Source organism: Equus przewalskii, chromosome 8, assembly GCF_037783145.1.
Source record: "Equus przewalskii isolate Varuska chromosome 8, EquPr2, whole genome shotgun sequence".
Taxonomy (NCBI): domain Eukaryota; kingdom Metazoa; phylum Chordata; class Mammalia; order Perissodactyla; family Equidae; genus Equus; species Equus przewalskii.
In genome coordinates this window covers 76,737,962-76,810,050 of record NC_091838.1, presented here as the reverse complement: position 1 = coordinate 76,810,050, position 72,089 = coordinate 76,737,962, and the positions used below count along the sequence as shown (strand labels likewise).

Genomic DNA, 72,089 nt, shown 5'->3' with positions numbered 1-72,089 from the left:
CAGTGCACCGTCAACAGAAAAGGTTGATGCTCCCCCAAGCCCGGCCCACTCCCCCAAGACGGGGACTAGACACCTTGCTCTCCACATTCAAGGATGGTGTTCTCCTTTTGTCTTCCCAGCAAGACACTGTAGAACAGAGATCACCCAGCTTTTTCTATAAAGGGCCAGATAGGAAATATTTTAGGCTTCGCGGGCCACACAAAGTCTGTCACAATGAGTCAGCTGGGCCACGGGAGAGCAAAAGCAGCTGTTGCCAATAAGGAAACAGACATGGCCGTGTTCCAATATGACTTTAGTTATGGACCCTGAAATTTTAATTCATATAATTTTAACATGTCACAAAATATTATCTTCTCTTGATTTTTTCCAACCATTTAAGATGTAAAAAAAATTCTTAAAAATGTAAAAAAAAAAAAAAAACAGAAACAAAAACAAAAACCAATGGGCTCACAGGCCTTACAAAAAGGCAGCCAGTCTGATTTGGCCCAAAGATGTACAAGTCCTGAATCTGCGGTCAGACAGCCTGATTCTGATCCTGCCTCTCCCGCTTCTTGGCCCCAAGAGCTTAGACAAGTTACTTAAGGTCTCTGGGTTTGTCTCCTCCTCAAAAAAATTGAAAAATAATAGCATCCTTCTCATCAGATTGTTGTGAGCCTGAACCGGGATACAATACAAAGAGATATTGGGCACAAATACCCCAAAGGATAAAATCTAAGTTCAGATAGCAGTGACTGTTTGTCATCACAGAAGAAAAATCTGGAATCCAGAAAGCATGCAATAGCAGGGCAGAAATCAGCTTTGGAAACAGAAAAGTCCTGGGTTCCACTTCTGGCCCAACCACTTAGAGCTGTGTGATCTTGGTGAAGTTACTCAAACTCTCTGAGCTTCACTTACCTCCTCTATAAAAGAGCTTGATAATACACCCACCTCATAGGCTCTTCGGAGGACTATTTCAATAGCATAAAAAGTAAAGTATTTGGCATATAGTAGACAAAAGAATGGTAGCTATTATTTATCCCAACGCCATCTTGCTCTTTTTTCTATTCCAAATTTCGTTTTTCAGTGAAGAATCCCATCTTCTTTATCAAAAGCCTGCCTCCTCTCTATCTCCAAAACATCTCTTTTGATCATTCCCCCGTGCTCCATCCACACCACATGCTCCCCTCTCCCCGAGGAAAATCTTGTTGTGGAAACTGGGGCAGCCCTTTGCACTGGCGTTCTTTCTCCACGCTGAGAAATAACACTGGGCGGCGTGCTGGGAGTTGTTTGTTTCTACTTTCTCATCCTTCGAGTCACCCCCTCTGGGTCTGAGGCTAACAAGGGGCCAGAATGGGGAGAGGCTGCTCACCGGCCCAGCCTGGGAGGGGCATCGTCTGCCCAGGCCTGAGCGACAGCTGCAGGGGCCTCGGATCCCTGCCGGCTTTTTGTAGGTCAGACTGCTGATGTGTTCCCAACCTGGTCTGTCTCTGATCTGCTATAAACAGCGCTCACACAGGCCAGGCTTGTCTTCTTGCAGAGAAAGTTTACAGACATGTCATTTTGGGTGGAAGCCTGTTCAGGGCTGGAAGGCTGGCGTGGCAAAGGAGCTGTGATGGTTCAAGGGAGGAGGGGGTGGTGGAAGGCATTCCTCTCGGCTGTCTGGCCCTCCTGTCTTTGCAGAGAGATGGATGGGCTCAGCCTGAGGTTTGAGGCCAAGAGATTGGAGCCAGGATGGAGGCCAAAAATAGGAAAAGCCAGGGTGAACACGAACCCAGAGGAGCTGTGTGGGGAAGCAGAAAGCTAGGTTTAGTCACTGAGTCTGATGAGTGAGGACAAAGTCCAAAGTAGGGACAAAGTCGAAGAGTTAGATCCTTCCATCCGTGTATGTGGAGCACCGTCCCTACACCAGACACTGGGGAAGGTCCTAGGACCTGTGATGAACATGACACAGCCCCAGCCTCCTAAAGAATTTGCTTTCTAGGCAAAGAGGTATCCACATACAGGACTGCTATGTGTTCCCCAAACCTGTTGCGTTTTATTCCTGGGCACACAGCTGATCTGTGCTTCCTGGCTTCTTTGCAATGTGAGCCATATGAGCAAGTTCTGGCCAATGGATGTACTTGACGGGGGGCACTGCCAGGCCACGCCCACAAAATGCTCCCACAGCCTTTTCCTCCATTGCTGGCTGAAGGCAGCATGCTGCATTCAGGGCCCTCCTGGGCCCCGGGGATGGGCAGAGCCACAACACAGAAGGATCCTGGGCCCCTGAGTGATCCCATAGAAGGCCACCTGCTGGCCAGGAGCATCTGCACCAGACTTGACGTAAGAAATAAACACTTAACATGTTACGCCACTGAGATTCAGTTAACCTATCCTGACTAACATGTTCAAAAAGTACATAATCTCCTAAGAGCTGTGATGCTTGATAACAAGATGAGTGAACAGAATGAAACCCAACCTCTCTTCCAGCTGGAGAGTTCTAGGATTCGTGCATTCTCCAGGCCCCAGTCAGAGATGTTCCACGTCACACCCCCGCTGCTGCCGGAGTTCGTTACTGGGCCTCCCTGTCGAGTCCGCCTGCCGTCCACTCCTGACTCATCCAGCTCCTCCTACACCCCTGCTGCTCCAGCAGACCCTGGCTGTCCCCAACCTGTTTCTGCAGGGTCCCTGAAAGCTGTCCGTGGTGATCATCCCTAGTGCGAGTTGGGCCTTCCTCACTGGGCTGTCAGTTCCTGAAGGACAAGGACCATCTGCATCGACAGTGTCCAGCAAAGAACAGAGAATAAAGTAAGATTTTGATCTTTGCTTGATGCACAATCAGCTGAGCAGGTGGGTGGCTGTCACCTTGCCCTACTCTCCACATCCTTCCAAATGCCCCAGGCTTATCTATCTATGCTGCGGTAGGTTGTAAAGTGGCCACAAATTCCCTCCGGGCTCCTTTGCAAGGGGATTTGGCCACTCTGTCCAGCAAACACTGGGGTTTATTTCTCCACCCATGAATCTGGGTGTGGCCACATGACTTACTTTAGCCTAGAAGACATTAGCAAATGTGATGCAAGCTGAGACTTGAAAGGCATATGTGCATTGGGATCTGTTCTCTCTCACTCCCGAGAAACCTCTGCCATCACGTGAAGAAACCCAGTCTAGCCAACTAGAGGATGAGACACTCCAGGGAGAGTCCCTGCCGTCACAGTGGAAGCCCCCGACAAGTGAGTGAAGCCATTCTAGACTGGTCAACTCCAACCACACTAGCCCAGAACAGAACACCACCCAGCAAACCCACAGAATCACAAAAAATAAATGTTTGGTGTCTTACCCAATCACATTTGGGCGTGGTTTCTTATGCAGCAAAAGCTGACAGATACACATGTCTAATCAACCCATGAGACCTTTCTGCGGATTCGGGAACCTAAAGCTGTCATCAGTAAAATCCTGCCAATTTTGCTCCACTTTCTCACCCCTGCCATAGCAGCCTTCCCACCTGTGAGACTGGGAAATGACAACTGGGGAAGTAGGTCATTGCCTTTTTTCCCCTGCATGCGGCACGGTAGGGAGGAACTGGCCTGAGGGGTCCTATCCCCTCACAGGGTCCCTCTCACCAAAACCTTCAGCACCGGTAAGACAAAGAAAAATAAAGTGACAGGTGGTTTCCATCTGCCCTGCACCCATGTGCGCACACACACACATGTGCACACACAGAGCGTTTGCATCCCTGCTAGTAGAACAGAACAACTCAAATTGATTCAGAAATTGGGAGAATCTAAGGTAGCAATGAGAGGAGGAAAATGAAAGTAGAAACAAATGAGTCTGTCTTTAAAAGTTCACTTCCTGGGGCCAGCCCCATGGCATAGTGGTTAAGTTCAGCATGTTCCACTCCAGCAGCCTGGGTTCACCGGTTCAGATCCCAGGCACGGACCCACATCACTCATCAGCCATGCTGTGGTGGCATCCCACACATGAAATAGAGGAAGATTAGCACAGATGTTAGCTCAGGGCTAATCATCTTCAACAACAACAACAAAGTTCACTTCCTTAGGCCCTGAACAATGCACTGTTCAAATTGAAAAAGCAAGCTCTGGAACTGAACACTCTCTCCAAGCATGTCTTCCCTGGGCAAGGGTCCCTGCACCTGGAGATGCACGTTTGGTTCTTCTCCCTGTGTTGTATTTAGCTTAATTACTTCACGTGCCAGGGACCATGCTGGGGGCAGGAGATAGATAAATAAAACAGAAATAATCCCTACCCAAAAGGGTTATAGTCTGGAAGCTTTGTGAAAGAGCTCCTAATTGCCCCATTTATTCCTAATGTGACCACTATTATTGAGCATCTGTTGTGTCTGGTGACACAGCAGAGACTAAGATGAAATTCCTGCTCTCATTGAGTTTATATCAGGTGAAGATCCATTGTACTTGTATGCCAACAAAGAAATCTGAGCTCAGAGAAGTGAGGCAACTTGTTATAAGTTACACAGCACAGCCAACATTCAAGCTCATGCCGCCTTCCTCCATCTGGGAGTGCTCATCCCATGCATCTCACTACAGCCTACCCAGAGAGAAGGATGGTTAATTCTGTCTTCACTTGGAGCAGCTGGAAGAGCTTCTTACTTGTCTGCTTTTGTCAGTGGTTGGTTAAATACAACATTAATGGCAGTTAATCCAGTTGTAAACAGTAACCATTCTTTAGCATTTAAATAGCTAGTGTAAAATAATGGTGCGGGTTAGACTTCCTCGGTTGCAAGCAACAGAAAGTAGCTCTTGCTAACTTAGGCAAAAAAGAAACTTAAGGAAGGATATGGAATAGCTCCAAGAAGCAAATGCAAAGCTCAAGAGCCAGGCTTCAAAAAAGTCAGCAATGAGAGCAGCATCGGGGCTCTGGGACCACCATCAGGAAGCATCAGCTTCGGTCATTTACTGTGCCCTGATTTCTGAATCCACTTTTTCATTTTGTATTTTCTGCTTCCCATATCTTCCCTCAAGACTCAGCTTCTTGAGGGAGAGAACCTGACTGGCCAAGCCTCATGCCCACTTCTGACAGCCCCACTGATACCTCACATCTTGGGGGAGCAACTTCCCCAAGTGGGAATCAGGGTGCCGTGGCCAGAAGGAAGTGGAACGGCTGCTGGGTGGGCAACTACAACTCCTGTCCATGACAAGAATCATTACAGAATGTGTGGGCGTAGCAGGCAAGAGACTTTCAAATGGTAGTGTGGTCAAGATGGTTGCACCAATATAAATCCTTATCTCACACATTTTTCTTACAGTATGACACTCCCTATGTTCTCTCCCCTGGAAGCTTGGCAGACTTTCGTGACTGCACCAACCAACAAAAAATGGCAGAAGTGATGTTGCCTGATTTCCAAGACTAGGACATAAAAAAACAATATGGCTCCCACCTGACTCACTTACTCAGGACACATGCCTTTTGAAGCTCTGAGCCATCATGCTGGACAGGATATATGGAAACATTACATAGAGGTAAAGAGAGAAGACCAAGGAGCTCCAGTTATCTGAGACTTCCCAGCCGGGCACCAGTCACATAAGCATAGAAGCCTTTGGGGTTACCCTAGCTCCAGTCACTGTCTGGCTTCATCGTCACAAGAGATCTCAAATCAGAACCACCCAGCTGAGCCACTCCCAAATTCCTAGCCACAGAAAACACAAAAGGTAAGAAATGATTTTTATTAAGTTTTGAGATGACTTGTTACCCAACCGTAGTAACTGGAACAGGCAGTACTACTTTAACAATGAGTTCGCCATCATATTAGGTGATAATCTGCCCATTAGTCAAGCATTTTACAGTTTATGAAGAACTTTCACATGCATCCTCCCGCTGGGTCCTCACAACAATGCACTCAAAAACATTGGTTTCCCCTGTCTTCTTCCAAATCCTTTCTCAGCAACCCGTCATTCTCTTCCACACGCATATTTTGAGTACTCATCAAGGCCAACCCTGGGCCTTTGTTTCTTATCTCTGCGCTCATTCCCTCTAGAACTCAAAGGTCCCATCTTCCAAACTAAACTATGGTCATGGCAATGGGGTGAAGAGACTGGGACCCATTCAAGAGATATGAATGAGCTAGACCCTCACAGTACCTCCCAGTAGGAGTACTACTGACATTTTGGGTAGGACTATTCCAACCATTGGTGGGACCCCTGCCTGCCAATTGCTATTTCATTCCCCAGTTCTTGGGACAACCAAGAAAAGACCTTCTGCATTTCCCAACATTCCCCAGCTGGCAGTACTGCCTCCCTATAGCTGGGAGCACTGAGGATGATCAGGGAGGTTGGTGAATGATTGGGATTAAGAGCTGAAAAGTAGTTCCATGTTTCCGACTTAGGCAACTTGGCAGACGATGCCACTCCCTGAGACAAGACCAGGAAGATGATCAGATTTGAGGTTGGGGCAGCTCACACAGTGCTAGAATCTGGACCATGACCATGGACTCTGCTAGGCCCTGGTAAACAGGACAAATAAGACCTCTGTGATCACATATTTACACTCTAGCAGGGGTGGCAACAAACAAGAGTGTGGCCAAATAAATCAGAAGCTCAGATTGTGCAAAGCTCTACAAAGGACATAAAGAAGGTGATGAGATGGAGCACCCTTAGTAGGGGGGACAAGGAAGTCTTCTCAGGGAGACAGCCATTAAGTTGAGACTTGGAGGGTGGACCCAGCCATGGGAAGGGCTGGGGCAAGAGTATTCCAGGCTGAGAGACCAGCATACACAAAAGCCATAGAGCCATGGATGTGGACAGGCTCAGCCCAGGTGAGTACCTGGGGTGAGAAGAGCAGAGGCCTAGGGGAGACTCTGGTGGCCCTGAATGCAGCAACATTTCAGGAGGACAGAGGAAGATTGACTTGACCAACCAGAGTAGCAGGATGAAAACAAAAAGCGTGCAGTCACAGAAGCCAAAGGAAGGAAGAATGACGAGAAGATAGATATGGGCATGAAGGTCAAAAGCTGCAGAGAATTAAAGAAGAGAAGGGCAACTGTGTCTTTTGGCCGCAGCTGGGTCGTGGGGGACTTTGTGAGCCATCTCAGCGGAGTGGTGAAAAGAACAATGGACAGGAAGATGGACTCTTGGTTCTAATCCCAGCTCTACCCCCAAGGGGTCCTTCCCTTTCCTGGGTCTGGAGTGCTGTATTGGAGGCCCATTCTACCTGTGGCAGTCCATGATCCTAAAGACTTTGACTCTGGTCTTTTCATTTGTATTTCAAATCACTCGTACAACGATCCTGTTCCCATACTCAGGAACTTGCTGTGCCACGGGCACTGTGATCGATGTTTTCTCGGACATGTTTTAATGCTCATAACAACTGGGAGCTGGGTAGCATTACTCCCATTTTGCAGAAGAGGAACTCAAGACTCAGAGAGGAAAAGAGATTTTCCAGGATTCACACTGTGTCCCCCTGACTCCAGAACTCCTAAGTCTTTTCACCAATATCTCTGTCTTTCTGACCTGTGATAGTTCTTTCTGTTTTCTGCAAACACCCCAGGTATGTTGCCTCGTGGAATCAGCTCTAGGTTGGCTTGCAAAGCCAGGGATCAAGACCCAGACCTGCCCTGTGTGACCTTGACCCCCGTGAAGTCATTTCCTCCTCGGGAGGACCAGCAAGCCTTGCTCTGAAACCTTGCAAAAGTGGAGGGGGATCAGGTGTGTTTCCAGATATAAAAACGCTTTAAAGAGGGAAACCGTCCAACCAGCATAAGGTGATGCTTATCCTGTGAGCACCAGCCCTTGCTGAGAGCAGAACTCGGAGAGCATCTGAGCTCTCCACACGTTCAGAACTTGTGGAGAAGAAGAAAAAGGTGTGTAATTTTTTTCGTTGTTGTTGCTTTAGAAGCTCAAAGAGGAATTGGGAAATCGTGACTTCCCAAGCTCACAGTTTTGAGTTTCTGGGGACAGCTGGGCCTGGAGATGATGTCATCTGCCATGAGTGAGAAAGCCTCTCTTTAGCAAAAAGAGATTTGCAGGAAGGGAATTTCTGCACTCTGCGTGTGGGCAAAGGATCACCAAATGGTCCCTGGCGTTCGCGCTTCGTTACCAGTAAAATGGGACCCCATCCTTGACCATCCACGGGGAGAAAAGGACATGAAACCACATGAGACCATGTCCATTCTGACCCCAGACTGAGATCCTGCATGTGACACACTTTGGAAAACAGAATATAAGGAAATAATCTGAGAAGTACACAAAGATTTATAGACACACATTACATCACTATTTACTGTATAAAAAGTAGACACAGCCTAAAACTTCTCAAGAGTGAATTGATTAAATCAATTTGATGGTCTCACCAGATATTAGAATACTGGATGCTATTGAAAGGATGTTTTCAAAGCCCTGTTAGTGGATTGAGAAAATGTTAAGAACGTGAATGTAAGGTCAGGGTACAAGGCTGCCCGTGCACCATGGCCCATCTCCAAAAGGCACATGAGTGACTGGTAACAATGATGCCTCTGGGAAGAGAAAGTGCACGGCCAGCAACAGGGTCAGGAAAGACACTGACGTCTCATCATTCATCGTCTCATAACTTTCAAATCTTCAGATGGAAAAGGGTCCTAAACAGCCAGGACAGTAATGGAAATAAGATCCACACTAAGACTTGTTATTATAAGATCCTACCAACTTCCAGAGAGAAAAGAAAAACAAGGTCCTATACAAAGGAACTGGAATCAGAAAAGCACCAGACTGTTTCCAAAGGAAGGAGCAAAATAAAGACATTACAGGTATTTGCAGGCAAAAAGTTAGCTTCTATGCACCCTTTCTTGGGAAGCTGCTGGAGGTTGTGCTTCAGCCCTACAAGAAAGTAGATCCAGAGGAAGATGGCACATCTAACATGGGCAAAGGGAAGATGGAGACGGAGGAGCATCCAGGCCCAAAGGAGCCCCCTCCAGATGGAGAAGGGGCCTGGGCGGTCCTGGAGGGAGGTCTTTGGGAAACAAAACTGACTGAGGGCATTTGCAACGTTAGGTCCCTTGGAAAAGAGTAAGTAATGGAGCCTTAGAAAACTAAACAAGTGAAATACACGAGACAATTTTTAATTATTGGGAAATACAGTAGACTACTCAACTCAGGGTTGGAATTTATCCACAGTCATCACGCTGCCTGTGTTGGTCCCAGGGTTGCATCCAGGGCTCATTTGCCTGTTGCAGAGACTTTGGAAGCCGCAGGTCAAGAGAGTGATGACACAAGATGAAGTATGCTTAAGTCCTTGAGTCAGCAGAGAGAGAGGACAGCCCCCCACAGTTCCACATCAACACCACCTACGCACTTCCCACAGGAGATAGCTTGGCCTCTTACTCCAAGGAAAGCCCAGCCACTGCCCTCACTGCCTTGCCTCTGAACACCAGCAGCTGTGCCAGCCTCCTTGTAGTGAGGGCTGGGCTCCACCATGCCTCCATCACACCCTCGGCAGCAGGCGCCAAAGCAGCTCCAGCACTCAGATCCAACCAGAAGGGACCCAGGCTCTGGTCCCCTCCACTTCCGGACTCAGGTGGAGTGCTGTGCTACGAGACATGGGATCCGTCTTCTCCGTCAGCTAGGTGCTGCATACCACATCCAGCAAGTGCAGAGGAGTTAACCCTCCTGGAGCAAACTGACCAATGAGAGACAGGAGATGAGAAGAAGCCGGCGGGTACATACTGTCCCTTCCTCCCTGTGATGGATTGTTCTGCGGTGTGGCGCTCTAAAGACGTCCTACAGAACCAGGCAACCAGATGGGTTCTCTTGTGATGCCGTGGCCGCCACAGCAATGCATCCTTGATCTTGTTCTCTCTGTCTGTCTTCCTTCCCTTCACCCTTGCTCTTGCCACCCTGGGATTACCCCTCGCACAAAGCCTGATTGTGGAAGCTTTGTCTCAGGCTCTGTGCTGTATGGCTAGACATCTCAGGAGGTGGCTTCTTGGATCTGCAAGAAACAGGGGCGTTCAGTGGGCAGAGGTGCCTGAGGACAGGAAGGGGAGGTTTGCTGGGCCCCGTGTTCAGGAGTCAGAAAGAGAAGCAGGACACCGACAGGGTTTCTGAACAGCTCAGAAAGGGAATCAGGAGCCGCAGACCAAGAAAATGGTTAAGATAACTTCGTGAGACTCTGGGAACTTCATTTACCCACCTCTGTGATTTCTCTTCCTGCTGCCTCTTTCCCACGAACATGAGCAGTAAAACCTATAACATGAAAAGAACCTCCAGACCTGCTTTGCAGGGCAGCAGGGAAAGGAGAGACAGAAGAGCAAGGGACTGTATCCTGAGATAGTCGGGACTGGAGAGAAGGAGGGGATGCTAAGTTGTAGGGTACCCCATGACAGCGACTGAGTCAGGACACAGGCTGGGTCCTGGGCCTGTGGAAATGCCACCCACACCAACAATAATGACGAGAGCTGCAACACAGAATAGTTGCTTCTCTGACGCTCTGGTCCAAGAAACGTCATAGTTCTATATGTTGTTAAATTAAATTAAATTCATCTCAGCCTCGTCGGCCAAGATTGGCAATAAACCCATTCTCAAGTTATTTGGGAAGGGAATGTGATGGGGGAGGGGAGGCCTCCCATTTCCACTGAGACTCTAAAATGATACAAATAGCTAACATTTTATTGAGCATTTATTATATGCCAGATGCTGTTCTAAGCACATTGTATGTATTAACTCATTTAATCTTCACAGCAATATTTTCAGTTAGCTACTGTTAGCATCTCCATGTTATCGACGAGGAAACGGAGTAACTTGCCCAAGATCATACAACTAGGCAGTGATGGCAGAGATTTGTGCCTCTAAACTCCACATTCTTAACTGCTACACTATAACGCATCTCATGTGAAGCTGTTACAGTCAAAAACATAGAGAAGGGTCTCTGATCTTCTGCTGCCACGGTGGCTGCTGCTGGTCCCCCTTGTCAGAAGCCCTATGGGGTCCATTTGAAGGGAAGGGCTTTGTTGGTGACCATCACTCCTTCTGCATCCTGGGGACCTTTGCCATGGAGACATCAACGGTGGCCAGAACACAATGGAACCCAAGGCTTGGCCACTCAGCGCCTCCCGCTGTTTCCCAGCTCACGGGCCTGCTGCCGCTGAATCCCTCCCAGCCCTTCTTCCTGGTGGCTCAAGAATTCCCATTATTTTTCTCTGGGATTGTGCCCCTGTCCTTTTCCCCTCTGGAGAATCAGCCTCCAGCCCCACCTCCACCAGGAAAGGACTGGACTTTCATCCACGAGTCAGTTCCACCCTGGGGCAATGGAGGTGCATCCACCAAAGACATGAGGTCTTCCCCTTCCTCTTAGGAAAGGGAAAATACTTCTTTTTCTTGTTTTATAAAAAGATCCAGGGCCACAAGGAAATGTTGTAGAGGTTGTCCACTGTGCAACTCTAGGAGGTGCTGTTCACATTAATAGTCGTCATAGATTTAAATTATTAGGACATTTCTAGAAGACTGAAATGAAGTGCCTTAAGGAAGAGGAGGACGTTCTCTTGGGCTAGAGCTGGGGCTGAGAGGGGTCCACCGCAAAGCAAAGGGCGAAAGGTCGAAACACCATTAATTTCTCAATACCTCATCCTGTTAACATTTGCTGAGCACCGACCACGTCCAGCACATTTCTAAGTACTTTATATCCATTGTGTGGATTAATCTTCAAAACAGACCAGTGAAGTAGGCAACATTGTAATCCCCATCTTACAGAAGAGGAATCCAAAATTTAGTTAAGTAATTTGCCCAAAGCCATGCAGCTAATAAGTGGAGGAGCTAGGATTTGAACCCATGTTGCCTGACTTCCCAGCCCTCCGTCTTCACCTCTGTGGGCCACAAAGGCGCACCAGGATTCAGCCTTGGGCAGAGAGGGACCAAAAGAGGGCTGCAAGCACAGAGGCGCTCAATATTTGCATAAAGTTACAGTCCCGCCAATGTCTCTTTCCCCAGAGTTCCATGATGGTGGAATCATATTGCGGGAGGGGGGTCTCCGTGTTCAGAAATGTAATTGGACGCCAGTTTTCACCTGCTGGCTTGTGCAACTTTGGGCTAGTTGCTTAACATATCAGAGTCTCGAATTCTCTGCCCTGCAAAACACAGGCTGATGCTAATCGCCCAGCAGTGGGGAGGGTTAAACGACGTCTCCTATATAAAGTGCCTAGGATGTCTCCTATATAACTGTGAGTTTCTCTTCCCACCACCAACTCTCCCCATTCCTCAACTCCCCGCCATTGAGTCTCTAAGAAACCCACCTGTTGGGTTAAATTCCTGGAGTGAGCTTTTAAAGATTTTATTTTTCCTTTTTCTCCCAAAGCCCCCTGGCACATAGTTGTGCATTTTTAGTTGTGGGTCCTTCTAGTTGTGGCATGTGGGATGCCTCCTCAGCATGGCCTGACAAGCGGTGCCATGTCCGCGTTCAGGATTCGAAGCAGCGAAACCCTAGGCCACCGAAGCAGAGCGCGCGAACTTAACCACTCGGCCACTGGGCCGGCCCCTGGAGTGAGCTTTTAAAGAGAGACTCGAGCTGGGTTTTATTATCCGCTGCAGATAACTTTTTTGGTGTGTATCAATCATTTTCATTTGTAAGGTGGGTGGATTTTATATATCTATATCTAGCTTCTGGGAGAAAAATCTTTAATGCTTCAAGATGGGGTTTTAAAACATCTTTATAGATGAAAAAAAGCAAAAGTTTAACCTTCAAGGAAAATAAAAGAGAACATGAAGTCTATACTTGAACACACACAGTCCAAAAAAAAAAAAAAGACTGAGTTTGGTATTGCAAATGTATGACCTTGACATCGATTGTTCAGGCAGTGTAAAAAGGATTATTTTCATCTGTGTGGGTAGAGGAGGCAGCCCAATGCATCATAGGATTCCTCAGAGTCAGTGCCTGCCCACAAGGCTACCACGGAGCCTGAAACCCATTAGCAGAGATGTCTCATTGGTTCGCTCATTATCCATTCTCTCTCCCATCTACCCCCTTCACTCATTCATTCACCTGAAATTCTCTTTTCAACTGATTACTGTGCACCAGGCACTGAGTTAGCTGCTGAGCATTCAGAAATTATTGGCAGCCCCATTACAGATAACTGCTTTACAGATAGAAACTGAGACAGGCATGCACACACAAGCACAAGACGAAGTAAGTTTTATCTATAACATGCTATAAGAGCAATAAGAACAGGGGCAAAAATAAGACTCAATTCAAAGACAAACAGGAGAACAACATAATTTTTTTGTTTTGAAGTTCAAAGAGCAAGCACAGAGTCGACAGGATTTGACATCCCCTGGGGATGTTAGCTAAGCCTTGGGGGGTGAGGGAGGTGGTCTCTGAGCTGCAACAGTAAGACCAGCAGACCAGGAAAAGAGGTATCATGGACATTTTAGTCCCCTGGTAAAAGATGAATTATGCAAGAGGAATAATCTGGTTATTGGGCATCCTAGTTACCCATTCATATATTTGCTTCCATAATTCTTTAGATTACCTGATCTTTTTCCAGGTCAAAGCTGCAAAGGTGTAGAACACAGGATAGGTATATTTTATAAACGGTTGAAGTGCAGAGGCTGGCCCCGTGGCATAGTGGTTAAGTTCACGTGCCGTGCTTTGGCAGCCCAGGGTTCACAGGTTCGGATCTCCTAGCGCGGACCCAGTACTGCTCGTCAAGGACACTGTGGCGGCATCCCACATGGAGGAAGACTGGCACAGATGTTAGCTCAGGGACAATCTTCTTCACAAAAAAAAAAAGGTTGAAGTGCAGAATGGGAAAGACTCTAAGCATCCTCTCTTCCAACCTTGTCTTTTACAGATCAGCAATTTCAGGCCCAGAGAGGTTAAGAGATTTCCCCAAGACCACATAGCAGATTAAGACCCAGAACATGGCTTTCCCTAATCCTCTGAATACTTCCCCCTGAAAGAGCATGTCACAGTATATGAAGAGCCTTCACACACCCTGCTAGAGCAGGTGCCAACGTCTGCATTTTATGGAGGAGAAAACAGAGGTCGTGGCACAGGAAGCAATGTGCCTAAAATCACACAGCGGAAGTTCCAGGCAAAACCAGCACTAGCTGGAGTCCCAGTGCCTTGACCCAGGCTCCAGAGTGCTTTCCACTATGCCGTGCTGCCGCCTACAGGCGCACGTTTAGAGCAAGGGACCCAGGCAGGCAGGCCCTGTCCAGGCAGAGTGGCAGGACCACAGCGGGCACGCAGGGATGCCCGAGGAAGGAGGAAAGAGCAGCCGCAAGGAGAGTTTCATCTACTTCCCAGCCTAGCCCGGGCAGCCTCAGTTCTGCCTCCCACTGCTGCCCACACACTTAAAACTTCCCCCACATCCCTCCAGGGCGACTCTTGTAAGTTATACAATCTAATGTTACCAAACTAAAATTGAAACTGGAAATAGGTGCGCTAGAGGGATCGTTTTCTGTCTGCCTCATGATGAGCACATGGAGCGAGGAAGGCATCTCCCTTTGAAACAGTGGGCAGCAACCTGTGGGTTTTCACAACGAATCTGCGAGCCTTTCAGAGCGCAGGCAAGGTGGCATCCGTCCTGCAGGTACCATCCCCACAAAAGCAGGTACCAGGGAGCTGGGATGCAGCTAATCATCTGCCCCGTCCTATTCATTCTTGATCATTTTTATGTGGCATTATACATTGTAAGTCTAACTGTTGGTGGCAATCATCCTTTTGAATAATGCATTGTCACAGAGCAGGCAGAGACAACGGAGGGACCCAGCTGCAGACCAACAGCGCAGCCTAGTGGCAAACTATAAGATAACAACTTCATCTCCCCATCATCAGCCACTCAGAGAACCCGCAAGAGACTGACCTCGTTTCAGGTGGGAAATCAAATTCTAGAGACAGGCCCACTGCTGCCCAGGCCGAAAAATTCCACTAACATCTTCATAGTCCTGCTATGTGCCAGACACCGAGCCATGCTTCATAGAGTCGATGAGGAATAGAACATGATCCCTGTCTAGTGGGGAAGAGAGATGAGACACAAGGGGATTCTAGCAGGACCTGATAGAGACTAGAGGAGAGACGCCACAGTGCCCGAGATGCTCAATAGTTCCTAATCAGGTCAGCAAATCTTTAGCGATTCTGCCCCTTTTTTGCCACATGTTCAAAATTATTTCCTCTCTCTGGCAATTCTGAAGAGTGAATTATATCCATCAGGATAATCCTTGACAGAGACAGTTTTAATTGTCGAAAGCAGTTGTTCTTAGCTTTTCTGAGGTCACATACCGCATGAGGGTCTGGTGAGATCTGTGTATTCACCCTCCCAGAAAATTTGCCGCAACATCCTGCACACAACTTCAGTCAAGAGATTTCTAGACTCTGTGATGCTCCTCCAAGCACCCAACTAAGGGGCCCTGGTCTCAAGTCTTTCCCTCCTGATCACTTGGAAATCTATGTTTTTGAGCAAAAGCGTAACTCTTTCTACGTTAGGGACTATGTCACTGACTTAAAGATAAGTGCAATTCATCAATAAAATAAAGCAAATTATGGAGCACCCATAACATACTCAAAAAAGCTCCTAGAAGTTGGCAAGGGACCCAGAAGTATACCTGTACCCACTTCCATAGAGAGTCTGGATGCCACAGATGTTCAGGACTCAGGCTTTGGGTTCATACGCTGGTTTCTTCCTCAGGACAATCACTCAATCTCTCTGAGCCTGGTTTTTTCATCTGCCAAAAGATTATAAGTCCCTCCCACAGTGCTAGTTAGAGTTAATGTAAATCGCAGTGCCTGACAAATACTAAGGGCTCGATCCATTTTTAGCTTCTTGTGTCAACATTACAATTGGGGAGAATTAATTCTTTAATCCATCCAGTGAAAATTTACCCATCACCCGCTGTTTACCAGGTCACAAATACTAAGTGTTGGGGACACAGATTTGGCCAGATGCCTGGTTGTATAACCAGACCCTGACTTCCAAAATTTGGTCCAAGGACAGGGAGCAAATGCATCACCCAGGAGCTTGTTAGAAACGCAGGCTCTCGGGCCCCTGCCCAGACCCCCTGCATCAGAAGCTGCATTGTAACAAGACCCACAGGCAATTCCCAGACACTTTAAAGTTTGACAGGTCCTACTGTAGATCTGGGAGAAAAAGAGACTGGAAAAGTTGCCTTGCTTTGTGGTCTAGATGGAATCAGAGCTAGCTTGACACAAATGGTCATTCTGCAAATGGTCAGTGGTGTGGCCCCTCTTCGTAATGTAAATGTGTCCCTATGCAAAAATCTGAGAGCACTGTATTGTGACCTCGCAAGTTTGTCCCTCCAAGGACCCCTCCTCTGTAGACAGGCTGGGAGGAAAGCTGTCCGTTGGCCTAGGGACAAAAGGAAGCTCCTGGGAGAAAAGGGACAGGAAAGTCCCACACCTTCCTTTGGGAGAGTCAACGTCACTGGAACTTCTCTGATAGACTGAGTGGTCACAGAGGGATCTCCCGGCAGGAAAGGCCACCAAGAGAGCCGCATGGGAGCATAGCATGAAGGAATGCTGGGGCAGCACGGTTCAACCCCAGGTCCAGGGGAGGTCCCGGATGAGCAAGCGGTGCTGGGAAGTGTCTGAAGAGGCTAGAGGTCCTCCCTCTGGCTGGAATGGTGTCTTCAAGAACAGTGAGAGAGTGTGCAAAAGCAAGTTAGGAATCCCACAGGAAGAACGTGCTCGGGGAGCTCAGAGCTTGAAAAGGTGGGTCATCTACCTTGTAAAACCTCTGTGCCCCCACGGATCTGGATCCACAAAGAGCTTTTTGCAGAAGTGGGTAAGGATGCACCAGACTGTGTGGGACCTGCTGACAGCAGGGGCTGAAGCCATGCAGCCAAATGTCATGGCCCCCGCTGTAGATTAATCAGATTCTCCAGGTCCCTTTCTGCCTGGCATTTATAAGCAGGGCTGCTTCCATGGAAATGCGTAAGCTCCTGGAGTTTCCTTGGCCCAGGCTGTGCCTTGAAGATCCCATGGCCTCATGGAGGTGCAGGTAAATACAGAAGTAAATCCTTATAACAGGAGTCATTCTCCCCTCTTCCCGATAAGGTGATTGCAGCCTGGACAAGGATGCAGCACCTGAGGAAGGTCACAGAGAGCTTAGGTGGCAAAGCCAAGAGTCACACCCAAAGCTAAGCCCAAACTCCACTCTCTGCAAACCACCCACCCACCACACAGGGTCCCTCTGGTGAGGGGAACTACGGTCCAAATGTCATTGTTCGTTTAAGTACAAATTCAGTACTAAAGAGAAAGACAATCGGCATCCTCCAGGGACACACAGGGGGAACCTGGTTTGACACTGAGCCACCAGGGAAAATTCCCGCTCTTTGGACCAGACTTTGCAGAATGCGGGTGGCCAGGGGAGGTGGAGTGGCCAGTACGAGGACTGGGCCTCGGGCACAGGGCAGCTTCCCCGGCAGAAGCTCGAGAGTGAAGTGAGTTTGGGGCTACAGAAATAGATTAAGGTCTCTGAGGGCCTCGAGAACCATCCTAAGAACTTCGGGTTAGTTGGTGGCAATAGAAATCAACTGCCACTTTAAGAAGGAGCCAGACTTTCATCTTTGTTTGAGAATGATTCCCCTGAGGACCACAGGAAAGATGGTTTGGGGGAAGAGAGAGATTAGAGGCAGGAGATCTAGCTGGAGGATGTCCCCAAGGCCTGACCCAGAAGATGGAGAGGAGGAGAAACACTTGGGAGGCATTTTGGAGGGAAAATACAAGCTTAGCAACTCATTGGAGAAGAGAAAAAGGAAAAGGGGGAAATGAATATGCCTCCTAGTTTCAAACCGTCTGATGTGGGGCCACTTGAAAGAGGAGAAGCTGGAAGAGAAGGGACGAGCTCTAGGGGCTGGCAGCACTTGGCCTGGTGGCTTCTCAATGGCACCATGGCTCTCTCACCCTTGTCTTACTGGCCTTTCACCTTGCAGCCCAGCAGGAAAGTACTCAGAAACCTAGACTGCGCCCAGGAAGATCTGGGAGCAGGCATAGCTCAGTTAGCACAAGGAGCCTGGAGACCGGGCAGTTCAGGTCAGCCATGTGGGCACTCCATGCCCACATGGCTGACCCCCAGTGAAAACCTGGACCCCAGGGCTCAGTGAGCTTCCCTGGTTTATAATGGCTCGTGTTTGTTGTCCCATGTCACATGGGCCCTCACTGGGAGAGAACAACTGGAAACTCGCACCTGGTTTCTCCTGGTCTCCGCCCTAGGAGCCTTTTTCCTCTGCTGATTCTAATTTGGATCCTTTCACTGTCATAAATCATAACTGTAACTATAGCAGCTTTTCTGAGTTCTAGGAAATCATGAAACCGAAGGGTGGCCTTGGGGCCCCCCATCACACCCACCATATTCTCTTGGTCCACCTTTTAACTCCGAGCCTTGCTGTAGCAAACGAGCATCACACAGGTACATCTGGACAGCTCCTGGCCTCAGTGGTACCGTATAACCCTCGTTTTCTTTGTCAACATCTTGTGGACACGTTTGAGGAATTTCTCAGCCACTCCGATGCATGTGCAAACCTGGAAGATGCACGTTACACCCTGTGTCTACCCTTCAGGAATGGGAGGTGACAGTCAGCAGATGAATACTGCCATCCTCATCCCTCAGGCGGAAAACTCCAAAATGCATTCTACACAGCTCTTCAGAGGGTCCTCGGTGAAACTGACCTCCAGGTACCCACGGCATTAAGCAGCTCAGTCCCTCACTCGCTGTGGCTTCCCTCCATCCCTATTTCACTCTTCTCAGTTCCCCATTCTGGTTCCCTAGGATCCTTTTCCGAAATAAACTACATGGACATAAGCTCAAGATCTGCATTTGGGAGGAACTTAGGCTAAGGCCCAGGAAAACTTTCAAAGAATGATGAAATCATGCTCCTGGGCCTGTGTAACACCTTTCATCTCATCAACAAGATCTTCTGGAGTAAACGGCATCATTCAAAAGCCTGATGGCTGATGCTCGTTTCTGAGCTGCCTCTGTTTCCCGGGTGCCATCAGTCTGCAGGAAACCGTAAAGAGACAGGCCCAATGAGAAGACACAGGTGAAAGGAAATGCACACTAATTCTGCCCCCTCTGCACAGGCAGGTCTGTGAGCACTGAAGCTTCCCTGCTTTTCTGGCCTGGTACAGCCCTTAGGCCCTGCTCTGCAAAACCCATCTTCTTAATAAAGGCAGCAGCACCCACCCGATTCGCTTCTCTCTGGATTACACTGGTAATGCTGTGCACCATGCAAAACCTTGATGGGTTGGAGTGGGAAAAAATGTCATTTTATCTGGCCAAAACATTAAATGTGAATCTAGACCAAACCTCTAGATCTAATTACCACTTTATAGGAAATATGAAAGATAAAGGAATATGTTAGGATACAATCCATCAAATCCAGAAGACGGAAAACTCTAGAAGGTAAGTGACCTGTTTTCTTTAACAGGAAACAGACAAGAGTGAGAGGAAAAAAAGAGTGAGAGAGAGGAACTATCCAAGACTCGATGAAGCTTAGAAACACATCAAACAAACACAATAGATGGACTGATTCAGACAAAAGCAATTGTAAAAACATGTTTTTAGTCAATCAGGGAAATTTGAAACCTCTCCATATATTTGGTGATACTAAGAATTATTTTTACTTTTTAGGAGTGATGATACTATGGTTATATTGTGGTTATATTTTTTTTAAAGACCTTATCTGTTGTTTATAGATCTGCATTTACAGACGAAATAATTCGATGTCTGGGATTTGCTTTAAAAGATCCCAGAACGGGGTGAAAAAAACAAAGGGGGATGGGGTGTAAATAAATGAGAATGACAAAATTGTGATAATTGTTGCAGCTGATTGATGGGTACACGGAAGTTCATCATACTTTTCTCTCTGCTCTCATACAGATTTGGGAATTTTCCATATAAAAAAAAGGAAAGAAAGGGAGGAAGAAAGGGAGCTAGAGGGGAGGCAGGAAGAGAGAAGTGGGGGAGAAGCTTAAAACTATAAGAGATTTTGTTGCTGTTTCTCTAAAGACGACATCTTGATAGCACTTTTGTTAGTGGACTGCCACCAAATGATGATAGCAATAATGACGAGGATGCCTGTGCGGAGGTAGCACAAACACTCTATTCTGGAGCGGACTGAGAAGGACCAGCTGAACTGCTTTGCCAAATTACGTCAACAGTTGCCCCCATCCTGAGGAGTGCTGCATCTCCACAGGTTGTGCCTCCATTTGGATCTGGACCCCACTGGCCCTGACATGTTTGTTTGGGAGGGCTGCGTGTGCACCTTTGTTCAAGCTGGTCCCCATGGAAAAGATGATGGCAGGAAGGCCTTGGTCCAGGGGGATTTCTAGGAGGGGGGACTTTTCTGAAGCGCCCACCTCATCTCTCCACCAATGGAGTGGGGTGGGGGTTGGAAGGCCTTCCTGATTGGTCACTGAGAGGGAAGTCACTGGATATCCATAGTTCAGCGCCCTCCTTTCTTCCTCCTGGAAGTGAGCCACCCCAGAGAACAGGCTCAAGAACTTGAACCCAATTGTGAGGACACAAGGAGTCACTGAAGGATTTTAAGCAAAGAAATGGGGGTCTTACAGCTTTCATTTCTCTCTTCCCGTCAGCATTTTGCATCTTCTCTTCCTGCTGCCTAGAATGCTCATCCTCTCACTCTCCACCTCTTCTCTTGATTAACTCCCACTCATTCTTTAGGACCCAGCTTAGATGACACTTCCTCCAGGAAGCCTTCTCTGACTGTTACAGAACTGAGAACCTACATGGTGTCCTAAGTCTGTGTTTACTTGTCTCCCAGCTAGACTGCAAATCCATGAGAACAGGGATGGTCTGCGCTGTTTGTCCTTGAATCCCAGTCTGTAGCTCCCTGACACATCTAGGACTGAGTAATCATTTAATCTGAGTTATTGAAATGACTCTGTAATGTCCCAACAATCCATATAAGGATGGAGCTGGGGTCATTGGTCCTCTGCAAGAAGGATGGACAGGGATGACAAGGACAGGAGAGGACCAAACATTGCACCTGTACCAACAGGTGCTCGGTAAAAGTCCACCGAACTGGAGCCTGAGTCCCTTTCCTTCTTCTTCTCCTCCACGCACCTGTCATAAGCTTCTTCTCAAAGGAGAAGACACGAGATGGGAGAAGGAACAGCCAGACCAGTAGGTCCTGGTAGCTATTAGGACTCTGGCCCTTGCTCCAAGTAGAATAACAGAGCCTTTAACGTGTGCTCAGCAGAGCAGTGTAACTACTGTGTTGAGAATAGACAAGAGAGGGCAAAGGCTGAGGCAGGGGCTGGTCGGGGCTGACATGGCATCTCAGCGGGAGGTGGTGGTGGCTAGGAGGATAGTGGCAGCAGAGGCAAAGCTAACAGGATTCCCTGCTGGATTAGAGTGGAGTGTGACAGCTGAAGAGATATCAAAGGGACTCCAAGGTTTGAACAACGCAAGGATGCTGGTGCGGATAACTGAAACGGGTGAACCTGTGGGGAGAGCAAGGTTGGGGAAGATCGAGAGTATAGTGTTGACTGGTTAAGTCACGTTCCTGGCTCCCAGGATCCTTTTTCTCTTCTCACGTGGTCCTGCTGGGTTCATCATACAAGGAACAGGGCAGTCACATGACCCAGGCTGACAAGGCCTCAGTTGTTGGCTCAGAGATGGAGTCCAGCTCAACAGGGCCAGTCTGTCTTCCCTGGGATTGACATGCAGATAGAAGAGTCCACTTCCTGGGAGGCCATGAGCCCAGGGCTGCCAAAAGCTGCCTAGCCTGACCTGTGGAAAGAACCTGGAAAGGAAATCAAGAGGCAAGCAGAACAAAAAGATGAAAAGAGAGTTTATTTGTTATATCTTTTGGACTAATCCTGGATCCAGCCTTACCTGAAGGCCACAAACCCCCATTGACCATTGTGCCAATTATCCATTTATTGCGTCTCAGCTCCAAATTCAGTCTCCATTACCTGCTCTGTGGAAATGGACATGGATCCTTTATTTTCCGCTGCCAAGTGGCATAACACTAACCTATGTCAGTAGAGGGCGCTGGAGAGACACGACTGAAGGAGGCGACTTTTTTCCTGGTTCTAGCACACATCAGTGGGCTCATGGGACCACACTGTTCCCAGGGGCCCAGCTCCAGAAGCACAGGTGACTTCCCCAGCACTTGGCTCCAGTGGGACACAGCGACCAGCAGTTTCCCCGGCAGCCCCTTCAGGTAGGATGCAGCAGAGTGCCCGGTGACACACGTCCCTGGGAACAGCTCTCCTTGACCCCAAAGAAAGCAGATTTCTCACAAAGTCCAGAGAGCGTATTTCCAGTAAGTTCTGCTGGACCTTCTCTGCCAATCAGCGAGCCACAGCTATGCCATGTGCAACACAGTCAGGACCTCAGCCCTGGGAGGGGGTCTTCCTTGGGTGCCCTACCTCAGCCCGAGGGGCGATGGTATATCCTTTAGGGTTCCCTTACTTTCCTCAAACCAGTCTCTCCTTACTCCAATCCCTTGTTACAGTGAAGCCGTCTTTACATCAAACTTGCCCTGCTCAGTGCTCTGGTATTTTCCTATCCTGATTGTATCCTGACAGACACAACCTAAACTGATACATTTTATCAACAACATGATCAATCCCCTCTTTGCTTAAGCTACTTTATTTCTTTTTTTAATTCACCTCTACTTGTTATATTTATGCTTGCTGCCACCATGACAGTAGGAAAAAAAGCAGATACATATCATGCCCAAAATGCTCTAGATAAGTGCTTCCCAAATGTTAGTGTCATGGAAAGGACCTGGGGTTCTTTTATACATATATATTTTTGAGATATAGTTGACATATAACATTATGTTAGCTTCAGGTGTACGACATGATTCAACATTTGAATATATTGTGAAATGTACTGGAATAAGTCTGGTTAACATGCGTCACCACCCACAGTTACAAATTTTTTTCTTGTGACACAAACTTTTAAGATCTACTCTCTTAGCAACTTTCAAATATACAATGCAGTGTTGTTAAGTATAGTCACCTGCTGTACATTACATCCTTATGACACTTATTTTATAACTGGAAGTTGATACCTTTTGACCCCCTTCACCCGTTTCGCCCACCCCCCCACTACTTTATTTCTCTCCCTTGCAACTGACAGGTGGACAGATACACAAGTAAAGAAATCATTGAACGTCCTTTAATGTTGCTGAGGCTGGAGGCCGGGAGAGCTCAGGGAGAATGGCTTAAGTCTCCTAGAGAGATGATGCCTGAGCTGAAGTCGGAAGGGCCCACCACCCACCTTTGCCCCTGTCTATAGCATGATGCTGCCATTGAGGTGAGCTGAGAGGATGGTTGCCCAAGAAACTTTCCCAGAGCTCTGGATTAGAAGCCCTTCCCCACCCAGAACCTCTAGTGATCTTGCCATGATCTCTCCTAGGACACTTAGCCCTTCCGAGCTTGCAACAGAGCTGCATGCGGACCTGACTTGGGGGGGGGGGGGGGGAGAGGCTGCGGGATGCACCTGTACCCCTGCTCACCTCTTCATAATGAGTTCAGGCCTGGGGAAAGAGAACAAATGAGGTACACTACTTCAGAGTTGACCCACTGAGACCTCCCATACACAATACTGACTCCCTTTCTCCATCTACCCAGCTGAATGGAGAGGACTCTGAGGACACACGGAAGAAGGAAGCCACAAGGTGGAAGGAGCCTGGGTCTCTGCCCTGCCACAGCCTGCCTCAGAAAGCTGGGTGAATGAGAAAGAAGCATTTATTGTGTTAAGCCACTGAGATTCCAGGATTCCTCTGTTATAGCACCTACGTCATCTACCTTAATCTTAGACCTTTATTTTCTACTACACTGAGGTACTCAAGAGAAGACCCTGTGTCTTACTCATCACTGAATTCCCAACCCCTGGCTGCCGTACATACTCAGGAGATGTTCTTTTGGAATATCCCATGTATCTGCCTTGTTCTCAGTCTTTTGAAATTAAAGGAAATTAGTTTGAGCCCCACACCCATGGCAATTCCTCCGAGGCTTTGGGAGAAGGACCAGGGCAGAGAAGTAGAGAAGAGTAGCTTCATTTTCCTCTTGTCCCTGTTTTATATCCTCTTGCCCCAGATGTGACCCTAGACCCTTTTTCTTGATTTGTACAAAGAAACTTACTCGCCTAAGACATGTGGGCTTCTCACAGACTACTTAAATATCTGAGGAGAGAAGAAAGGAGCGATTCCATCAGCACAATGCAAATCACTTGAATTCATTGCTCCTAAAAATTCCTTGGGAGGATGACATCAGTGGGAGCAGTAGATTAAGGACCTTCAAAAATCCACTCCTTCATAAACTCGATGACCTGGGAAGTATTCATTTAAGAAAAATGGCTGAAGCTCAGTTAAAGGGAAAAAAACAGCGAGCCATGTGACAATTTCACTTGCCTTCTTCCCATCCTCCCTCTCCAGCTCCACGGCGGGCTTGGAAACCAACAGCCCTAAATCACAGTGAAAGCAGCAGCCCACCACCCGCTGGAGGGGGGCGGAGTGGGGCTGAAGCCCCTCCGAAGGCCCTGTCTCTGAGCACTGTCACTATTTGGCCCATGGGGGAGTTCACTGGAAAACTCCATTTGCAGGCCTGGCCTGTATTTGACCTGACTCAGAGCTCACCAGTGGCAAGACTTCTTCCCGGGGCATTTGCAGGAAACCTTCGGTGGCAATTGCTCAACACGATAGCTGCCTGAGGTGGTGGCAACATCTGGGGAAAACAGAGAGCTGAATACATCACTTAAAAGGAAAAGCAGCGGGATAAGAGGTTCATGGATGGCTTTGAAAAGTTCTGACATACTGTCGGGAATCTAGAAGACCACACACCCCCACCGGGCTGTGCTCATGCCCAGGAAAGACCCTAAGGCCTAGAGGCCCTGAGCACTCACCTCTGGCTGACCTTGAGGTCTTGTGCAAGCAGGAAGTGAAGGCTAAGGCGGAGTCGTAACTTGTGTGAAACGGGGTTGAAGGTGCGCCCAACATGCACAGACAGCCCTTCAGCATCGTCGGGGAGATTTACTGGACTCGGGCATTTCAGGAAATAACTAAGCTGAATTATTAGCTGACAACGAAGCTAACCAAGCAGAGACTTCAGAGGCCACAAATGACAAAGAATAGATCATCACAACAGCCAGGCCAGCCCCTGGGTGTCAGGGACTGCTTTCCTCTTTCCCAATATCATCTGATTCTCAATCTGCATTCAATTAACCCCAAATGTCTCAAAGTGTGTTTTTACAATCAGTGTGTTCAAGTTAAGACCTAAGGGCCACACATTACAGTGGATTGATATGTCTCTAAAACCTGTTAATCTGTCACAGTTCTCCCTTCCTCTTTTCCCCCTAAACTGGACCGGGCTCATTGCATCCTCACGATGCCGGGCCACGTTCTAGGACTTCACAGGTACTGGGAGATTTCATCTTCATGACAAACCCATGAGGCAGGCACTATTATACGGTATTCCCCTGAGCCAGCCTCATCTGGGCAAGGGCAGAGCCACTCTTCACCACGTACGTCATAGGCTGTACCTCAGCTAACCCTCACATGGCCGTCTGTGCAATAAGTGTTGTCCTTTCCACTTGACAGGTGAATAAACTGAGGCACAGAGAGGGGTCTGTTAAGCCCTCAGTACATGTTAGCTGGCTCTGCATCCGCCGCAGTAGCATCAACACCAGTCATCACAATTTCTTCTTCTCCCATGATGCTCAGCAAATGACAAAGCTCAGGATAGAAACTCAGGTCCCCTCTGGTGTGAATTGTGCCACACACACCCCCTTTGGAAGGCACAAATGGCTACCTTTGGTGGTGTTCTAATTAATGTTCTCCCCCCTTTATTCAACACAGAGGGAATAAATCTGATTCTCTGCCTTCCAGAAGCCCATGGTGTGCCTGGGAAGACAGGGAAATACTCACAGATGCCTCGAATGCAAGGCAGGCGTTGAAAAGTCTAACATGTAGCAGTTTGTCAGTAGATACTTGAAAGATGGGAAGATGAGTAACAATAACTGAGGAGGCAGACGTTATTTGTGGATGGAAATATAGGAGAACATAGTGGAAGAGATGACATCTGCCAGGTCCGCGGATGGTAGGCACACGAAGTGAAACACAATAAATGCGTGTATTACTAAGTAAACAGAATAGAGAACGCTGTGTTCTGGACCTGGGGGCCTGTCATTTCACATTTAGCCACCAGAGGGCAGTATAAGACGTGTTGGTATTTAAGAGAAGTAAGGTGGTTTTGGTTTTGGTTTTGGTTTTTTCTTTCCCAGGCCCAGTCGTCAGGAAGGTGTTAGTTTCCAGCTTCTGGGGACTTGGCTAATTCTGAGCAATGCTAATGCCCCTGCACATAACAGGGTCTTGGCTGAAACGGGAGGCTGTAACATTTGTACGGAGGGATGACGAACAGTTTTTCCAGGTTTGAACACATCTCTCTCCCTTCCCCCTGTGCTTCCAGCAAGAGGGTCCGGACCCAGGCAAGCAACCTCTTTCCTCCTCCAAGATTCCTTCCTCTAATCCTTTTCTCCTCTGGACGAGCTCCTACTCATTTGCCAGGACTACTTTCCCTATGAGTCCCCTGACCAGACAAGCTTAGTGGTTCCATTAATATTTATTAGATTGGATTGTAAGTATTTGAGTTATTTTAATTGATTTTTTAACAGTCAGAAAATTACTCAGTTCCTAGTGCATCTCAAGTGCATCTGGCAAAAGACCAGAGGTCTTGGATCTGCCTGTGCCCTGTGCCCATCGGGGAAGCCAACGTCCACTCTCTGCTGGCTGGTGCTGGGCCGACAGTTTCCTTGTCTCCCCACAGCATGGGAACTGCTCCAGGTGGGGACACATCCCAGACCTCTCTGTATCCTCGGTGCCAAGCAAAGTGCCTGGCACATGGTCAGGGCCCAAAAGCACATTTGCTGGATGAAGAACAAGTGAATGAATGGAATCGCTCTTCTCCCTCTGTGACCAGGGCTCCAGCCATCAGGCCACACTATCCTACCTTTGAGGCTTACAGATGCTGGAAGGACCAGCACCATAGCCAAGGGGCCAGCGTCAGTCAAATATACCCCATCCGATCATGGTCCTCCTCTGCTTACAGCTTGCATAGCTTCCTAAAGCACTTAAAAGGAAATTCTAACCCCACGCTGTGACCTCTGAGGCCCTGCACGATCATCTCAGCCTCCTCTCCCTCCTCCTCTCCTACCACACTCCCGCCTGCCATGCTCCAACTACACAGCCTCTGGCCACACACACCTGTCCCGCCCCCTTCCATGGGGCCTGGCACACGCAGACTCCTCTCCCTGGAATGCCCCTCCTCCTGATCATCAGGTGCCTGGCTCCATTTTGATATTCAGATCTCAGCTTCAATGTCACTTCTCTAAGAAGCCTTAACCGTCATCTCACTTAAAATAGACGCCCATCACTCTTGATCACATGAGCCCGTTTTAATGCTCTGGAGAGTGCTCCCTTGGGTTTCTAGGTGTTGATTTGTTTATTGTCTGATGCCCTAACTAGACAACAAGATCCAGGAGATTGGGTGTGTTCCCAGCGCCCGGCATGGAGCCCCAGTGTGCTGAGTGAACGCTTCTGGGACGGAGCCTGAGGCTCTGCCATCCCAGCCTGCACCCGGCTGACTCCAGTCCCTGCCTTTCAGCCACGATGAGGTGAGTCACAGGAGAAGGAAGGCCAAGGTTCAAGAAGAAGTGAGGCTGGGGGAAAATGCGCCAAGCTGGAATTTAAAACCAGCAAAGGCACCACTTAAGCTTTCAGAGTTCTTCAATTTCTCCAGGTGATCAAGAAACAGAAACTAATAGCGAGGGCATGGTGCTAGAGGGCAGGATGTGAACCCCAGCTCCCTGCTTACTAGACACACCCTTGGACAAATTACTTCACTGCCCTGTGCCTCAGTTTCCTCATCTGCAAAATGGAGATGATAATCATAACATCACCTCACAAGGTTTTGGTGACCTTAAATTACTTAATGCTTTTAACATCCTGCATACAGTAAGCAGCCCACACATGTCAGTTGTCATGTGAATACCTGCTCTGTCATATCAAGAGGGATATTTGTGTGTGTCTCCCTAGCAGAGCTGTCCACTCTGAGTGGGCAGGGATGGTGACTGTTCCCGCTTCTTCCTGGGGGACCCAGCACCTTCCACAGTGCATGGCACATCCTGTGATGATCGCTGGGGTCTCTCTTGTCTCAGCTGAAAACCAAGAGGTCTTGGATTCTGGGGTCTGCGAATCCACCTGGAAGGTGCTCGGGTCCTCCTTGGACATTCTTCTGCTTCTTCTCCTTTTAATTCACTTACCTTAGCAAGCTGCTGGTTTGCAAGTTCCTTCATCTTCCAAAAGGAGCTGCTTCACAAGACGGGGTTGGACCCATGCAGCAGACGATGCAGCTCTGCAAAAAATTAGAACAGATGTCTTTCATTTCAGGCTATTTCTGCCCCCCACCCCACCCCTCTTGTGAACAGTGTCACTCCACCTCCAGGCCCCATGGAAAAGCTCTCGCCAAGAGGGATGTAATGCATGTCCCACAGAACGGCCAATATTGCAGCTGATTTCCAAGCAAAATTGCCTCTATCCATCAAAGCCGCCCGGAGCTAGACATGAATTCATGGAGAAGATCCCAAGCCAGCTTCTCCCGAGGGGCTTCTCAGAGGCGGTGAAGAGAAACCCCATCGCTGGAACAAAATAAAAGGCGAGAAACAGAGAGGAACAGAAGAACCACCCGGATCAATGGATACCCCCACCCCCCATAGGACCTCACCACCTCCTGTGGATCCCGGGCCAGATAGGGTCTTGGAGTCCAGGCACATGAGTTTTCCAGCCACCTCCTCCTGCGTGGGAAATGGGAGCGGGGAGCCGGTCTGGGTTTGGAAGGCCGGGTGACCACAGCTGCATGGTGACTGCCCCTAGAGCCAGACTCGCAGCAGGAGCCCCATCCAGGCCGGTCTGCCCTCCCCTCTCTTCCGTGGATTCCAAGGCTGCCAGAGACGGGCAAAGAAGACACCCCTCCAGGGAGGTTAACAATGAAGAACATGGCCACCAAACACGTTCCTACAGAGCGCATTCAGGCATGTCCTCTGGGGTGACAGGAGATCCCACAGTTACTCCAAAACCAGGAGACGGCTGGGAGCAGGACCTGAGCTTCCCTCCCTCCGGGGATGTTGTGACCTTCGTGAGCACTGAAGACAGGCGACAAGGAGCTAACCTCATGCAACTTCACAGCCACTTACCTTCACATTTACAAATGACCAAACGAAGGCTCAGAGAGGCCGAGAAAGGTGCCCAAAGTCACAGGGCAGGAGGTGAGGGGTAGCATTCGAACCCAGGTCCTCCAGAACCTGCCTACTCTGATGCTCTGCCTCCTCTCTCTGAGCCTCAACTCCTCGTCTGTACAATGGGAAGAACATCGCCCTGTCATGGGGTTTGCGAGGATGGTGTGGCTAACATACGGAAAGCATCTAGCTGCTGACACAAGGTCTCACACAGTATGAGTTGAGAAAAGAGGTTGACTTTCCTGCTCTCGTCAGGCCACTCAGCGGCAGCCTAGTACAGACGCTTCTGTTTTGTGCCAGCCCTTCCTCAGCCCTGCCCCCACGTCCCTGGGAGACGACACTCCCTCCTTCATCTCTATTCCTGCTGCCTGACTCAGGGCTCAGACACAATGGGCACATAACTAGTGTTCCTGGGACTGAACTGAATTCGCTGGACCTACCATGGATGGGGAAGATGGTGAGACCAAACTCCCCTTTGCTGAGGCTTATAATAAGCAATAAACCCCGAGTCTCCTTAAGCCCCGCAGAAAAATAAAAAGACGAAGCCAAGAAAGATCCTGCTCCCCAAAGCAATCCATGTGTTCTAGCACTCGACTTGTTCAGGCAGCCTGGCCACAGCGCAACACACATCTTCTTTCCTTCCTCTAGCAGAGAGCACAGCAATTTGGGGCTTGGCTGGAATCAGGGGCCTCTCCACTTAACGTGGTTGTTTGGATGGAAAATTTGGAACAGAGCTGCAAGCCTTTGTAGGCCACCTCTTAAGCAAGGTGAGCATCTCAGTGATCAATGACATCCAGAGGTGAACATCCCTAATTGGTAGCCGATGAAAGCCAAGTGCTTCCTGTGGTCGACCACTCAGCAAAACGCCTGGAAGATAAGGAGTGGTGCTCACGGTTCACGTGTGCACAACCTTAGGGGCTCCTCATGTATTGAAGGCAGTGGGCTAAGCGCTGTGGGGAACCAGGAGGCTGCGATACAGCTGGAAGGATGCACACCTGGAGCCGGGAGCCTGGGTGCAAATTCTAGCCCTGCCACCTTGCACTCGCATGGCCTTGGGCAAGTCGCTCCAACACTCACAGCCAGTTTGCTCTCTGACAAAGTGAGTTGAGAGGATTCAGGGAGTGGCAGTCACATGTTCCGTGTCATATGGACCCACTGGAACAGACCGTGGTCAAATGATACCTGTTCCCTGTTCTGCAGATCCATCGTGTTCCAGAGGCAGCAGAGGAAACCAAGGGGGTTTACTGGGTCTGTTTTACAGATATGAGCATTCCACCAAGGATTTATGGAGGAAAAGGGGAACCTCTGCTATACAGGATGTTGGTCTCCTAGTCTGCTTTCTCTGACCACTTAGCAGTTGCCTCCTGGTTCAGGTTAGCCACACCCGGCTCAGGTTAAACATACCTGCTCAGCTTAAGGGAGCCCATTCTCTTAGAAATACTTAAGTCAAAACAATAATAATAATAGTAAATCATTAAGAATAACAGAACACACAGAGAAATGAACCATATACGGTTTGTAAGACAGTTAACATAGAGAGAGGGAGTTTTCAGAAGTGTGTAAGCAACATTTTGCAATAATGGAGAATGTGTGTGGGATTCACGCCAGCCCCTTCTCCCTAAGGAATGGTCCAAGCCCCAGCTGAGCATGCCCATGGGAAAGCTTTCTTCCCAGCTCCTTTTCTCATGCAGCATGACCAGATGGAAGGTTCTTTAAGGGATCGAGACTTCCCTAGGACAGCACCATGGTGAGGCAGCTACGGGTACTGGAAATGGTATGAGTGTTAGACCCCTGGACCAGGGTTGAAATCCAGATCATGTCATGTGAGGCTGTTTGGTTCAACTTGAGCCAGCGTTATCTCCTCTAGAAAATGGACATAACCATACCTCGCTCAGGGGGCTGTAGAGAGAATTCAAGGTAATACACCTAAAGCGCTCAACACATCGACGGTCCCAGGATATGGGAACTATTCTCATATTCCGTTAGTGGAGACGCTTTCCACGGACGGAGGCGGCTTAGCTTTGCAGAGTCAGAAATCTGATTTTGTCAGCCCGTGGAGAATTTACACCACATACCCTGAAACTGAAACATAAATCAAGACACCAATTTATTCATTTACATTGAGAAATCACTGCCATGGTGAATTAGTTTCCTATTGCTGCTCTAACAAATCACCACAAATTCAGTGGCTTGAAACAACACAGATTTATTATCTTACAGTTCAGTGGGCCAGAGCCTGGCATGAGTCTCACTGGGCTAAAATCGCGCTGTCACCAGCTGAGTTCCTTTTGGAGGCGCTAGGAGAGTCTGTTTCCTTGCCTTTACAGCTCTGAGAGGCTGCTTCATCCCTTGGCTTGTGGCCCTCTGCCTCCATCTTCACAGCAGCAACACTGGGTTGACTCCTTCTCCCACCGTGTCACTCTGACCTCACTCTCCTTCTGCCCTCCTCTTCCACTTTTAACGACACTTGTGATGACATTGAACCCACCCAGATAATCCAGGGTAATCTCCCTATTTTCAGGTCAGCTAATTAGCAACCTTAATACCATTTACAACCTTCATTTGCCTTTACCATGTCCCATATTCACAGGTCCTAGGAATTAGGACATGGACATCTTTGGGGGACCATTATTCTGTCTATCACAAATGAGAACAAGAATACGTGAGTCCGTATAAACAGTATGCTATTTCCCTGTAGGCACCTACTCAACAGGCTTGGTGAGCATGGAACTGAAATCACAAGGGCGTCAGGCTTACACAATCCCAGGCAGCCACCTCCACCATGGGCACAACTTGACCGATGGACCCACATGACAGTATAACTCCTTCCCCGATGACAGTTGGGCTGGTCCTGGCAAAATTTACTTCTGTGACTCCCTTTTCCATTCCTCCAAGGCTGAGCAACCACCAGTGACATCAGCAGCCAAGGCTACCTCCTGATGGACATGATTTTCTTTAGAGGATAATTCTAAAGTCTTAGGTGGCCCGGGTGTGTTCATACTTCAATGGCTGCATTTTGCATCTCTTTTGTGATCCATGATGTATAGGATTTAAAGCTGTATTCTCAAAGTGTAAACTCATTTCCAAGTTCTTAGAGAGTATCTCGCTATGTCCCCAAGTGCTCACAATATGGACTCAATGCTGCGGGTACTCATGAGAGCCTTCTTTGTGTCAATGCAGCGACACAGTAGAGGGTGAATCAGATACAGCCCAACCCTCAAAGAGCTCACCCTGTTTTGAGTTAGATAAGGCCTGCCCAATGCTCATGATACATCCAGAGACGTCACATGCCAAGACCTTCAAAGGGGAGAGATGTCCATAAGCCAGGAGGAGCAGGGAAGAGGACCCAGGGCTGTGACAAAGCCATTTCAACACTAATTCAGTCATTTGACTGTGCAAGCCTTTGTACTGTGACCCATTTTTATCATGCTCAGACTTTGGCAATTTTCCCTTAATGTTGAATACTAACCCAAAGGAAGAGAACAAGTCATTTGTTCTTCTGCTCATACAATAGGTATGAAACCATATGCTACGTTTTTCAGTTGCCAAGATGCTTCATTGTGTTCCTCATGTTATGCATAATGATGAGCATCTATTGTGTTTTTTTAGGATCACTAGGTAGGTGTTATCTTTTCTTAGGTACCAACAACAGCTGACATTTACTGGGTGCTTCCTTCTTACCAGGCGCTGTGCCCAGCATCTTCCATGTGTCCCATCACTCAATCCTCACAATAACACCAGGAGGTAGGTCCTACCATTGTCTTGATTTTGCAGACAAGGTAACTGCAGCCCAGGGAGGTTACCATTGCAGAGATCACACTGCTGGACCACACCACTGGCAGAGTCCGATTTGAACCCACTAGTCTACCATCAAAGCCTATGAGCTTAAGGTCTTTGTTGCTTCCATGCATCGTTTACCCTTAAACAAGGGGTCTTAGGGACCAAAGAGAAACTGTAATATAAAAAAGACTCACTAGAAAGGATGGCTACTGGGAGGAAGTGGCTGAAAGAATAGTGGGATCTTGGCAGGAGATTTGCTTTGCAAGCGGAAGTGACAGTAATCACAATCTTTTTAAAAATCGTGGTAAAATACACATAACATAAAGTTTACCATCTTAACCATTTTTAAGTTTGCAATTCAGTGGTATTGAGTACGTTCACATTGTTGTGCAACCATGACCACCACCCATCCCCAGAATTCTTTTTGTCTTGCAAAACTGGAACTTATTCCCCATTAAACAGTAACTTCCTGTTCCTACCTCCCCACAGCCCCTGGCAACCTCCATTCTACTTTCTGTCTCTGTGAATTTGATGACTCTATGTACCTCACATGAGTGGAATCATACAGTGTTTGTCTTTTTGTCACTGGCTTATTTCACTTAGCATAACATCCTCAAGTTTCATCCATGTTGTAGCATGTGTCAGAGTTTCCTTCGTTACTAAGACTGAATATCCATTGTATGCGCATACCTCATTTTGTTTATCTATTCATCTACAAGCTTCTGTTTGGATCAAGTTTGCAACTGTCCCATTGACCAAAAAAACTGCAATAGGCAAAATTCTAAGATGAGCCCCAGAGAGTTATCCCCTTGCATAATCCCCTACTCTTGGATACAGGTGGGACCTGTGACTTGCTTCTGGTCAGTAGAATATGGCATAGGTGATGGGAAAGTCACTCTCATGAGTTCACTTTGCAAGACTCTGTCTTAGCAGACTGGAAGGAGAGGTCCTCCTTCTGGCTTTCAAGAAGTGAGCTGTCACGCTGTAAGAGGGCTACATGGCAAGGGACCATGAGCGACATCTAGGAGCTAAGAGTGGCCCCCAGCTGATAGCCAGCAAGAAAACAGGGACCTCAGTCCAAAACTGCAAGGAACTAAATTCTGCCAATGACCTTGGGAGCTTGGAAGAGCAATCTGAATACATAAAGGAAGACATCCTGGCCAAACCTTGATTGCAGCCTTGTGAGTCCCTAAGTACAGGAGCCATCAAAGCTGTGCCCAGATTTCTGACCTACCGAACTCAGATCATAAATGTATGTTGTTCTAGGCTGCTAAGGTTGGAGTGACTCGCTATGTAACATAGGAATCTAACACAGCACACCACACAGCCAATCCCAGGGTCAGCACGGGAGAGCATTACCAAAGGATGGGAAGCAGAGAGAGGCATGAACAATTGGGGCTATTAACGTACCCAAGCCATCACATTCTCCACCAGTGGGGGTTGAGGGAGGTTGGGCCAATGTCGGCAGCACTTTGTCAAAGTAACGTTACGCTGTCATGATTGCATGCTCTACAAACTCCAATCGGCCTTTCTTTTTCTTATTTTTCAGAGGCCATTCATAATCTGCCTATGCTGGCAACTGCATATTCAAAAAAGGAGTCAGCTTAGAAATGAGGTCACCGTACTGGGTAAGAGCAAAAATTCTAGAGCCAAATATCACGGGTTCAAGTCCTAGCTCTAATACTTATCAGCTGTGTAGCCCTGGACAAGTTACTTAACTTCCCTGTGCCTTAATGACAGCAATGAAAAAGAGATAACATTACTATCTTAGGGTTTGTTGTGGAAATGATATAAGTTAAAATGTATACATAAAACACTTAGAACAGTGCCTGGTACCTTGTAAAGCCTACATGTGTTTGCCACATTATTATTACTGTTTCCAAATGGTTAATCAATGTAAAGATTACAGTCTTTCCAACAGAATATTCAGGTAAGGAGAAACCCTAGTCCCTGAGACTATGGAGAAACACACATTTTCCTTATGTACTTCAAAACTCTTATAAATACAGGACATATAGAAAAAGGCACAACTAAAATACTTGCTATAAAACATACAACCAATAAAATGTCATATAGAGCAGAACAAGAAATAAACAAGAAACTACATCATTTTTACAGTAACGTAATCCTCATATAATAATCCTCTTTTATTGAGATTTCTTCTTCCTTTTGGAACTTAACATGGGGACTTACTAACTAATTCTAGTTCTTGCCTTTTTATTTCCAAGGAATGTATTCCTTGAAGCATAGGTTTTATAATGCTTGCAACAGGGTGTATAATAATGTCAGCTTTACAAGTCAAGGTGGGAATCCTGGATTTTCCCTTGTAATGAGAAGCAGCAGCCAGGCTCTGGAAAGAGGAGCAGGGCCATTGGTGGCAGGGGTCCTGGAGCCAAGTTCTAGCTCCACATCAACTACAGCTTGAGGGACCCTGGAGTCTTGGCCTGAGCTGCTTGGGCCTCAGTTTCCCTGGTAACACTAACAAGCCCTGCTTCACAAGGTAGAAATGTGGACCAGAGGAGAAAAACGATACAAAGGGGCTTTTTACACCATATTGGAAATTAAAGAGCAGTGCGTCAGCCAGGGTCCCATCAGGAGACAGGAGCTCTACCAGCTACTTTAACAGGGAGAGTTGGTATAAAGAATCATTAACCAATATGGGAGAATTTGAAGGAAAAAAGGGACACAGAAATCACAGGAGTAACAGATGCAGAAGCAGCGACAACCCCAGAGCTGGGGACAGAAGAAGAGGTTGGGATTATTAAAATTTAGCTCGGAGGAGGGGAGCCCCGTGGAGCTAGAATGCCAGACATCTGAGGGAGGGGTCCAGGTGGCTAGTGCTGGGGTCTTTCTTGGTTGGGGACACAATGAGGCTGAACCTGGGATGTGGGACACCTGCCACTGGAACCACTGTGACTCCTGGAGTCAAATGTAGTGACTACTGGGGAGAAGCTGCTGAGGTCATGCTCGGAAGCAGGCACGGACCAGCCCTCCTTCCTCCTGTATCTTCACAGACACCCTCTGGCACCTCTCCTGAAGAACCTGACATGGAGCCAGTGGGTGGAATAGAAACATGGTTTTCAGACTCCCAGCCCTGGAACCTCAAGCAGATTATGAAAGGATGTGTTTAGAGCTGAGAGTCAATAAGCTAACATCCATCACACGTAGGTAGAGAAAAGGGCCTGAAGCCTGCAGTCAGGGTCACCCATCTCTCGGTACTGTGAGAGCCCCTTCAGCTCCCAGGGCCACAAGTTCATCTGTAAAATTGGACCACTAGATTTAGGCACTAGACACGACGATTCATCTCTAACACTGGAGTTTCTGAGCTTGTGACCCTGGTAAAGACTTCAACGGGCTTCCTCTTCTAGAAGGGGACCTTTCCCTGGTTTATTTTCCTTTGAGAGAGAGAGAAAGACAGACAGACACACAAATGGGTTTCCTGGAGGCTGAGCTTGGATTGAAGGAATCCACAGGTTCCTTGCATCTCAGGGTCAATGACGGATCCCATGATTTCCAGGTGCTGGGGTCCCAGGTGGGGCCCAGCCAGCCTGTGGATAGTTTCTCAGTGCTGTGCATACCTGCCAGGCAGCATCAGGGGCTGACACTGAAGACCACCCTTTCTCGTGGCTGGACACCTGCGCACACGTGCAGAGCTGGCCCACACTGCCTCTGACCTGTCTCTCACCACCATCTCTCGCTCACCACCACCCCGCCCACCAACCTCCAGCCTCTTCCTCAAGCTCACCAAGCTCTCGCCCACCTTGGACCCTTGGCATAAACCTCCTTCCACCAATCTGGAATGCCCTTCCGCAGGTCTCTGCACACCTGGCTTGTGATTCAGCTCTCGGCTCAGTTCTTTCTTTCTCCCAAAGAAACCCAGCACTGCCTTCCATCCTTCTCTCTCAGATACTCTCTGACAGTTGACCTTGCTTCATCTCCTTCACAGTATATATCACTGTTTTTAACTTGTCTATTTACTTTCTATTTTCCCATGTAGAATGAAGATGCCGAGGGCAGCAACCTTTTCCGTCCTGTTCACAGCTGCATCCCACACCCAGCACAGACCGTCCCATAACAGGTGCTCAAGAAAGATTTGTTGAATGAATACATAAATAAATAAAATATTTTAAACTCCTTGAAGGTGGGCTCTGCAGCCTGGCCTTCAAATACCTGAGAGCATTTAGCAAGACACTGAGTACATGCATGGCACTTAATAAATTCCTCATTGAGGTATTCCTCCCAGCAGCTCTCCCCTGGGACCCCTGTGGATGGCTTCACAGCATCAGATCAGCCATTCACTTGGGGGTTGAGGTGGAGCAATGACCTAATCTCAGGTCAGAGAAGACCCTTGACCTCTGATCCAGTGGTTCTCACACCCGAGCTCAGTCAGTCACCTGCAGAGTTTGTTAGAAATTGCTGGGCCTCGCTCCCTCCTATCCAGTAGGTCTAGGGTGGGGCCCGAGAATCTGCAATTCTCAACAAGTTGCCAGGGAGGCCAATGCTGCTGGTCCCACTGCACTCGGAGACCACTATTTTAAAACTCAGTGTGTAATTACAGGGCCAGCCAACACTGAGAAACACTGATGTGATCCCTACCTCACACAACCATTGTGAGGACCAAATGCAATTATAAGGAACGTGCTCAGCACCAAGCCTGGAACACAGTTGGCGTCTAACAGTGTATCTGCTTTCCTTGCACCATTCCCTCTCACCCGGGAAACCTGACCAGCCACCCACTGGCCGCTCTGCCTCCTCTCTCCTCCACACAGTCGATTCCCCCACACCACTTCCAGAAACATCATCTTTAAGGAGAAATCCTGTATCACTGCTCTCTTCAAAACATTGCAAGACTTCCCTGATGCCTACAGAACTGAATCCAAACGGAAGCCGTGATCAAAAGGCTTTTCACAACTCACTCCAATCTGTCTATTTTTCTATCTCATCTCCTTCTGAATAACCCCCCCCAAAAAACCAGCCTGAATTTCTCGGGAGGAACCTGTCGTGGTCATACCTATTGGGTACACAGAGTGCCGGGGTCATGCAGAAAGCGGGGTGGGAGCGGAGGCTGTGTGGTCAGGTGGCTGGGGTCCAAACTCTGGCTCTGCCACTGTCTAGCTGTGGGTCTGGGGCAGGTCCACTCACAGCTCTGTCCTCAGTTTCTTGCATCTTGAAGGGAGGATCAGAGCAGTCCTTTCCTCAGTAGTTTGTTGACTGAAATAACCTATGAGAAGCACTTAGCAGAGCACCCAGTTCAGTGAGTACTCAGTGAAGTCCTACTGACAGTGAGTAGCTAGAAACGGGAAAGATGAAAACGCCACTTTTCCCATCTGCACAGCACAGGAGCCGGCCGGCGTTGGTGCGGGGGAAGCGAGACATGACCCCTCAGAGTGGGTTACTGCCTTCATCTTCCTCTTCACGCCCTATGTACCTCCATGCCAGGGTATAGTACACTTAGCATACTTTTCTTTCCAGATTGCTCTTCCCTACCAAACTGTGATCTCCCTCTGGACAGGGACTGTATCTTCTTCACCCCATGGAAGGAAAGAGGACCTGCCGTGGACCAGAGGGGGCTCCAGAGAGTAAAAAGCAAGAGAGTGGTTGTTATAGGGGGAAAAAAAACAAAAAGCCGTCTTCAGCAAGCTGCTCTCCTGTCCCAAGGCTTGAGGGAGTGGACTTTTCCCTCTTGGCCTTGCCTCAAAGGGACCCCTGAAGACAAATGTCCTGTTTGGAGCCTCGACACCAGCTTGGCTCCCAGCCAGGGCCTCCCCCGCCTTCCCCTCTCAGTTCCCTCCACTGCATTGTTTATTTACACAACTCCCCTCCTACATTTTAGACTCTATTAAGAGCTACTAAGATAATGTCATCCGTCCTTGTAACTATGCGACGAATAAAAGTAAAACAAAAATCAGCACAAGAAAACAAGAGGGGTTGGGACATAATTCAATGTAAGGGAAAGCTTGCAAACAGCCAAAGCTTCTCAGTAGAAGAAAGGGCAGCTGTGGGAGGCAGCGAGCCCCTGCCTCAGAGGTTTACAAACAGGAGCTGCAACCACCTGTTGGGAAAGCAGGGCGACGTCTCCTGCAGCGAAAGTAGGACATAGAATTCGTAGGTACTGGATGGCTTCTCTTGGTTCTTCCAAGAAAAATATCTGGGCACCAAGGTGATTAAATCCTGCTCTGCCATGCCAGGCCCTTCAGTCTGCACAGAGACGGACAGAGAAGCCTGGGAAGCAGACATCCCAAGTCAGAGGGTCCCCAGCCTTGCCACTCCAGGGTCACTGAGCATTGCCCTCCTTGAGCCTGGCTGACCCATCTTAGGATGCACTCCTAAGGCCAGTTCCACAGAAATGCCAGGTATGCAATCTCTTAATTGGATACTTGGCAGAGAATGAGGGCAATTCATTGCCCAAGCCTACATGGAGGTAGGCAAGGGAGAAAACAGTCCTCGGCCAGAGCAGAGAATGCCAATTTCCAATTGGCAAGGTGGTGGACATTTCAGAGAGGATTACAGGGCAACTCTAACCAGCTGTCACAAGGGCCGAGTGTTGTTCTAACCAGGTGGCCCTGGGTGAACCCTGCTCTCCCGCCAGGCCAGTCTGCCCTGTCCCCTGAACGCGCAGTGCTTCCCTCTGCCTCCACCCCGTGCACACACTGCCTGCTCCACCAAGGTGACTCCACCCTGCTCACAGCCCACCCACATCCTCCCCAGCCGCCAAGGCCCACCTGAAGCCCACCTCCTTTCTGAAACCTACCCAGACCCCCAGACCACAGGGATCTCAGCAACTCCAGAAACACCGATTGGCTAGTGAAATAATAACCACAGCTGCCGTTTATTAAGCTCTTACTGTGTGCCAAGAACATGGTAAGCACTTTACGTGTATTGTGCTAATTCTCAAAACAATCCTGCAAGGAAGGAAGGTGTCCCCCCTTTAAAGATGAGAAAACTGAGACTTTATACTATTTGCTAAGCTCATGCACGACAAAGCCAAGGCTTCCTGGCTCCAAATCCCATGTGATTTCCACGCAAAAATCTCATGGAATTCTTGTCCTTAGGGGCTTCCCTTGCCCTTGGGGAAGAGCCTGTGTTCCTCAAGATCAAGGGCGACATCTTATAATCTTCTGTGCCCCAAAGTACTTACCACAAGATATGAGCAAAACTCCTTCCAATGAATTTTCCCTTCTACCGGATCCACTTCAAATTGGGTTTCTGTCACTTGCCACCAAAAGAATCCTGGAAAATATGGTTTGGAAATTTACTTCTCACTGAATAATCTTAGATCTTTGAGTGAGAGTGGGCCTCAAAAGGTCACCTGGAGCAGGTAATAAGGCTACACCTTGGCCATCCCATATGAGGGAATGTCTGTCACTATCTGTCTGTGCAGATTTCCAGCCCAGGCATTTGAATGATTTGGGGAAATAAATGAAATTCTCCCAAACTCTTGTAGATAAGGGGTTGAGGTGTATATTTAAAAAGGATGTTATGTAAGGACTCCCAGTGCAGCCGGACAATGAGAAAAAATTATTCTAGTGCTGTTCCAACTGCGAGCCATCCAACTAGCCAGAGAAGGTTGTTCCTCTCATTACTCCCTCCCTATCCTGTGCCAGCCCCACTCCTAGGCTTGTTGCATCCTGAGCCTGGCCAAGCACTTTAAGACTCTTGGAATGCTGCCTCTGAGGTCCACAGAAACTTGCCGAGTTCCGCGCCTGACATTCGGTGGGGCCAGTCAGAGCATGCATTGGCAATAGTGTAAAAAGACCTTGGAGGCATCTAGAGCAAGGACCCCACTCCAAGGCCTGCAGTTATAAAGAAGTGGATTGTACAGGCAGGTTATACAGAAGCGTGAACAGTCACGCAAGCTCAGTGCTGACTGGTGGCTGGCTCCAGCCTCCGTGTCAGGGAGACCAAGCAGGGAACGGGAGCATGCATAGAGAGCCCAAGAGCTTTGCCCAACTCGGGACGCAGGAGCTGCCCTGTCTGCCCAGCTGTTGCCAGGTAAAGTCAGGCCTGGAGTTGTTAGCCCTTCCAATTTTTCAAAGAAGCCATAAATCCTTACTTTTTTGTGAAATCTACCCATTTTTAAATATTGGCAATTTATTCAAACTGTTTTTAAAAATTCACCCGGATCAACGAACTTGATTGACGGCTGGATCCTGCCTACAAATGGCCAGTTTATGACCATCCCACGGAAGCAGGACCTGAGTCCAGAGAGGTGAAGCAAGCTGCCGAGGGCACACAAGCTGGTGGCAGAGAGGGCACAGGGGCTGAACTTCCTGATGGTCAGGCCAGGGAACTTTCCACTCCAGCCCTCGCTCTGCATCATCTTAGCTGGCATGGATCCCCGCCAAGGTTGCTGTGATGAGATATATCTGCAAGGTCACAACGGGGCCACACCTTTGCCAGTATCCCTGCACATCACTGCCATGTTGACCTCCCTAACCCATGACTCTTCCCTGATCCCCAACTGCTTCCTGGACTCATGTCCCATCTTCTGGGCTAAGCATAATGTTCTTTTCTTTCTACCACGCTTCCTCCAAGGTCATCCTGGGAGCTTTAGAATTTGACTCATTCATTCGTCTACACATCCCGAGCACCCACTGCATAGGGCACAGCGTTCAGCCCTGAGGACATGAGCTCAATCAGACCCAGGCTCTGCTTGAGGAGCTGTGATGGCCAATTTTGAGTGTCAACTTGGCTAGGCCATGGCACCCCCGTGTTTGACCAAACATCAGTCCAGATGTTGTTGTGAAGGTACTTTTTAGATGTGACTAACATTTAAATTCATAGACTTTGAGTAAAGCAGATGACCCTCCATAATATGGATGGACCTTGTCAAAATCAGTTGAAGGCTTTAGGAGAAAAGACTAAGATCCCCGGAAGGAAAGAAAATTCTGCCTTCAGACTGCCTTTGGACTCAAGCCACAACATCCACTCTTCCCTGGGACTCCAGCCTACCAGCCTGTCCTACAGATTTTGGACTTGCTGGCCTCCACAATCATGTGACCCAATTCCTTAAAATAACTCTCTCTCTCTTTTTCTCTGTCTTGTCTCTCTCTCTCTCTACACACACACACACACACACACACACACACACACACACACCCTATTGGTTCTGTTTCTCTCGAGAACCACGACTAATACAGGAGCTCATCATCTAGTGGGAAATACACAGGCTGTGACATCCTCTCATGATGCTAAATTCACATTTGATGTGAAGACACAGGAAAATGGAAGAACAGGCAATTTTTTTCCCCAGACTTTGTGTGTCTGTGCTATGTGCATTTTTCAGAGAAAAGTATCAAAGAATTTTGGAACCCCTAAAAAGTCAAGAACCACTGAATTTCCTGGTCTTGAACAGCTCTTCCAGCTCTGATGGTCTGTAATTCAGTGGGACACAAAGCTTTAGTGTAGTTGGTTTTGCTCTCGACCAGGGATTGGTTGAGAGCAAAACCAGAGGGTCTCTGGTCCCTCCACCAGGGACCTAGAAGGCTTTTGGTGCCATTCCAAATGAAAGCACCAAGGAGTGATAGGAAGTGTCCTAAATCCAGAATCTGATATTTATCAGAATCTGATAACTCTGTCTCTACCATTTACCAGCTCAGTGACCCAGGACATGTCACTTAACCTCTCTGAGCCTTGATTTCCTCATTTGCAAAATGGAAATAATACCATCCCACAGAGTAACTGAGAGTCTTAAAGGAGATGACAAACGTGACTGATTGGCTCAGGGCCTAATCCACAGAGGGACTGTAAATGTCCCTCTATCTATTTATTCCTATGGATACCCTCAAGGCCTGAGATGACACCATCCTCAGTTTGTAGGACTTCAGCATAAGCCAGCCAGCATCAAGCTGCTTTCCTTCCAGTCATAGACACACTTGCCCGCTGACTCAGTTTAGACCCAAACCACAGGGAGAGAAACCTAACACACATGCTCTTTTGAATCCAAACTCCTAGGATGGGACAAATCCTTTTCTCTTGTAGAGGCAGTCTTGCTTTTCTCAGCTGCCGATCCGAGATAATTACACCTCCTTCAAAGAATTGTCACAATGCCAGGACATAGGTGCTTTACAAATGCCCTTCTCTCCTTTCAAATCCAGAAGGCAGAGAGTGTGGGGGCCTGGAGTCTGGGATCTGGAGTCAGAGAGAAGGGCCTTTTGGTTCTGCCCGACAGCATCCTGGTCTCAGGGCTTGGTTTGGCCCAGTATCAAACAAGGTTAGTAAAATGAGGCATCTCATAGTTTGCAAGGATTTAATGAGTTGTCATACAAGGCTTGAGCTCCTGTCTAGGGGTTGTCAGCAAGTATTCTTATTATTTTTACTGTTACCCTATCCTTACAGGAAAAGGTGGTCAGTAGACTGCCCACACCAAGTTCTTGCTGTAAATTTCCCCTTTGCCTACCCTCTTTTGAACTGGCGCTCTACCACTTGCCAGAGGAGACCTGGCAAACGCCTTTTGGAAAGGTACGTCTCACTTTCCTTTCTGGATCACTAAGCTGGGGAGGCAATTAGCTCTCATCCCCCTTTCCAGATGGGACATCTGAGGTCTGAGGGGTGAAGCCACTTGCCCAGTGGGGCAGGGCCAGGAAGCAGCGGGAGAGTTGTCCACTCCCAATTGTTTCTGCTTCATCTTACTGACTGCATGGGGGTCAGGAGGCTGATGCAGCAGCAAGAACCTTGGCAAGAGCTTCCTGGTCAGGGGGTCACAGAGCAGGAGAAAGCATGGGAATTTTATCCCTATTTATGTCCTGTTTAACTTGGCCCTGCCCATAGCTGGCAAAGCCAAACTGCCAGCAGAGTCCTTGCCCTTGGGTGGCCATCAGGAATTCTGACTTCTAATTTGGGCTGATTACTTTGGACAAGTTGCCCAGCCTCCCTATTCTCATCTTCCCATTTATAAGTCTGGGATAATAATAGCTTCCTCTCTTTGGGGAACATTTCAATGGCTTTTTTTTTTTAACAGGGTTACATCATTTGTTCTCCTTAATTTGCTTTGTTTGGATAGGCAGGAAATTATTTTCAGCCAGCAGCCAGTAATCACTAAGTACACTGACAATTTGTAAAAAAAATTAACTGCCAAATGTATTTCAAGACTAGGTCTCTATTTGCCAATGAAACATTCCCCCAGGAGTGGGTCTTAGCTGACATTCAGGCACCATGTGGCTGGGGTTGGAGGTTGGACTGGAATAGAAGGCACACTGGGCTGAAAGTTAGGGAGCCCCAGGTGAGGCTGGGAGACCCTGGTGAAGTCATTTCACCTGTCTGAGTCTCTGATTCTTCAACCACAAAGGGGGGAGTCGGACTAAAATACCTCTAGGGTCCTCTTCAGCAACCCGCTCTGACCCCACCTATGGGCATCATTTAATAAAAGTACTTCTCAGTCATCCTGGTCCCCCCTAAACCTCACCCCTCCCTAGTCAGCCTCCAGACAGCTACCAGCGTAAATCTAATCATGTCACTACCCGTTTGAAACTCCTCTGACAGCAGACGAAGGGACATGAAAATCACGATCTGTCCATGCAAAGGTACAACATGCAATCATTTAAAATAAGCATAAAGAAGAATTTTCAGTAACATGAGGAAATGAAGAGCTTAATTTAGGTGAGAAAGGCAGGATGCAAAATTATGCAATAATAGCTCAATGATTAAAAATGCATAAGGCAAAGACTAGAAGGAAATGTTACAAGATGTTAACAGCAGTCAATTGACTCAGCCTACCAAGTGCCAGAGCTGGGACTTGAACTCAGGTCCTTGGGTGAAGACAATGTGGACTAGGTGTTAGAGAAATAGCATGGACTATAAATGGCCAAAACTTTGAAGAGTTCAAAAACAAAAGGGTATTGGAATTGTACCAAGAGAACCTATTTAGAGAATTCATCACTGTTATCTGCCATGCACTTTACCATGGATTATAACCGAATAAAGTTAGTTGACGCATTTTTTTCCAGATCATTCACTTGATCCCCTCCCTTCAATAAAATTTCTGCACGTTAAGAAGGCATGTTTTGTTCATTCTTCAGAATCCTCCGAATATCTGTAGAAGCTAAGCAATAAATCTTTGGCACCTTAAGCAGTGAATCTTTTTATTTATCCATTAGATCGCCATTAGATGTCTTGGATTAAATAGCTAAATGACTCGGTAGTTCAAATAAAAATCATGTCCTGTTTCTCGGGCTGGACCACTGCCTTTGAAATTACACTCTCTTTAAAAAGATAGGTCATTTCTCTTGGTCTTAGCACTTGAGGAATCTGAGATGCTCCAGCATGCCAAACTTAACAACCCCCTCTCCTACTAATCACCAGGGTTTTCTGGACATAGCTATAATGTCACACTCATTGATCACAGACACGTCCCCCAGGCTGAGGCTCAATTCCTGGATAACAGGAGATAATATGAACTAGACAAGTATAGACCCAGGAGGTAGGTAAAAATCACTGGATGTATTATTTTCTTAAATAAAAGGGTTCACTTTAAACAAGTAAAAACTACCCTGTTTCGTAAGATGATGGGGTACAAGACCATTGACACTAGGAAAACAATCCACCTAAATGATCGAGAAGGAACCATTCATTCAAGTTAACGAGTATTCCATGGGGCAAATCTCTTAAAACAAAAAAAAATATATAAGGCAAGACACCTGGCAGTATTTTCTCGGGAACAGCACTGCACTTGGAATTGGAGGCCAGGATTCAAATCCCAAGCTCTGCTATTTCCTGCATGGGTTTTTTGCAAGTTCCCAAGCCTCCTTAAGCTTCATTATTGCCATAAAAAAAATGAGCCTCAGGGCTCATGAGAGTAGAAGTTCTCAATCTGCAGCCATGAACCTCTAGGGGCTCCATAGATATGCAGCCTTCAAATGTGAGATGGATATCTGTAGTCTTTGCCTTCCCTGTATCCATTGCCCCATCTCACGGTAATGATACCCTAAGTTTCCTTTGGAAAACCACCCCTGTTCCACTCTTCACATGGTTCGGGTGGGGTCCACCCACCCCATGTTACAGTGACAGGCATGTGGCCAATCCAGCATCTATCCCACTGTCCGGGTGGACTTTTAACAGAACCATGAGAAAGAGCTGTGCTCTTTATGTTAGGGCTGCTCAACTGGTGGAATGTCAGCCTGCTTTGCTGATGGGCATATTTGCCATCACCTGGGGAGATCCTTCCTGAAAAGAAAGCCAACAACTCAACAGTGCAAAGAGATAGAAAGAGACAGGCTCCCGATGGCATTCTTTGGACTCCTGGATCCAGCCATGCCTAAAGTTTTATCTTCTCCAAAGCTTTTGAGGACCATGAACCATGAACCATTGCATTGTCTTTTGGTATATGCCACTTGTGATCAACAGAATCCTAACCAAGTCAAGAGAGTTCATGAATTCCTTGAAACCATATGCAAATTGTGTGTAAATCTTCATAGGTATACTGTCCCAGAGAGAGGATCAGTATTCTTAATGGACTCCTGAACTAGAAAGATTAGAACTGACTATCCAATGATCACATTTTACAGACGAGACAGCTAAGACTCAAGTCAACAGAGTAAATTGCCTCAAGTCACACAGCAAGTTGGTGACAGAATATGGACCAGAATCCAGTTCTGCTGACTCATCCTAACCCTATATCTTCCTCTTCACCAGTACAGCCCACCCCTGGCCACTCACAATCACCTGGGAGCTGCTAACCATAACCGTGTGCAAGCTCTGCCCTAGACCAACTAAGTCAGAATGTCTAGGAATGCAGATCTGAGCACTGGTATTTTAAAAAGCCCCCTGGAAGATTCTAACATGGAGTTAGGATGGAGAACTCTTGCTTTACAACATGAATACAATGATGAAGGTATGCACAAACCAACTTGGGCAATATTCATTAGTAAACATTAAATAAAAATACCTTACTAACATAAAATTAAATATCTTACTTTATCCATGCACTGTGCTAGGTGTTTAGGTGCAAAATTGGAAAACACATAGGCCCTGTGCTGAAAAGCACTTCATCTCTTGTGTAAAAAAAAGGAAGAACCATCCATCAAAAAGGGGCTACTTTCCATCTGCAGCAAAATGGAATTCTTGGCAGCCCTGCCTTCAAATCCTCAGCCACCTAATTCTCTCTTGGTCTCTCAAATTAAGTAAACAGTTCCTTTAGCAGATACAGCCGAGTGCTTGCATCTGCTGGAAACAGTCCTCTGTAGGGAATGTAAAGCATTTGAGTATATTTACAAAAATGCCCTGTAAGGGTAGGGTTTTTGTATGCGGTCAAAGTTAAATTGCTATCAGTGTAAAATAGATTGTTTTATCTATAAGGTGTTTTATGTAAGCCTCATGGTAACCACGAAGGAAAAACCTACAGCAGAATCACAAAAGATAAAGAGAAGGGAATCAAGCAGACTGGTGCGGAAAATCATTAACTCACAAAAGAAGGCAGCAACGGAGGAAGAAAGGAAGAAGGGAACTACAAAACAGCCAGAAAACAATTAATAATGTGGTGTCAGTAATCCTTACTTATCAATAATTACTCTAAATGTAAATGAATTGAATTCTCCAAACAAAAGACATACAGTAGTTGGATGGATTAGAAACAAGACCCAACCATATGCTGCCTATAAGAGACTCACTTCAGCTTTAAGGACACACATAGGCTCAAAGACAAGAGATGGGAAAAGATATTCCATGTAAATGGAAATGAAAAGAGAGCAGGGGAAGCTATACATCCATCAGACAAAATACTTTAAGCCAAAATAGTGACAGGAGACAGAGAAGGTCATTATATAATGATAAAGGAGTCAATTCAGCAAGAAGATATACCAATCATAAATATATACACACCCAACATCAGAGCACCTAAAGATATTAAGCAAATACTAGCAGAGCTGAAGGGAGAAATAGACAACAATACAATAATAGTAGGGGACTTCAATATCCCACGTTCAGCAATGGATGGATCATCCAGACAGAAAAATCGACACAGAAATATTGGACTTGAATCACATTTTAGAACAAAGGGACCTAGTAGACATATACAGAACATTCCATCCAACAGCAGCAAAATACACATGCACACAGAACATTATCTAGCATGGATCAAATGATTGGTCACAAAACAAGCCTTAACTAATTTAATAAAATTGAAATCATACCAAGTATCTTTTCCAAACACAATGATATAAAACTAGAAACCAAGAACAGGAGGAAAGTTGGAAAATTTAATACATTCCTGAACAACCGATGGGTCAAAGAAGAAATCAAAAGGGAAATCAAAAAAAATCTTGAAACAAATGAAAATGGAAACTCAACATATCAAAACCAATGGGATGCTGAAAAGCAGTTCTAAGAGGGATGTTTATAGCAATAAATGCCTATATTTAGAAAAAAGAAAGATATCAAATAAATGACCTAACTTTATACCTCAAGGAACTGGAAAAGAAGAAAAAATTAAGCCCAAAGTTAGCAGAAGGAAGGAAATAATGATAAGAGCAAAAATAAATAAAACAGAGACCAGAGAAATGATAGAAAAGATTAACAAAGAGTTGGCTTTTAGAAAAGATAAATGAAGTTGACAAACTTTTAGCTGGACTAACTAAGAAAAAAGAGAAGACTCAAATAAATAAAATGAGAAATGAAAGAGGAGCCATTACAACTGATACCATAAAAATACAAAGGAGCATAGACTACTATGAATAATTATACATCAACAAATTGGATAACATGGAAGAAATAGATACATTTCTAGAAACATACAACCTACCAATACTGAATCATGAAGAAATAGAAAACCTGAACAGACCAATACTGAGTAAGGAAATCGAACTGGTAATCAAAAACCTCCCAACAAGGAAATGCCCAGGACCAGATGGTTTCACTGGTGAATTCTACCAAACATTTAAAGAAGAGTTAATGCCAATTCCCCTCTAACTCTTCCCAAAAATTAGGTAGGAGAAAACACTCCCAAACTCATTTTACCCTGATACCAAAGCCAGATATGGACACTACAAGAAAAGAAAACTATAGACTAACCTCCCTGATGAATAATAGATGCAAAACTTCTCAACAAAATATTGGCAAACCAAATTCAACAGTACATTAAAAGGATCATATACTATTATCAAGTGGGATTTAACTTTGAGATGCAAGGATGGTTCAATACACTCAAATCCATACGTGTGATACACCACATTAACAGAATGAAGGATAAAAATCATGTGATCATCTTGATAGATGCAGAAAAAGAACTTGACAAACGACAACATCCCTTCATGATAAAAACACTCAACAAACTGGGTATAGAAGAAACATACCTCTACATAATAAAGGCCATAGATGACAAGTTCACAGCTAACATCATAATACATGAAATCATAAAAGCCTGAAAGTACTTCCTCTAAGATCAGGAGCAAGACAAGGGTGCCCACTCTCACCACTCCTATTCAATATAGTACTGGAAGTCTTAGCCAGAGCAATCAAGCAAGAGAAAGAAATTAAAGACATCCAAATTAGAAAGGAAGACTTAAAACTGTCTTAGTTTGCAGATGATACAATCTTACGCGTAGAAAATCCTAAAGTTGCCACCGAAAGACTTAGAACTAATCAGCAAATTCAGTAAAGTTGCAAGATACAATATCAACATACAGAAACCAGTTGCATTTCTATACACTAACAACAAAACATCTGAAAAAGAAATAAAGAAAACAATGTCATTCACAATAACAACAAAAACAATAAAATACTTAGAAATAAATTTAACCAAAGAAGTGAAAGGTCTGTACACTGAAAACTATGCAACTAGGATGAAAGAAATTGAAGACACAAATGGAAAGATATTCCATGTTCATGGAGCAAAAGAATTAATGTGCTAAAATTCCCATCTAGATTCAATGTAATCCCTTTCAAGATTCCAATGGCATTTTTCACAGAATTAGAAAAAAAAAATCCTAAAATGTGTATGAAACTACAAAACACCCAGAATAGTCAAAACAATCCTGAGAGAGAAGAACAGAGGCGATAAACACTTCCTGATGTCAAACTATCCTACAAAGCTATAGTAATGAAAACAGCATGGTACTGGCATAAAAATAGACACATAGACCAATGGAACAGAATCAAAAGCCCAGAAATAAACCCAAGCATATACAGTCAACTAGTATTTGACAACAGAGCCAAGAAGACTCAACGGTGAAAGACAATCTCTTCAATAAATGGTGTTAGGAAAACTGGATGACCACATGCAGAAGAATGAACTTGGACCTCTATCTTACACAACTCACAGTGCATAAAATTAACTCAAAATGGAAATGGATTAAAGACTTAAACATAAGAACTGAAACCATAAAACTGCTAGAAGAAAACATAGAGAAAAAGCTGCTTGACATCAATCTTGGCAACCAGTTTTTGGATATTACAGCAAAAGCACAAACAATGAAAGCAGAAAATTAATAAGTGGGACTACATCAAACTAACAACAAAAGACTGCACAACAAAAGAAAGAATCAACAAAATGAAATGGCAAACTACAGAATGGGAGAAAATATTTGCAAATCATATATTGGATAAGGGGCTATATCCAAAATATATAAAAAATTCATACAGCTCCATAGCAAAAAAACCAAACAATCCAACTTAAAAATGGGCAGAGGAACTGAATAGAGAATTTTTTAAATACATACAAGTGGCCAACAAGTACATGAAAAGGTACTCAATATCACTAATCATCAGGGACATGCAAATCCAAGCCACATTAGATATCACCTTTCACCTGTTAGAGTGACTATCAACAAAAAAACAAGAGTTAGGGTCAGGCGCCCCTCCTTGGATCAGTCACTCTGGTGGGCATTGCAGCCAAAGGGGTGGCTATGTGATTGGAGCTTAACTGCTACTTATGGAAGTCCCACTGCAATAAGCAGACAGTAAGGCAGGAGTCCACGACACTGAGGGTATATCCCTCATTTCACCTCTCACTTTGCTTTACCAATCTTGGCTTGCTTGTTCCTGCTCTTTTAGATTTTTTAGGGCAAGGATCCTGTTTCCTCCACTGTGCTTAGCACAGTATCTGCCTCACAGTGGCCTCTCGTTTCTCAGTACATTTCTAACTGAATGATAGTAGATAGCATTTATTGAGCCCTACCTTGGGCCAAGGACAATGCTATGTGCTCTATATGCATCAACCCATTTAAGCATTACAGCAACTTTATGCGATGGATTTTATTCACTCTGTTTTTCAGATGATCAAACTGAGTCTCATCAAGGGAAAGTAATTTGCTCAACATCACACAACCCGTTAAGTGGTGGATGTGGAATTCAAATTCCTATCTATATGACTTCTCATGATTCTAAGTCTTTTAAAATTAATGAGTAGATGTTAGCATAACTGATTTGATTAAACACCAAAAACTAGTGGCAAAATAATTGTTTAAAATTGCATTCTACTAAAAAGTGATAAGTATGTGGCCACATTCAGAATGACCTCTGAGTATTACAGTTGATGTGTGTTTTCTGTGAAGACAGCAACACATTCACCCCATACTCAAGGAGCAAAGATGTAGGCTGGCACTATGTTAAACACAACTTAATTAATAATGATGTTCTAAGTGAAAACAATAAAATTATGAATGAAGTTGCCTGCCAGCCTTTTCTACTGGGCACAGCCAGCCTAATCTTAGGCCCTTACCTGTCTGCATTATGCACTTGGCCTCTGAATGTCAGAGACTTACAGTCTGTAATTAACATACAATTAGCATCCAGGGTTCCCTCTAGCTTATATTTCTTTGCTGGAGCCAATAGCTCTAAAGAATAAAAGCTAAATCTAACTTCCTCAATTCCTTATTTTGTAATTCAAATACTCTTTGAGTATTTGCCTCCTCCCATACTCTTCAAAGAGTGGTCTACACTCTCTCCGTTCACTAGCCCTAGAATAGGTCTTGTACGTTCCTTCTTCTACACCTTTGCTCATGCTATTCCAGCCGTAGTGTTTGCTTTCTCACCTCACCTAGGACTCATTTAGCCCTATAATTTCTTCAAGGACCAATGAACCAACACAAAGTGAATGTGAGTAGTTTAGATATTCCCTTGCCATCACTGCCCGAGGAGGTGTTTAATATTTGACATAGGAAGTGTAAGGTGCTGCAAGATGGGAGCTCTGTTTTCAATTCGGACTTTGTATCAGTCGGTTTTTGCTGTGTAACAAATAAGAACAAAAATCTTGGTGTCACATGACAATAAGCTTGCACATCTACAAGACAGCTGGAGTTCAGTTGATCTAGGCTGAGGTCCTTCAGGTTTGGCTCCAAGTGCAAGTTGAGTCTGGGTATGCTCCATATGTTTCCCCTCCTCCTTGGTGTAGGAGCTTCCTAAGGCATGTTATTCTCATGGCAAAAGACAGGAGCACTAGTGAGTAAGCCTAACCAGGCAAGCATATTTCAAGCTTCTGCTCAGAGCACATCTGCTAGCATCCCATTGGCCAAAGCTAATCACATGGTCAAGGCCAAAGTCAGGGAGTGGAGACAGTCCTTTCCTCTTATGGGGATGGAGGAAGGGAGTGAATATTTGCTGGACGATAATCTAAACTCTACAGACACTACCATGTATTCAAAAAGTCTCTTCTTTTGCCATAGCAAGCTGGAGAATGCAACCCAAACAAAGAGGCAGAAAGCATATCTAAGGCGTACAGATGGCCGAGAAGAAGAGCAGAGCTGCAGTACACACAGCCCCTCCTCGGGTAACGAGTGAAGTTAGAGCACTCTGGAGAGCACGTGGCAGAGCAGCAACATCTTCTCAGAGGAATGTGTTCTTGGCAGTGACTTAGGGGGAACTCCACTCTGGTGTCATCATACACAGCTGATGGGAGCGTGACCTGATGCAAACGTTTTATAGGGAAATTTGTCAGTACATGTCACAATTTTTAAATGCACATGCCCTTTGATCTAGCAATCCCACTGCTAGGGATGTGCTCTATGGATAAAAACTAAGTACACACAAATTAGACTCATTTGTTTGTTATAGCAAAAAACTCTTTAAACGAAAATAAGTAAAAGTAGAAAACAAAGAAAGAAAGCAAATAGAGTACTCATCTCTAAAGGCCTGGTTGAGTGAATTACAGTACATCCATATGGCCTATTATAAAGCTATTAAAAATAATAAGTTAAATCTATACATACTAATTCATTCATTAAAAGAAAACTATTTATTGTGTGTCTGCCATGTGCCAAATCCTTTCCTTAGCCCTGGAGATGTAGCACAAAATGGGACATGTAGGGTCTCTCTTCTCAAGGAGAAAGAGTGGTAGGAGAGAATTAAGAAGCCAAGAAATAAATAAGATAACCTCAGGAAGTGATAAGTGCTATGTGAAGATACAACAGGACGATGTGCTAAAGGGAGCCTGGGAGCCTTTGATGGGTGTCCACAGGCGGCGTCTCTGAGAAAGTGAAGTCAGAGCTGAGACTGGAATGAACGAGAAAGGGCCAACTGCTTCTTGAAGAATATGAATGTATAGGGGAAGAGCATTCTAGGACGAGGACACAGCAAGGGCAAGGGCCCTGAGGTGGGAATGAGCTTGGTTTTTCAAGGAAAGGACCAAATGCCAGTGTGGCTGGAGCAGAGTGAGTGGGGGAAGTAGTGGTACAAGATGAAGTTGGAGAAGAGCTAGAAGACCCACGTCTCCTCTGTTCCACCTCTTACATTCCTGTCCTCGGTTCTTCCATCTGTAAAAAGAACTTACTAACCCTTGACAGCTTTTATCTCCTAGGATGTCTGCAAGAAGTCTGTGCGATAGGCAGCACAGACAACTCATTCCCCACTTTACAGGTGAGGAAACTGAGACTCAAAGAGTTTAGTGACTTTGCCCCAAATTGCACATTTTGTGGTCGGCAGAATCAGGACGCGACTTCAGGTCTCCTGATTGCTATCACGATGCTCTTTCCACTATATCATAATCTCTTCCACCTCATTTACGTATTTCAAGAACAGTACCCCCAAATCTTTTGGCGAGTCTTTATAACCTCCAATTCTTTTTAAGAGGGATTTAACCCCAGTGATACAGATACATTGAGTTTTTCAGTCTGCAGCATAGAGGCTCCCGTGGGTTTTATTTTCAATATAGTTTGTTGTTTCCACATCTATCTCTCTTACCAGAATGTGAGAGGTCAGCGTGCTGGTACTGTTCACTGTTCACTCGGGTAGGCAGAGACGTTAAGGGGTGGGATATATGGAGAGGAACCCCACTGTGCCCACTCTACACATCCAAGGTCACACAGCTTGTAAACTGTGAGACTAGAATTTGAACTGATATCCATACCAGTCGAAAAAGCGTGTTCTTTCCAGTTATTGAGATGGTGCATGTGAAAGACCACGGAGAGCACCTGACACGCGGTAACAGCTCAATGGACTTTGGTTGCCGTTATTGTGTCACACACTGCATTGTTGGAAGGGTCTCTCCCTAGTCAGTAGTCATCCAGTCTAATGACAAAGAACCTACCCAAGGATCCACGGGATTAAACAGATCAGGTCGCGAGGATTCCAGATGATTCCCATGCCATGAATCTTCCCTCCGTAATTCACACAAAAGCCTGGCAGTCTCGCTCCATTTCTCAGAACAGAATCTGCTGGGGGCTGGGAGATTAATCAGACTTCATTAATTCTGCAAAATAAACCGTGGCATGTTTACCCGTGCACTCAGAGGCATTGTCATAAATCACCCAAATTAAAGCTCACCTGTCTGGGTAGAGGCACAGTCTGCACTAGGGCCCCGCGAGCAGCAGGGCACGGCATCCGTGGTGTCCCCATGGCTTCGTTTCTTCCCGAGCCTTCCCGTGACCGGCAGGACCAGCTGCACGATGCTGCAGTTTGATCATTAACAGAGTCATGAACATCAGCCCCGTGGTTTTGAAGGGGCTCTAGTGCTGTGTATGTATTTTGCTTGGAATAAGTAAAGACTAAGCTACATTCACAGCACACTAGAAGTTTGAGAGGCACTGATTTGTTTTTTCAAGCCATAGCTTCTAAAGGCAAAGGCTGACCAGGTCTTAGAGATCCAGAAGAATTAGGAATGTGGCCAAGGTCACACAAGTCATTAATAGCAGATCTGGAACCAGAACTCGGGACTCCTGATTCTCAGTCTAGCATTCTTTCCACTTCAGTGCATCTGCCTAAGGGCTTGGGGTTGATAAGAATACATTAAAATATATTTACTCCTTACTGCTTACACTGGTATCAGTCATGTGACTTCCTTTGGCCACAGAATAGAAGCCGCCCCATTGCAAGCAGCCGTGGAAATGTGCTTGCGCAGTTGGGTGTGCTCTGCCTTCAGCATGAGAGGATGGTACCCTGAGGAGCCCATGGGTCCAAGGATGATGAGAGACTCATGGAGAAAACCCAGACCCAGCTTGCAGCTTAGAGGCGCCCAGTCCTATCCAGCCTGGTTCAGCTGGTCCCCAGCTGATGCGCAGATACAGGAGTGAAATAAATGCCTGTCTCTGAGATTTTTGTGGTTGCGTATCATGCAACAGTAGTTGACTGATGCAAGACTCATTCTGCAAACAAACGTATAATTTCTGTGATGCAGAATGATGCATTAGAAGGAGCTTGGGCTTTGGTGGAGTTTAATTTGAATCTTGGTTTGGGCATTTAGTTACTTTGGGACCTCAGGAAAATCATTAAAACTCTCTCAGACCCAATTTCCCGAACTCTGAAATGAAAGTGATAATATTTACCCATAGGGAGATACTATGGATTGAATTAGCTCCTCCCTAAAATCATATATTGAAGCCTTAACCCCCAGTGTGCCTGTGTTTGGAGATGGGGCCTCAAAGGAAGTAATTAAGGTTAAGTGACTTCACAGGGTGGGGCCCTGATCCTACGGGAGCAGAGTCCTTATAGGAAGAGACACCAGAAGGCTAGCTTGCTCGCTCACTCTCTCCCTCCCTCCCTGTCCCTCCGTCCTTGTCTCCGTTTCTCCCTTCCTCTCTCTTCCTTTCCTCCTACTATGTGAGGACACAGCAAGAAGGCTGGAAGAGAGTCTCACCAGAAACCAAACCCTGCTGATCTTGGACTTCCCAGCCACCAGAAGTGTGAGAAATAAATTTCTGTTGTTAAAGCTACTCAACCTGTGGTATTTTGTCATAGCAGACCAAGCAGACTACCACAGGGCATGATCAGAACTAGAAATTCCGAATTTTATATTACCTGCCTAGCACAGAGTGGGGTTTAGATCACAAACCTCTAGCCAGAGAGCTGAGAAAGGTCAGTTTTAACTACATTGAAAATTAGTATGTCAGAAACGCATTCTTCTCTAATATGGTCATAAAACCCTGATTTTTAGCTGGGCACATGACACCCAAAATAAAAACTATATTTCCCAGATTTCTCTGCAGTTAATGTGATTTGGCTATGTGACAAAAAGTTCTTCCCAAGATGTCAATGGAAGGGCCATGTACAACTTCCGTTTGGGACATGTCCTTAAAAAGAGAGGGGACATCCTTCCCCCTTTCCTTATTCTTCTTACTGGCTTGAATGTGGACATGATGGCTGGAGCTCAAGCAGTCATTTTGGAGTGGGAAACCACATGCCATGCAATGAAGAAAGAATAGGGAGGGAGCCTAGGTTCTGACACCTTGGTGCCAAACGTCGACCACCTGCCTATGGACTTCTTTAACATGAGAGAAGAATAAACTAACTTGATTAAGCCACTATCATTTAGAGCAGCCCTAGACAGCATCACTTAGGAGCTTGTTAGAAATGCCACTTCTCGGTCCCCACTACAGACCTACCTAACCAACATCTCTGTGGCCCAGGAATCTGTGTTTTAGCAAGCTCTCCAGGTGATTCCTATGCTCACTAAGGTCTGAGAGGCACTGATTTAGAATTGCCCACCACAGACCCCGAAACCGATAACTGACACAGTAGTCCTAAATGGCAGGCTTTGTCAAGGACTTGGTGAAAGCTTAAAAGGCAAATCATACAAAGCCAGGAAGGGCAGCAAAGCCAATAACTGACAGTGTCAAGATTTAAATGATTTTGACGAATGGAACACTGGACCAAAGCCAAGAAGAGGAAACGTAATGGGGATATATAAAAAGCAAATCAAAACGTTCTTTTTTATTGAAGGCATATAAAATGTTCTTGTCTTTGACTCATTAAATTAAAAGTAAAATTACATATTTTAAAATACAGCAAATAATGCTATAAATCAATGCCAATTATGGCTAGTGAAAGGAACAAGGGAAAGCAGAGAAGATCAGGAAAGGAAATGAGAGCAAAACTTAAAGTAATAAGGAGACATAGAGTCAAAGACAGAGAGGAAGAGAACTGGGGTCCCAGTTTAGGGTCACTCTAAAATGATCTTCACATCAGAGGTAATCATCCTAATGAGTCAAATTATATTGAAACTTACTATGTGCCAGGCACTGTATTGTGTGTGTTATGCAAATTTATCCTCTCAGGAACTCCGTGAGGTAAGATCCATTATTATTATTGTTTTTCAGATGCAGAAACTGAAGCAGAGAGAGGTTGAGTAAGTTTCCCAAGGCCACACAGCCAGCACCAGGTGGAAGCAGGATATGGACCCAGGTGGCTAGAATTCTGGGCTGTGATCCTCAGCCCTCTGGTGTATTCTAGTCTTTCTGGTGGACTCTACCCTTTGGTACTGCCCAGTTCCTGTGACTGATCCGTTTCTACGAATTGAAAGCCTGGCATAAAAATAAGGAAATCCAGTTCCCCACAGAATTGCAAATCCAGAGGTAGGGTGAGATCCAGGTGCAGGATGATTATCGGCTCCAAGGTGTCATGACAAGTACAAGTTCCTTCCATTCCTGTGTGCTGTTGTCCTCAGCATCCGGCTTCATCCTAAGGCTGCTTCCACTCGTGGGTCTAAGATGGCAGCCAACAGTCTTGAAGCTTTGTGCTTTGTTTTTCACGCTCAGCGAGGGAGAGAAATCTTCACCCCAAGCACGGAACATACTGGAATATATGTATCTATGGAGTATGCTGGATATAAAAACTGGAATAATGCAGTTTTATTGTATCAGTGTAGGCAAATGACAGTTCTTAGACAATAGGAGTCATCAGTGGGCATGCTACGAGTTGACTGTAATAGATGACTCAGGACCCAACCCTGGAGTCAGGGATGGGGTCACCAAATCAGGGCTCTGTGGTACCCAGGACAAATGGGCTCCACTGTTAGTTGTTGTGATTCTCTCTTTTTTCTCCCAACGCAAATCAAGTTTCTTCATTTGTTTGAACCTAGCAAAATAATCAAGATGGAGAAAATCATAAAATATTCATTAGAAAGCAACTTGGACGGGCTGGCCCAGTGGCATAGTAGTTAAGTTCATGGGCTCTGCTTCAGTGGCCCAGGGTTCGGGGGTTTGGATCCCAGGCATGGACCTACACACTGCTCATCAAGCCATGCTGTGGCGGCATTCCACATATGAAGCAGAGGAAGACTGGCATGGACCTTAGTTCAGGGACAATCTTCCTCAAGCAAAAAGGGGAAGATTGGCAACAGTTGTTAGCCTTGGTCAGGAAGATTGGCCCTGAGATAACATCTTTTGCCAATCTTCCTCACCAAAAAAAAACACACCAACTTGGGTATAAACAATAAACCCCTCTTTAAAAATCTTCAACAGCCTTCCAATCTTCAGAAGCATCAGAGAGAAAGGTATCTGGGGCAGTAACCCTCTCACTTTCCTTTGACGGGTAACATTATATTCTGTCAGGAGGGGCCAGCATATGGGGTGGGTGGCAGAAAGTGCTTTAGGAGGAGGGGGGTGTCCCGTATTTATTGAACATCTAGGTGCCAAGAATGATGTGTCATGTTTTATTATTTGTTTATTTTAATCATAATGAGGAGATAATATTCTCCCCATTTTGTAGATGAGAGAACCCAGAATTTTTGTGCAATTTGCTCAGTGTCATTCAGCTAGTCAAGTGACAGGGGTGGATTTCAAACTCAAGTCTATCTGATTCTACCACCACAGTTCTTTCCACCACACTGCACCAACTTAATCCAGGATCATTTCCATTTGCCGAAATTATCAGCACTGAACTTTTTTTTTTGTTGTTGAGGAAGATTAGCCCTGAGCTAACATCTGCTGCCAATCTTCCTCTTTTTGCTGAGGAAGACTGGCCCTGAGCTAACATCCGTAGCACTGAACTTTTTAACTGAGATTTCTTGGCAACTTCTTATCTGCTCTCTGGCACACATTAGTTGTGAGAACTACTCTCAGGTTATAACAGACTTTATAAAAATTTCTATTTATTGAATACTTGCTATGTGCCAAGAACTTTTCTGAGGGCTTTATGCGTAAAACCTCTGTTTATCCTGCCAACAATTGTGATGCAGTTTATTACGGAGAATGCTTTGAGTTGCAATGATAGAATCCCAGATCAAACATCACGTGCCAATGGCCACATCCACAATTCTTTTCTAGTTATGACTCTCTCTAGACTTAATCGCAGGTTATCTTGACTTTATCTGGCTTCAATGGGAGAATCACACTTACAATATCTCTTCCCTGAACCATTTTGTCCAATTGAAAAGATTTAATTGGTGCCACCTTAATCAATTCAGAAGTTTTAGTAAAGGGACCATACCTTCCATTGGTCCTTGCCACAAGGCTGAATTTTAATCAGCCATTGTCACTTAAAGACTTCAGTTTTATCTTTTATTGTTTGGAAATTAGAATCAATTACATCCTCTGGTCTTCTGAGTCCTCAAATTTCTGGACATTTCTACTCCCTTCGATCTCTCCAAAATGGACAATTCTTTCCTAAGCTCAGCTTTCTCTTATAGGACGTCTTATGTGCAGACCATAGTACCTCAAGCAGGCAGGTTACATTGTTTCATAACCTCTCTAACTAAAACCACAATCTCATTCAGTACATGTCTGTCTTCCCAGTGATTGCAGGTGACAGTATTACCAAATGTGTCACCACTAGATAATGTGGGTTGCCATTTTTCCATCCTGCAATAACTTTTTACTTTCCACTTGCAAGTCTCAGATTTAATGCCTCATTATTTAGGTTTTCTGTGATAGCAGCACCTTAACTATGAGTCCCAATAGCTGTATCAATCAGCTCAGCTAAGTAACGCAGGAGTAACAACAAACAAGCCCCAAGCCCTTTACACCAGCAAAGATTTATTCCTCGCTTATGTCCATATCCTTTACAGGTTGGCTAAGATTTTGCTCCATGTCCTCTTTATTCCAGGACTTGCATTGCACATACAGATGCTATCTGGGACATGCCAGCTTGTGGCAGAGGAAAAAGAAAAAATGGGTACATGTTCCTCTGCTTAGAAACGGCACATGTACTTCTGGTCACGTTTGACGGACCAAAGCAAGTCATACAGTCAAGCCTGACTCTAGTGTGTGAAAAATATTCTCTTCTCACAGGGAAGGGGAGATATGCAGATATGCACAGTAAAGACGGTGGATATTTTTGAGCAAATAATACAATCTATCCAGTAGCATGCTGGTAAATATTTTAACAACGGCCTCTTGGGGAATAAAAGCCCTGATTTGTAGCCGTTGCCAATTTCCATGGTGTAAACGGCCCACAGTGGCCGATTTCAAGCTACCCATGAGATGTCACCGAATGCAGCATTGGGAAGTGTACAGTCAGCTCCTGCGAGCCCGTGTCAGCAGGCTACAGCACAGCACTGAATCGCTCCTATTCTAAATCAATCAATTACTCCACCTAAATTGAGCAATACCTGTTCAGCAATATGAATATGAAATCTGGCTGTGGACTAGAGCCAAGGGGCCGAGGGAGAAGAATACTATATGACTCACCATAAACCTGCCTTGAGCCTAAACCAAGGCTTTGCAGAAGGATCAGGGGGACTTAGACAGCTCAAAACTGTCTTCACATTATTTGCTATTACCATATTAATTGGCAAATTCAAGTGGAGAGTAAGAATGTGAGATTGAAATAAAAGTCATCTTTTGCCTTTATAAACAAGATTCAGCCCCAGTTCCTCTTTTGCAGAAATTCTTATTTAGGACTTGCCTCTCCTCCAAGAAAAGTAAAGTAGAGATCATTCAAAACCGCTTAATTCCAAATTATTCGTGATAGGAGTTGCCTGATTTTTTTTTAGTATATTTACCATATTAACTTTCTTTCAGTAAAATCTTTGTTTAAAATGTCCCTGAGCTTGGAATTAGCTGTTACATACGTAAGTCTTAAGTTATTTTTTTTCAGAGAATACCCTGGAAGCACATTGACATCCCCACTGCGGTGGCATTGAGCAAGCTGCATACGTGCCCTGAATTTCTGTTTCCCCACACATAAGATGGAATAACAACTCCTTCCTGGCTATTCCTTATAACCTTGCATGGCTGTTATGAGGCTTAAATAACTGGCATATATAAAGCAACTAACAGAGTCCCTGGCACAGGGTGGTCACTCAATAAATAATCCTTATCATGTATTACTGAAGATACTGAAAAGAATTTTCGTGATTATTATTGAGACGTGGGACTGGAGGGTTTGAGTTACTATTTAAAATAATGAAAGGCTTTATTCAGTAGCCTTAGAGCATTTGGCAAGAGTAATTTGGCTGTTGATTTTTAGTACATCTGACAGGAATGACTTCTGCAGCTTCCCTGGAAGCATGGATGTTATTGTAATCGAACAAAACTTACCTCTCTCATTGTTCGTGTATTATGTGTCCCGGTCTCTAGCTTGGCTCAAATTGTCAGCACAACAGAAAGATTGAATGGTTTGCCGCAGGGCGAAATCATGGCCTGCAGGGGGTGGATCCTGGACCCCACCCTCGGGGATCCTGGAAGACTCACTCAACCTTGCTGATTCACACGTCAAATATCAGGAGGAAATTCCACCTCTGACTCCACAGGAATTCTGGAGGAGCCGGAGGGCCATTCAGACACAGATGCCTAGCATAACACTGCATGCCACATGAGGGCACAGGACAAACATCACAGACAGAGGGTGATGATGACTCACAGAATGAACAGCCCACCTTCCTGGGGACCACTCATTCATTCTTCCTGATTTGCTGTGACTAGTCAAGATTATTATTTCAGAATTCAGTAAGCCTCCTGACTCAAAAAATAATGGTGAGGAAGATGCTGATGCTGATAATGATAATAGTAAATGGTGAAAGTTGCTTGAGACTCTATATTCGTCTATTCTGTAGTGTGCATGTGTGTGTGTGACTCTATGTATGTATCTGTGTATTGGTTCCTACTGGGTGGCTTTTTTTAAAAGTAATTATCAGCTTCTGGAATTGCACATAATTGTCCAGTAGTGACAATGACTTAAGGAGGTGTATAGGAAGGCCATCAAAGACTTAGAAGCAATGCAATAAAGACTACTAGGTGCCCATCAAGGGACGAATGGATAAAGAAGATGTGGTGTATATACACAACGGAATACTACTCAGCCATAAGAAATGATGAAATCCGGCCATTTGTGACAACATGGATGGACCCTGAGGGTATTATGCAAAGTGAAATAAGTCAAAGGGAGAAAGTCAAATACCATATGATCTCACCCATAAGTAGAAGATTAAAACAACGACAAACAAACTCACAGCGACGGAGATTGGATTGGGGGTTACCACAGAGGAAGGGGAGATGGGGGAGGGCAAAAGGGGCGAGTAGGCTCACATGTGAGGGGATGGACTATAATTAGTTTTTGGGTGGTGAACATGATGTAATCCACACAGAATTTGAAATATATTACAAAGCACATCTGAAAGCTATATAATACTATAATCCAATGTTACTGCATTAAAAAAAAAAAAGGCTACTAGAGACAGCGGCTCACTTAATTGGGTTTTCCAAAATTAAGAATTTAACGCTACTAGGGGCTGGCCCGGTGGCGCAGCAGTTAAGTGCACACATTCCACTTCAGCGGCCCGGGGTTCGCTGGTTCAGATCCTGGGTGTGGACGCCGCACCGCTTAGCAAGCCATGCAGTGGCAGGCGTCCCACATATAAAGTAGAGGAAGATGAGCATGCATGTTAGCTCAGGGCCAGTCTTCCTCAGCAAAAAGAGGAGGATTGGCAGCAGATGTTAGCTCAGGGCTACTCTTCCTCAACAACAACAAAAAAGAATTTAACCCTACTTACATGAGTAGCTCCGCAAATTTGGGGTGCAAATATGGTCATATTACTTACTTCTCTAGTTAATCCATTGAGTAAAGCTTGCTTCTAGAACAAATAACCTTCCAAATTTTCATTTATTTCTTACTCATATAGCAGTCCAAATCAAATTTTCTCCATGGAGCTCAGCTTTCCTCCAGAGTGATCCAGGGATCGAAGCCTGACCACACTTCAGTCTCTTTCCTGGACAATGGAGTCATGGACTCATTCTACTAACCCTGGTTTCCCAGTGCTCCCAGGAGATCCTTAAAGCAGCCAACTTAACTTTCTGGCACCTCTCTTGATAGAGCTACGAGGAAAAAAAAAAAAAGCGGAGAGGAGTGTATATAAACTTTATATTCACTGGGGCATCCTGGCATATTGGATTGTTCAAAACAGATGAACTAGACATCATTTCCAGGTTTTAGTGGCTAAGTGTCTATCAAATAAAGAGGATTTGCAGAACACCTTCAAATATAAAATGGCATAAACTGAAAAAAGCATAAGCTTTTATTTTTGAAGGAATCACTTAACGGTTTTTCTGAGATTTGTAGTTTGCATTCAATACATTTGTTGAATCTAGCTTTCGAATCATGCCTGGAATGCAGATGCTCAATTATTGTTTATCAGAATAAATGCATGAACGGTAGTGATATTAGGTTAAAAGCACTTTGAAATATGCACAAATCTTTACATATAACTTTGTACAATAAAACATTCAAGTTTTTGAGGTGATAACTGGCAGGCATTCAATAAATATTTATTGATTTGTATTATCAAAGGTATAATCGGGATGATTTAAATTGCCAAAGTAGACAGAGATGTGCCTTGTAGGTGTCACCCAGGACTGCTACGTATGTTGATGCAGGTTGAGCACTGTACCGTCGTAGAGGATGTCATTCACATAGACGCCCATGTGAACAGCTCCCCCTGGGGTTGTGCAGCGCACACAGCTGCTGACTGAGCCTTCATGGGCTATGAGGGTAAAAGAGTATTCACCTCTTTCAGGCCACGACTGACTGAGCTGGTCTGGCTAACTGGGTAGACGTGGGCTCTCACTTTCCCTCTTCCTCCTCATTCACCACCTCCCCCTACAAGTTTATGTTCTGGTCAAAGCTGTTGACCTTCCCAGAGAGGGGAGAGGGCCCTCCAGTCAAGAGTGTGCTTGTAACTCTGCCGGAGCCCCACTCAAACTCCAAGGCCTCTCAGGAATCCTGCAGCAGAGGGTCCCTCAAGACAGGAACTCAATGTTCCTCCCTCTTCTACTGAGCCACTTACATAAACTCTCACACAATGGCTTGCTTTCTAACCCAACTTTTTAAGGATCGCCTTTTAAATACCAAGATTCACCCTAGCACTTCATGAACCGACAATGTCACTGATTCAAAAATGTTTTCATTTTCTAGCCTACAAAAAGGCCTCTTCTGGGTCCTTCATATCCCAAAGGCCAATTTTACACATCCTATCCTTGCATGCTCAACATTTGTCTTCGAAAACTAAGTAATCTTTATTTCAATCACAGAAAAGTAATTCTGAAAGAAAGGAAAGACAAATACGACCCCTCCTTTCAGCCTGATTTGTGCATATTCACTGCATGAAACGCAGTCACCTCTCTTCCGGTTGGAGCAAAGGGAGCACTGATTTCTCTGATAAAAAGCAGGAGCCTTTGGCCACCACAAAACAGGTGAGGACAAGAGGAAATGTGAAAGTCATCAGCGGCACCGCCACCACCATCGTCACAGCAGCAGAACGTCTTTTCTCATAGTCTATTTCCAAAAGCATGTGACCTTGTAGTCAAATCTTGACTTGGCCAACAACTAACAGTGTGACCTTGGTCCAGTCACATCCCCTCCTTGGCTTTAGTTTCTTTATCTGCAGAATGTAGATACCAATGCCTATGGTATAGGGTTCTTAGGGGATAAACTGAGCTAACGACTGGAAAGTATTAAGTTTTAGCCCATGATACATGGTAGGTTTTAACACCTCATTACTATCCTTTCATTCATTTGTTGTTATTTTAAATATCTACTATTACTTGCATAATACTGGACATGGCTTTGTGAGGAATCAAAGAAATGCAATAGCTTTTTTCCTTCCTGGAGCTTACAACACATCCATTCATTAATCAGCAATTCTTGAGTGTCTATTACATGCCAGGCACCCTGGTAGGTGTTAGTTACATATATGAGTCAAATAAGCCACGGCCTCTGCCCCCAAGAAGCTCACATTCTAGTGGAGAAGATAAGACATGTTTATTTACAACACAGAGTCAGAAAAGCTCTACCAGAGGTACGCAGCATGGCGTTCTCCCAGACCTAGTGAGCACAGATGAGATTAACCTGGTAGAGAGAGCCTGAGCAGAGAATTCTAGGTAGGTGAACCCGTGTGCACAGAGAATATGGTCTGTACGAGAAACTGCAAGCTTTCAACATGCGTGGAGCAAAATAGTTCTTACAAAAGTAAGGGGAGGCACGGCTGAAGAAACTGGTTGAGGATGAAGCACGATAAGCCACTGAAGAAGTTTGCTCTCTTTCCTGAAGAGGCAAGGGTGAACCGTGGAAGACTTTTAAGGTGTTTGGGGACATGCTCAATTTTCTGCCTTTCAGAAAAGTCCCTCTGGAATCTAAGGTATGGTGGAAGTTGGGCTGGACCAACCCAAGACAAAATGAAAAGGGCAGTAAGGAGGTTTTCGTCCAGATGGGAGATATGTGGGCTCACACTAAGGCAGTGGCTGAGGGAGTGGGGAACATTTGGTGGCTGCCACCGCCACTGAAGAGGGAGTCTTTACGGTACTCAAAGATTGACAGGATGGAGATGGGGATAAATTAAGAATAACCCATGCTACCCGGTGTTTGGCAGTGCCATTCGCATAATCGGGAATAAGAGGACTAGGTTTGGCAAGGATTTACGCACAAACACACACAACACGGTGAGTTAAACAGCACATAAAAAGGAGAACAATACTACATATAAGAACACCACCGGGCTTTAGAGATTTGTGCCAAATTAGACAAAAGAACAAATGCTACCAGACCCAAGTAAGCAAACACGGCTTGATCTCTTTTTCAAGACTTCTGTTTGCATAGTTTTTCCTCTTTCCTGGGAGCAACATTTCGGAAACATCTTGGAGTAATCTTTCTGTTATCTCATCCTTAACCATCCAGAAATCTCTCATCCTAGGTCCACAGCAGTAGTTAAGAAAGTATGACCTCTTCTTCCCTGGATTTCCTGCTTCTTGCTCTGCTGAGTATCTTGTGCTACCGCGAAAGCCTTCTTTCACTGTGTGAGTGTGACCATGTCATTTCTGGTGCATTTTAGAGTAGTTCAAGATTTATCGAGAACTCATAACTTCCCAGACAATCTTTGATTTTGAGATATAAACGAGGTAAAGTCTGGCCCTGAGACTCTCAAGAAATAGGCAGGGAGCTCATTCAGCCATTCAATAGCTCAGTAGTGTTCAGTACTGTTACCGTACCGAGGAAGATGCTAGAAATGCAAAGTGGAACTAGGCACGATTCCTGCCACTGAGTTTTACGGTCTGATGGAGAAGACAAATAAATCAAGCCTTACAGGAATGGGTAATAAGTGATATATTAGACCATAAGATGCTATGGGAGCAAGGAATAGGAACAGCCAACCCATACAAGAATGTTCAGCAAACCTGTCTGTAGGTGACACGCACATAAATCATAGGACACAAAGTCTAGTAGGAACAGTGTCAAAGCAAGCTCTACAGCAAGGGCTCCGGAAAAGGGACTAATTCATACCCACTGAAGAGATCCAGCAAGAATTCTTGGAAGAGATTACATCTTAGCTGAAAGCAGGAAGGGTCAAGCGAAGTAATTCCTGGAAAGAAAGTGGGAAACATAAGGGCACGTTTGAGGAACCGGGTGATGTCCTTTGACCAAGATGACGTTTAGGTGTGGGGCTACCAGACAGAGGAGACAGGTATATGCTTATTAAAAAGCTGGCAAACCTGGAGTTAAATAGGACTGCAACATGCAAGAAACACCCCAGGTGGGGAGCGGACAGGAACTAAGTTACAGGCCACGTTTGAAGAATGACAGGTCACCGGCTGCCTGGATCCTAAGGAAAGGCGTCTTGCCTGCTGGGTGGACGCGGGGTAAACGTCAGTTCATTGAGTTAATCTTTGCCTTCTAGCTAGAAACGGTGGAAGACCTGGACCTCCCTGTTCCCGTGTTTAACCAAACTTAGGATGACACCTAGGCGCCCCACGGGAACTGAGGGGAGCACCATTGTGGCTTGTTCAGGTGCAAATCGAGATGGCAAGTACCTGCCCTCGGAAAGCTGCACCAAGGCTGTCCAGCCCTTCTGTCCGGAAGTCTAAACCTTTGCGGGGATCGGAGGGGGATGGGTGGGGACTAAGAAGGCATCTGCAATAACCAAGAAAAACCTCTTACGGATTTTTCTGGAATGCTTTTTCCCCCCTCTCCCTGGGGCAAGGCTATGTAGGACAAAGAGTACTGAACTTGAAGCCTGGGTCTCTGCCACTACCTGACACAGAACAAGTCACTTAATCTTTTAACCTCTCCGCGTCCTGTGTCCTCATTTGTAAAATATGAAGGTTGTGCGCTCCATGCTGAGTATTTAGGGTCTATCACGTGCCAGGTGAGGCGTTTTCCACTAATCTTCACAACCCCCGTGGTAGATTTTACTAAGCCATTTTACTCAAGACATTTAATTCAGAGTGTTTAAGTAACACGTCCAAGGTCACACAGCGGGGTGTATAGCGCGGGGTCAGATTGCAATCCGAGGTTGCCTGACTCTAATGCTACCCATTCCCAATTCGATACCGCTTAACCTCTCCCAAACTGTGACCCCGGGTTCTCTTCCTGCAGCTACCCTACTGCCGCAGCCGCCTTCTCCCTAAACACCCAGGGAGCGCGCCCCTTTCGCCACCACGCATGCTCAGTCGCTCTGGAAGGGTTTTCGCTCTGCCTCGGGAAATTTTTCACGCGGCTCTGGCAGCCCAGGCCGCCCCGCCCACGGCTTCTCCTCACTGGATTGGTCGAATACAGGGAGGCGACGGAGAGGCCCAGATGACCTCCCAACCTCCCCCCCAGCGCTCTAGGCGCGCGCGCTCCGAGCGTGCGTGCGTGCGTGCGTGTGAGTGAGCACGTGAGGCCCCGGAACGTGCGCGGAGGGCGGGGGCAGGAAACGGGAAGCGAGGGGCGGGGCTGCCGTTGCCATGGCAGTGACGTCAGGCGTCGGGGAGCAAACCCGGCCCCTTCCCCACGCGCGCGCGCGCACCGCCGGAGACAGGCACACGCGCGCGCGCACCGCCGCTCTCCCTCAGACACACTGGAGGGAAAGGTCAAACTAAAGGCGAGGGAGCCGGGAAGCCGGAGGGAGCCGCTGCCGCCGCCGCCGCCGTCGCCGCCGCGCGCCATGACGGACGCGGCCGAGGCTGCTTTCTCGCCGCCGCCGCCACCGTCGCTCTCGCCGCGCCCCCCGCGCCCCCTCCCCCGGCGCTCGCGCGTCCGCGCGCCCCCTCCCCCCGGAGCCCCGGGCGCGCGTCGGGCGCGGGGCGCGCGCCTGCCGGGCGCGGGCGCGGGCGCAGAGGGTGGGGGCCGCGGCGGGCGGGCTGGCGGCCTCGTCGCGCGACCCCCGACCCCCCGCCCGGCCCCTCGGCGACAGCCCGCCAGGTGAGTGCGGGGGGCGCGGGGAGAGGGTGTCAGGAGCGGACAGGGCGCCGGGCGAGCTCAGCCCCCGGCCGACCCCTTCCGGGGGCGCTGACAGGCGCTCGGCCCCGGCCTCTGGGGGGCGTCGCGGGGTCAGCCCGTCTGGGGGCCTCTTGGGGCGCCCCTGCCCTTCGGTGTCGGGGCACGGAGTGGTGGGGGGCTCGGGACAGGGGGAGCGCCGCCGCCGGACAGGAGTTGGCAGGGCGACCCGGGCGTGGGGACAGGCGGCAGGAGGCAGGTGGGCCCCTCTCTGGGGCTCGGCGAAGGGCGGGGAGGGGGCGAGCGCCGGGCCAGGTGCGCGGGGCCCGCGGGAAGCTCTCGGGACGCGTTTGTTGGGCAGTTGGGAGAAACTCTGCCCTTGGGACCAGACGTTCTTGCTTTTGCCCGGGCCAGCGAAAGTGGCAGATTTTACGGCAGAAGTCGGGGGAAGCCAGGCAGAACCGGACGGAAGGGAGAGGGACCGGGAGGACCCGTCTGGATGGGGACCAGAGATGAACAGATCCCCCTGTGGGTAGCACCCGGGCACGATGTGCGGACGTTGCCATGCCAGTGCTTGATGTTTGTTGCTTATGGTCATTTTAGGACGAAATGGTTAAAAAGTTACACTTGGGAGAGAGGGAACTGCTTGAATGGTCATGAGTTCTTCCCTGTGTCCGGAGGAAATGGGTTAATCTTTCACTCCCTCCCCCCCGCCTCCCCCCACCTGAATCTATGCCCAGTGGACTTGAAAAATAATAAATATAAAACTAAAGCCCCGAAACAGGGTAATGTTTGTGTGATGAGTTTCAGGTGTCAGCTCAGTGTTCCGTGGGAGACAAATAGGAGGAGGACACCGAAGTAGTTGATATGCTCAAGAAGTCGTCTTTTTGTAATAAGCTTTGGAGCCCATCAGAGTGGGGTTTAGTTAGCACTGCCAGGGTTAAGTAATCACATTGACCCAGGGCCTCCCACCAATCAGGAGCTTCCCTGGAAGTAACTTGCAAGACTGCTGCCAGCCCAGGGCTCTGCCGATTGTGGATACCCAGTGCGTCTGCGGGGTTTTTTCCTCTTTAATTTTCCACTGTTATAATGTGTGTATGTGTTCTACCTATTTACCAGACGTGAGAATGAGTTACCCGTAGTTAAACTGCTCTCCGCTGAGTCCCTGTATAAGTCATCAGGAGTTAGCCCTGACATACGTCTTTTTTCACGTTTGAAAAGTTGTTTGGAAATTTCAAATAGAATAGTTTCAGATTGATAAAGATTTTTTGAGTATAAGTCTCGCTTAAGCAGATTATACCAAGTGGATAATGTGTTTTAAAATTTAAATCTCATCCACGAAAACTTCTGGTTTGTGAAAGGTGCCGCATTGTGACAGCAGGGGAAAGGTCTGAAGGGGTCTTTGGTGAAGGATGAGAGAACAGGCAGGACGCGCGGTGAATTTTACGTGAACTGGCAGGCTCAGCATATACAGACTTGCTCCTTACCTAAGCATTTCTGATATGTGGGTGCTCAGTCTGTTGATTAAGGACCTTTGGTTATTTGTCGTTTTCAGAAAGTTCTGGCAACAGAGAACCCTCACTTTGAAATTGAGTCGTTGTGGCATGTAGCCAGGGTACCAAAGGTTTTCAGTACAAGATGTAAGGGAGGAGTATTCAGTTTGGGGTCTTGTTAATTCTTTCTGTGCTGCAATTTTTGTACCTGGTTCTGTGCTGTGACGCCCCTGTACATCTTGCTCCTGTTGGCTGTTGCTGACAGATGTTATATACAATCCTGTAATGGGGTAGTTGAATGTTACAACCTAAAGCATCATGTCCTGTAATATATAAATAAATTTTTATTCTTATGTTCTTCCTTCTCTCTTTTTAAAGGGAACTGTAGAATTGGGCAAATCAGCACTTACTCAGCATGTCCCCCTTCTGTAGGTCTCATTGACCTTGGTGGCATCGTGGAGGTCATGTGTTCATGGAGATAAACAGTTTTTGAACAGTTTCCTCCAGGTGATAAAGACACGGGGGAAAGTGATTTGAGATATGCATATCTTGATTTTTTTTTAAATCATTTTTATTGGACATTTATTGTGATCATTGCCAAAAATAATTCGTTGACTTCTTTTGGGGAATACATACATTTCTATTTTACATTAAAAAAATTAATCACTTAATTTCTTCTTTCAACTTTTCTAGTATTGTTTGTATATTCTGCCACAGAGGAACCCCTAGTTTTTTGGGTGACATTTTTAAAACTTGGGAAATAGAAGAGCCGAAATGCTGGGATGAATTTGGCTTATGAAAGCAGCTGTGCTCTACTTTAAGAAATTTGATATTTACAAGAATAAGATTGCAAAACAGATTAAGTAGTGGTTAGTTATGTTATATGAGAAGTCCATATTTTACAAAAAGGATCCACTAAAAGGTGCCTTCACATAATCCCTTTTATACAGTACTTACCAAATATGTTTTGATTTATGAAAAATCAGTCGACATACAACAATTTAGGAACAGATTCTTGGCATAATGTAAGATTTACCAGTGTGTTTCTTGAATTATCTCTTTCCCAAAAGTGTTTGGGGCAAAGTTAATATTTATGGGCTTCTTAAATTCAGAGTTGTGCCACTTATATACTACCTATTAATGTTTTAGCTGAATGGAAAAATTGTCATCTGCTTTGTGCTGTACCATTTTAAGGAGTAGTACATTGAAACCTAATTAAAATGCCAAATGTTCTGTTGGGGTTTGTCTGGAGCCCGGTCCAGAGTAGTTTAGTTACTGAAGTATCAAAAGCACCTTGTTGTGAGATACTCTCACCAGGACGGTGGTCCTGCGACATATGCCAACGAGTGGTTGTACCCAGACTTCAGCAAAAGCAAAATAAATAGATTTGGTCTAAAGTCCACATGCAGTGAAAACCATTGCCTTGAATTTTTCTCTAGGTGCAAATTACTCTTCAGAATTGAAGGCTTGATTTTCCTAAGCTGTGATTCTATTTGGGTCACTTGTGAAAAATTCTTTTTTGATAAAAGAACAACTACGTACTCTTTAAACTTTCAAGGGAGCTTTTCTTTGGTTAGCGGAATTGGGTTTATTTGGAATCACAGGCAATTGTGAATAAAGTACTTGGAGTTTTCATTCTGAAATCATTTTGTTTTGGTAATGTTAAAAAAAAAGGAATGTGAGTTAATATGAGTAGAACTTGCTTGTGGCTTGGCTCAAATTTTATGATGGGAGAGGCAGAAAGGGAGGAACTGGACACAAACTTTATTAAGGACAATTAATTAAATTTACTTTGCTTTGTACTGTTCATGCCTGGCTTTGTAAGAGTGACACCTCTCCTCCCCAATTTGGAAAATTCTTATTCTTAGAGATTTAAA

The 72,089-nt window shown here is 46.2% G+C and overlaps 2 long non-coding RNA genes across 2 annotated transcripts; one reads left to right on the top strand and one right to left on the bottom strand.

Annotated features, from left to right (window-relative positions):
* The first annotated feature begins 26,117 nt into the window (after nucleotides 1-26,117).
* LOC103549859 (uncharacterized) lies at nucleotides 26,118-37,099 on the top strand. The gene is made up of 4 exons (XR_544629.2): nucleotides 26,118-26,316; nucleotides 27,411-27,559; nucleotides 34,509-34,587; nucleotides 36,957-37,099. It is a non-coding gene; the product is annotated as an uncharacterized lncRNA (long non-coding RNA).
* Nucleotides 37,100-50,459: 13,360 nt separating this feature from the next.
* LOC139085346 (uncharacterized) lies at nucleotides 50,460-55,069 on the bottom strand. The gene is made up of 3 exons (XR_011543626.1): nucleotides 54,647-55,069; nucleotides 54,411-54,544; nucleotides 50,460-52,790 (listed from the first exon to the last, which is right to left on the bottom strand). It is a non-coding gene; the product is annotated as an uncharacterized lncRNA (long non-coding RNA).
* Nucleotides 55,070-72,089: the final 17,020 nt, after the last annotated feature.